Source organism: Micromys minutus, assembly GCF_963924665.1.
Source record: "Micromys minutus genome assembly, chromosome: 26".
NCBI lineage: Eukaryota > Metazoa > Chordata > Mammalia > Rodentia > Muridae > Micromys > Micromys minutus.
In genome coordinates, this window is record NC_137961.1 from 27242020 (window position 1) to 27314108 (window position 72089).

Sequence of the window (72089 nt, forward strand, 5' to 3'; positions counted from 1 at the left end):
TGCATGTATATGTACACAAATACATAAATATTAAAATTAAAAACAAACCCCATAAAACACAAAAAGAAAATTTTTACTTAGTAAGCTATTAATTTGAGACATGCACCCAGAATACATTTAACTTATTTCACAAAAAAAAAAAATCTTTTCAAAAACTTAAAATTTCAGAGACTTTAGTAGGTTAGTAAATTCTGAAGTGACTAAGATTGCCCGGGGTTGAATGGCTCTCTGCTGTTACCTCAACTCGAGTATATTTTCTAGGAAAAAGTCTCAAACAGATATTGCATACTATGGTGACTGTATGAGGGAGGAAAACAACACTTTGGAACGTTTTTCAATTCCAACTTCCTGTTGGTTGTTGCAAGCTCCTTTGCTACCCTCCACCCATATTTTGTTTATGTGTCTCCCACAGCATATCTTCAGGCAGTGTTCCATAAATAAGGCAAACCTCCAGGTGCTGATGGCTTTCGAAAATCCTGATTGTGATCCCCTAAGGAAGTGATTAAAGCCTGTATGGCAGAGATCTATGAGACCACCGTTTAGGCTGTTCCTCATCTCCCCCTTGTGTGCCAGGCCTCCTGTTATCTCTTTGAGAGTTGGTAGTCAATGACAGGTAAGATCCTAGAAGACAGGACAACCTAAGACAAGCATAGTTGAGTATGCTGGGAATATTCTGAGATGGGCTCAACAATGTCAAGGCAATGGAACCTTAACAGCTCCCACTAGGCTGTCAAAATCTAAAAACAAAAAGGGTGGAATTGTCGGAGGAAAGGCATGGCCACTTCTACATTTACACCCGGGGTGGGGGTCACAGTTTCAAAGGTGTCTTCTGCAGGAGAATCTAATTAAAAATGGCCTGAAAGACCAGAGATGACTGATACAGACAATGCCAGCCAATCAGAAATTTCTGTTTAGAAGAGATGCTTTCTTGGGACCAATGGGTGAAGGCTATTAAAGGAGCTTGTAGCAGCGTTCACGTGAGCTTTACTTACCCTGCATCATTTCATCCAACATCACTGTTTCCTGCTGAGGGCTGTGCTTTTGGTTTCTTTTACAAACTTAAAGTACCTGGACCATCCCCCCCCCCCCCCCCCCCCAGAATATGTCTTTCTATCTAATCTTCTTGGCCTTTCCCCCTTGCTCATTTTTAATGAATCAGAGCTGACCTTTAAGGTTTGTCTTCATGGCTTTCTCAGTAGTATCCTTGGTGATCAGTTGAATCGGGATACTGAACGTTGAGTAATTAGACATTCATATCTCAGGCATCCCAAAGTGGCCAGAGAAGGAAGTTCAGGCCCCTAAAATGAGACATGCCACCTAAAGACAGGCACCGGAAGCTCTTTTGTCTCTCAATAAATCTTATTATGCTTACTATGGTATTTCGGTTGCTATTGTGACAGAAGGAACTGAATGGGGAGGGGTGGTAAAAGACTTTACTTGGAAGGGCAGCTAACAAAGGCTCTGCATATTTTCAAAACTCACTCCCATGAAATGACCTTAGCTATTATGCTATAATTCCCAGCACTTAGAATGCAAAGGCAGGTAGCATTTTGGTAGTTCAGGGGCAAGCTGGTCTGCACTGTGACTTCCAGGCCAGTGAGGGATACAGGCAGAGATGCTTGCTCTCCGTTGTATACTTTGCATATGTTTAGAGTCATGCTCTATGGGCAGCATCATGAGTTCTCTTGGTCTACCCTTCACTGCTAGGAGTTAATAGCAAGTGACTTCTCTGTTCCTCTCATGTATGAGTCACATACATTCCTGCTAAATAACGATTACTTATGAAATAGAGCCCCACATTGTCTAATATATAAACTTAGAATTTAGCAGATGGAGTCAGGGACAGAGTTGGCCTAGATTTTACCCTGGCTTATTTACAACATCAAAGACAATGGACAAAGCAAATAGAAACACTGTTTTAGGAACATCTTTGGTGGGCAGATGAAGGTGAGGCACCAGAACTATTTGTCCTTTATGTCCTGAAGATGTCCCTTCCTCACAAAGATTGGGTACTTAAAAACAAACAAACAAATGAACAGAACAAAACAAAATAAGGATTTGAGCAGTGGCCAAGAATTTGAAGTTGGAACTGCAGATTTAAAATTTTTCAATTTTAAAACATTTGTATATTCAAATATGTTCATTTTGTTCTAGAAATAACAGAAAGCTGATGATTCCAAAGTGAATAGAAAAGAAACTACAAATGTTTTCAAATGATTCAGATCTTTGCAGTAGTCCTGTTGGTTCTGTTCTCGTTTTCACAGAGAGGATAAAGAAAGAAGCTCATGTTGTTCAAACCCTCTTTCCTAGGACTTTCTAGCATTTGTTGTTGTGTTATTATTTTTCAAAGTCCCAGCTATGCATTTATTAATATATAATGTAATTTGATAAATGTATTCTCGTGTATATTTGAGGCTTCACGACTTTCATATTCTCAGAAAGATTTTCAAAGAAACTGAAGGCACATAGTTTTGCTTCAGAACAAGACAGTAATACTATCTAGATTTTTCTATTTTTACTCTATAATGAGGACACTGAATCTAAAAATTGCACACATTCCTGAGCTGTTACATTTCTTGTTCACTTTAACCTGAATAAGGGCTTCAGGTTTTCATGGAATCAGATTTTATGCAATGCTTATTTCAAGACACCATGCAGCTTGTCAACATCAGAATTTACTGTTTATTTCTCCTTGTCATGAGAAAGCCCCCTGGCTGTCCAACCAGCTGTAATTTCTCACTTGTTCTGAATAAACATTTCCATATCTAATGAGTCATTGTTGGATTTGATAAAGAAAATCCAATTAGAGAGAGAGAGAGAGAGAGAGAGAGAGAGAGAGAGAGAGAGAGAGAGAGAGGGAGAGAGAGAGAGCAATTTACATTTGGACTGCTCTCCCATTAATGTTTGTAACAAATATGGAAGGGATGAAAATCTGCGAGGCAAGGGGGGCTTGGTGAAGCTTGTCATCCTTGCACTTGAGAGGAGGATCACAAAGTCAAGGTCATCTTGTCTACACAGCAATTTCCAGACCAGCCTGACCTATACTAGACCTCGTTTCAAAAGGATGTGTAGTGGACTGGGAAGGGGTTAAAAGAAAAAAGATGGTTGGTTGTGTTTTTCAAGAAGGAAAGGAACCTCTGGTGTTACCTTCATACACTTTCTGTCACGAAGGCCCTGTGTTCACTCATGTTCAGACCCTGGGTTTCATTATCAGAGACCTTCCATGAAGAGGACGCTGGTTCTCATGAGGGCCCAAGTCTCTAGTATAAGAGAAGTCCCCACAGAATCCATCCTGCACAAAGAAGATGAGAATGTGTGCCTGTAAGAAGGAGAGCCCGACAAAGGTGGTCTTCTACCTAGGAGTCTGGCTTGGTATATGATTTAAAGTGCATGGCCTGAGAGCTCACTGTAAGAGAACGAGGTCTCTAAGATCTGGCTCTCACTGTAGAGTAATGGTGTGAAGGGAGTCACTGTCTCAGGAAGAAATGACTGCTCCTCTCTTGGAGTTTGTTCTTCATAATGTGGGTTGTCATAAAGCAGGCCACAGTGTACCTGTGCTTTCCCACTGTGACATGATGCAGCCCTCACAGGAATCCTGACAGACAGGCTATGTGACACTAGGTTTTCAGCCTCAGAAACTGCAATCCAAATGAGCCCCTTTATTTTATAAATTTCCTAGACCAAGCTACTTTGTTGTAGCAACAAAAATAGGATAAACCCACCAGCCAACCAATCAACCAACCAAACAAACAAACAAACAACCAACCAAACAAACAAACAGTGAGCAACCTCATAACCCATTCCTCTCTCTCTCTCTCTTTTTTTTTTTTTTTTTTTTTGTAGTATCTTTGTCTTTTCTTTTATTGGATATTTTCTTTATTTACATTTCAAATGTTATCCCCTTTGCTGGTCCCCTCCGGAAACCCCCTATCCCATCAAACCTCTCCCTGCTTCTACGAGGATGCTCCCCATCTCCCACCCACCTGCCTTCCCACCCACTCCCTGCCTCCTGCCTCCTTGCCCTGGCATTCCCCTACACTGGGGCATGAAGCCTTCACAGGACCAAGGGCCTCTCATCCCTTTGATGCCCAACAAGGCCATCCTCTGCTACATATGCGGCTGGAGCCATGGGTCCCTCCATGTGTACTATTTGGTTGGTGGTTTATTCCCTGGAATCTCTGGGGAGTTTGGTTGGTTATTGTTTTTCTTCCTATGGGGCTACAAGCCTGCTCTTAGGTCAGTAGTTAGCTATGGGCATTCACCTCTGTATTTGTCAGGCTCTGGGCAGAGCCTTTCAGGAGACAGCTATATGTCCTTCAACAGAGGGAGGAGTGGATACAGAAAATATGGTACATTTACACAATGGAACACTAACCAGCTATTAAAATAATGACTTCATGAAATTCTTAGGCAAATGAATGGAACTGGAAAATACCATCCTGAATAAGGTAACCCAATCACAAAAGAAAACAAATGGTATGTCCTCACTGATATTAGCCCAAAAGCTCAGAGTACCCAAAATACAATTCACAGACCACATGAAGCTCAAGAAGAAGAAAGACCAAAGCATGGGTACTTCAGTCCTTCTTAGAAGGGGAACAAAATATTCACAGGAGGAAATATGAAGACAACGTATGGAGCAAAGACTGAAGGAGAGGCCATCCAGAGACTGCCCTACCTGGGGATCCATTTCATATATAGTCACCAAGCCCCGACCCTACTACGGATGACAGGAAGTGCTTGCTGACAGGAGCCCTAGCCTCCTTTTAAAGCTTAAGAGTGTGATGCCTTTAAGAGTATTACTTGGAGCAGAGGCTAACTTCTTTCCAGAGCACTTGAATTCAGAACAGCTTTTAAGAAACACCAGCGAAAACTATTTCCTCTGGGTATTTTGCAAAGTCCTTCAGTACTTAGTCTCACTGTCTAGGAACATCCCGGGGCCTCCTGATAGTAAGCTCCAAACTTCCTTCTTATCATCTTTAAATATAAGCTACGTTTTCCTCACACAATGGAACGGGTGGTTCATATTTGATATCTGAGCTACAAGTTTTTGCTGTACAACTTTTGACCTTTCTATATGCATGTGTAAGACCCTGGCCTTGGGACTGGAAAAATATCTCTCTGTTTAAAATGTTATATTTGGTTTACAGTGGCATTTGGGTCCACAGATTGAAAAGCCTCCGTAGGATTTATGACAATATGAGCAGCAGGCAAGAGGGGTCTGTGCAGGTCTAGTTGACACATATAAGGCACAGTGTACCAGGCCTCATCAGCATTCAGTTCTCAGAACATGGTATCCTAGCAGGCTTGGGAAAGACATCTCTGTGGGTGTATGCTTTCCTCTGGAAGGTACAGTCATGCTTCATTTGTGTGTACCAGTTGAGTTCATAAGTTATTTATAAATTCATTTATAATCATCTATAAATGATTATAAACATTATAAACATCTATAATCAGTACAGCGTTCTTAGCATAGACAAAGATATGGTTCTGCATTTGTAATTTAAACAAAATTTCTCACATTCAGAGATTGGAACATTTTCAAGGGGTTTTGCTTCCACAAGAACTTGAGGAAAGTACTAGCACAGAAATTTATTAAAGTGATAAGAAACTGAATTTCCCAAAATTGCAGATTCTAAATCACTGCAGAAAGCCAATGGCTTGAATGAATCTCACAGCTAGAGGCTGTGTCTGGAACGCTGAAGAGCAAAAAGCTGGAATGTTGATGGTGAATGTCTGAAAGCAGCCAGACTTTGTGACAGGACACCTGCTAACATGCTTTGTTTAATCTCCTAATTAAATGACATAATCTTGAGCTGAGTTCTGGCTGGCCCGGAACTGTGCAGCCCAGGAGGATTTCAGACCCATGGTGGTTCTCCTGCCTGTCTCCTAAGGGTTAGCGTTGAAGGCATGAGCCATAGTCCACCTCATTTTTGTTTTATTAGTCCACAGCATTACCAACACTATATGCTTACAGAAGGCCTTTCAATTGTCGAGTACTTACTAAGGAGAGGCAGATTAATTTTAAAGGATAGAAACATCGTTACAAATGAGAGTTTTGTTCCAACGTGTCTCGTGCCCTCTTCTGGTCTCCACAGGCATGCATACACAGCTGGCAGACACACAGACACATATATGCCTAAATACAGTAAATCACCTCTAAAATCTTCTTTTTAGAATGTGCAAAGGTTGTTTGGACACCCTTTGCGGTACCACTTCTTATGTATCCTTTTAGGAAACTAACTCACACAGAGCACTATTGCTGGTGCTGGGGGCACTTGTCAGTGTAGGGGAGGAGGATGTGATGTAGGTTTAAAGACAAGTCCATGACACTTGTATGTCGTTTATGTATGACACATATGTATATATGCTTTAGGTCTTCTCATTTATGTCTTTGGCACTGTAGGATTTCTGTTTCTTCTGACATGGAGCAGGAGGCAAGTGATCAGAAAATGATTTTTGAATGAAGAAATATATTCCAAGCATGGCAGATGTCATAGGCAGGATCCATCTGCTGTGATCCATGAAACAGATGGAACATCTTTAAAAAAATAACTACTGCATTAAAATGAAGACGGGGAGGAGGAGGAAAGGGTAGAAGAAGGGAAAGAAGCCAAGTACAGTCAGGTACCAAGTGTCCTAGCTCCTTGGGAGGTTGAAGTAGAGCTCATAAGTTCGAGACCAGTCTGGGCATAGAAAAAGACATCGATCTCCAAAGAACAGCCCAGCAACAGAAGAGTAGTGAATAGAAGTCTCATGTGAAGTCATGGTACCATATAGATAGACTTTTTTCTGGAGTGTTATTGAAAATTTTGATTTGTGTAGAGTTAGGTGAATTAGTCTATGAAGAGATTACATTTGCTGTGACAGGATCCTAGGAGCTACACAAAGACCTTAAAAGATGCTTGATAAGAACAGCTGCATATGGGACAGTTGGGACTGTGGAGACATTTGGTGACTCCTGTGTGCTACAGGAATGAGAACCGAAACTGATTAATGGTCTTAGTAGCAATGATGGGTTGGACTAGTCTGCTTTTGTTACTATAGCAAGATACCCTTGACAGACTAACTTTATAAAAAGACTTATTTAGGTCAAGATTTGAAGTTTGAAATCCAAATAAAACTTACTGGGTCTCTCTCTCTCTCTCTCTCTCTCTCTCTCTCTCTCTCTCTCTCTCTCTCTCTCCCTCTCTCTCATACACACACACTGAGAGACAGAGAGACAGAAAGAAACACACAGAGAGAACTTATATTGAGGGTGAAGGACTAAAGCACAGATAGAATTAGAATAATTCTTGTCTCTGAGAGTTATACACCTTCAAAATACTTTTTATATTCATCATAGGATTTGATGTTTGTCTCCCAAGATTTAGGTACTTGGTCTCCAAGGTGTAGCTGTTGGGAGGTGTACAGAGCTTTGAAGAGATGTGTATATGTCTCTGTCTCTCTTTGTGCCTGTCTCTCCTCTCTCCTCTCTCTCTCTGTCTCTCTCTGCCTCTCTCTGTCTCTCTCTCTCTCTCTCTCTCTCTCTGTCTCTGTCTCTCTCTCTAGGTATCAGACTATAACAAATGAAAACTATAATTTTTTTGTCTCTAACGCATATTGTGGGTTGAGTAGGATGAATACTTAGTCACATTTTAAAAAATGATCCCAAAATATTAGTAGATAGGAAAATGTTAAGACTTCATTGAAGGGGGCTGGAGAGATGGCTCAGTGTTTAAGAGCACTGTGTTTCAGAGGTCCTGAGTTCAATTCCCAGCAACCACATAGTGGCTCACAACCATCTGTAATAAAAATCTAATGCCCTCTTCTGTGTGTCTGAAGACAGTTATAGTGTACTTATAAATAAATAAATAAATAAATAAATCTTTAAAAAATACTTCATTGAGGAAAAAGGTCATTATTAAACACAAGCTCCATATAAGTTTCCAGGACCTTGAGTCTTCTAGAACTGGTTGCCCAGGCAGAACTGGGTGACCCCCTCTGAACTTCATGAACACTCTTACAGATGTTTCTCACTTACCATTCTCTGAGACCAGAAGTTCATCTATTTTGGCTTCTTGGAAGTAAGGACTCATTTATCCTATTTTTTAGAATCAGCTATTTGTAACCTGCAGGAGTATGTGCAAACTGTAAGTGTGATCAGTGAGTTTCTGCTCATACACACTATATCTAAGGCTTGTGTATGCTACTTGGCTCAAGACCCAGAGCATCTGCTCCTTCTCAGTATGTGGTTGGAAATGCCCAGGGATCATTCCAAGTGCCCTCTGTCCTAGCTTCCATCACACAGTTGGTTTTTGTCTGTTCCTGAACTCTAAGTGACTCATTCAGTATGTCTTTCACTCTACAGACTGTGTTTGCAATTCATCTGTCATGATGCCAGTTCATTTCTTTGTTTACTGCATTTAATATTGCATTACTCTTATTTTTCTGTGAAGTAATATTCATGGTGTTTGCATTTTTCAGGTACTGTGATAATTCTTTGTCTTTCTAGGGATGCATGTATTCATTCTTGTTGGGTGTATATTTAAGGATAAAGTTGCTGAGTCTGAGGGTGAGGGTATATTTGCCTTTATTAGAGACTATCAATATTTCTCTCAAGTAGCTGTAGCATAATTTTTGCCTACTATAAATGAGCCCTGAAGTTGAACTAATGCTGTACCAACAGGTGATGTGGACAGTTTTCTAGTTTCAGGCATTTGATGGTGTGTAACATGGCTTAAATTTGTATTTTTTTAAAGGGAAATGATGTCAAATGATTCTACTCATTCAGTGGACATTTAGACATCTTTTACAAAGTGTCTCTTTCCATGAGTCATAGATTTAAAGAACAGATTATCTCTTTTCACTAATTACTTTCCTTTTTGGATGATTACTCATCAGGGTAGTGGCTGGAAATTAGCAAGTTTCGAATAAAACAAATGGAGTAAACAAAACCAGCTTTATTTGCACATGTTTTTATATTACTGGTCATGTGAAATGGAAGTACTTGGCTTCCATGATACATTTAACTTTACTAGCTTTTTTAAATAAAGAAGGCATAAATTTTATGCATAGCTGTCATATTTATAAGAAATATTTTGCACTTACATTAAATTTTAATTCATACATGCATTGAAATATTTACCATAATAGTGTCTGGAAGTAACATCACCACTTAGCCTTTTAGTTCAGTAAAAAGATAGGTTTGGTGTGTTGTCTAAATGCAGGGTGTGTACTAATAGTTGTGTTCTTATTAGATTCTTATACTATAAGATACGCCTTCTAATCTTGTAATGATAAGAAAGCTTTTAAAAATTTGAAAACATTTTAAAACTCTAATTTAAGATTATTTAGATCAGAATAATATTTTTCTTATTATAAGAGTAATAACCACCAAATTTGGAATATTTTAAAAATATACAGAAATATACAATATACAGAAAAATTCCAAATTTAGTTTGATCAATCTGTATCATTGTTGGGAATACACATGTATGCATAAATGTGTATAAATACATGTATGTGTGATGAATGCCACTATTTATTTTTATACTTTCAAAAATGTTCTCCTGAGAGGTTATAGCACTCTTTGTATGTGTACTTTCACAAACACAATGGTAGTTACTTTGTATTCCTTTTTGTATTGCTCTTTGCTTTTTGTAGCAAGCCTGGAAATAGGAACTTAATAGTCTTTCCTTCTCTGAGCTTTGTCTGCATGGCAACTGTGTCAATCTTTCCTCCCCTAGTACCTATGGGCTGGTAACTCATCAAAGGCTAATTTAGTAATATATTTATTAGTTGTTAATTAATTAATATTTATTAGATTTATAAAGTTGCTGGTTCTGTGTAAGAAACACACAGATCACTGAAGAACATTCTGAAGTCACTGTGAGAATTTCGTGTTTTTCATCTATTCTTGAGGTTTTATAACCTCAAAGGCATAATTATGTATTTTCCTATTCACTCCTATGTACCCAAGCAGATAAATAGCTATGTGCATCAGGGTAGCCAGAGATTTACAACGTATTTCTTATGAGATTATCAAAATGTTTTATTGAATATAAGTTCAATCCTTCAAGCAACAGATTATGGGTAGATTTAATCAGCATTTAAGCCTTGTTTGAATACCTGAATTTTCAACTTCAACGTTGCTATTTAACCTTAAAACAAATTACATCTCACATCTAAATGGCAAAGGGGGAAACAACACCAGATAGTATTCTGAATTTATAAAGATTTTTTAATTTGAATATTGAATAACAGATTTGTAGCCCTGAAAAATACTCCTATACAGTTTTCAATGTTAAAATTAAATTCAATTTTATAAAATCTATAGAGAAAGCTTTAAGAAATAGAGACATGGAAGAACCATGACCTCTTGTTTGAGTATGTATTCTCTCAGACATAACGTTATTATGGATAAATGCTTTGTGTTGAAGGTATCTTCAAAATCATCCTTAAAATTTTTATGGCAAAATGAAATCCATGTGGCTGATTCTTAAAATTTGTATATGCTTATTTTTAAATTGTTCAAATTTATTGCATATATATGACTTCAGAGCCTTAGTAAATGAAGGCAGCAGGTGCCAAGTGTCTCTTATAATTATTTCCCTAGAGTTTGTTATGCAAAAGAGAGGCTTTATAATCTTATGGATCTGTTACCCTTCTAGGCATTGAGATGTTCAGACCATGGAATTTTTTGTTGGTGGGACTACTGAGCAACCACATCCAGATCCACTGTGGTGTAGGGAGTGCCAAGCTTGTGCATTCTTTCTAGTGCCTCACAACACAAGATTCTTTCCTTCTTTCTGCTCCCTGTAAACTTATCTGCCCTTAGTAGAAAGACTTTTTTCTGCAAACATCCAGAAGCCATCAGGTTATTATATACATGTTCTTATTGGCTAGTAAGAAGGCTAAAATGTTGTCAATGCCCAGTACGATACAGAGATTCTGTTGTAGATGCTGCTGCCTGTTAATAAATTTATTCTTACACCCACACTTTTCATTTAATCTAGTCTTAACCTCCAGACTAGATCAACAATGAGTTTAAATTCCTTGAATAGTTTCACATCAAAGTACTTAGTGGGGTTAGTAAAACATTATACAATATATTCAAATTTACTATTTAATACTAGGTACTGCAATACTCTGAGTGTTGTTCCCCAAGTATGGAGTTGAAGTCTTCATATAATTTATTCTTTAAAATATAATAATGGACACATTTTACCATGAATCCCTAGGGTTTCCTCTCTCATTACATTTCAGGCCTGTTGATCACTACTTAGGAGACTTTGTTGGCCCCAGGTGTGCTTAAAATTGCCAATTAGCTGCCCTGCACTGATACAGCTTGTTACCAGCTACACATGAGAAGCACGATTAAAAAAAAAAAACAAACAATCATTGCATTTCTTCTACAGTTGTGTTAAAAACATGCAAGTTAGGCTGTAGGGAGCAAAGGGGATCTTCAGATTGTTGAAATCATCCTAAGGGTGAGAGCTCTAGGTGCAAATGTGTCAGCACACTGCAGTCCCTGTCCTCAGAGTGAGCACACCCCCGAGACCAGTGTGCTGATGTTTTGCTACACTGAATGTAAACTGCTTTGAGCTATCTGACATCATTAAGTCAAATTTTAGTGCAGACATTTTGTTCAGATGCAAACTGAGTGACACTTGTTCAGTTAATAAAGAGAAAAGTGAAACATCTGTTCACTACATGACACAAATGTCCAAGTGTTACACATGGACTTTGTCTCTGTGAAAAGAAATAGATATATACTTGCTTATACACCATGCATATATATGTTGTTGCTCTAAACAAATCTTTCACACACACACACACACACACACACACACACACACACACACACACACACATCGTCATCATCATCATCATCATTGTCATTTCTTGTTTTTGTGTAAAGATCTTTTACAGATTTTTACAATTTTTACAGAAAATTGCCCTTTTTAATGCACTAAGAACTGGTTAATGACTTTGAGAATTATGTGCGTTCATTTTTCTTAACTCTCTCACCTCTACCAAAACTAATATACAAAAAGTATTTGTAACCTTTGATGCTTTATTATTTTAATATTGTAAATTTAAATATGAATGTATAAAAGTATCTAAATGTATAAAATTAACTTATAAAAGTATCTAAAAAGGACTAATGGGCCACTTTTATAAACTATATATTTATATAAATTGGTTTAAAAAAATAATTGGGTTTAAAATTTTGTTGGAATAAGTTCTTGTGCTGTCTTTAAGGGGCAGTAGAAATAAGACTGGCAGTATTAACAGTGTTAATTAACACTTATTGCAACCTTGTTTTGTGTTAAGCATGAAAGGAACCTTAAGTACATAAGCTAAGATAAATTGAATTGCCTCTCTAGTTTGAGATGAAAAACTGAGGGCCAAGGAAGTTATATGGGATTCAGGAAGGACAGATATTTGACTGAATTTCTTACTCTAAGATGACATACAACATTGGAAGGCTTGAAATGACTCACTGTTCAGGTGTACAGAGGGTAAGAAAAAGAAAAGTTGTCCCGGGCTGGGCACTCACAGGAAGCTCTATGAAAGAGTAAGCAGTTAGAGATGGAAAGCCTGGCTGTGGGAACTAGAAAGCTCACACTATGGGGAAGCCTGTGTGGGCTGTCCGAGCATGGCTGTGTGGCTGTCATTCCCATGTTCATTACTGTGCACAGAGCAAACACTGTCCTCTGCTCACCTTGTCTCTGGTTGGCTGTATGTGCCCGAGTCCTATGGGCTATTCTGTTTTTTCTCACAAACTGAGAAGTTTTGGAGACAACTTGAGCATCAGCTTCAACTAGGGAATCTTTAATTTGTCAGCAACTATGGTTTATTCATCTTTCATAAATATTGATTTTTTTTTTGTTGCTGATACATTAGAATGAGTTAGTATCATTTTCATCTTATTTCCGAGGAAGTTAAAGTTTAGAAAGGTTTTACTAAAAGATCATGGTGAAGCTGGAGAGATGGCCCAAAGGTTATGATTACTGATTGCTCTTCCAGAGAACTAGATTTGATTTCCAGCACTCACATGACAGCTTACAACTATTTGTAACTCCAGTACCAGAGGGCCCAATGCCCTTTTCTGGCGTCCACAGGCACTGTCTTAATATGGTTGTACCAATATATCTGTAGTCAAAACACCTACACACAAGTATTAAAATGAATAAAATTTTAAAAGTATATATTTAAAATGAACATTGCTTTATATATTACATTTTGAACCTTGCTTTTTTTCTTAATATTTCCTACTATACTATGGTTATTCCTTTACACTTTAATTTTTTAAAAAGGATTTATTATATTTATATAAGTACACTGTAGATGTCTTCAGAAACACCAAAAGAGGGAATCTAATCACTTTACAGGTGGTTGTGAGCCACCATGTGGTTGCTGGGAATTGAACTCAGGACCTCTGGAAGAGCAGTCAGTGCTCTTGACCACTGAGCCATCTCTCCAGCCCTACACTATAATTTTAAATAGCCACATACATTACCTAACAAAGTATGACACATATGCTTGTAGTTGCTAGCCAATCTGATGATACTGTTTGGCTAGTGCTGAGGTGTGGGAGGCGATTTGGGCCTCCATTTGTGGTGCCTGCACCACGAACAGCTACTTTGAACCCGGTGAAGGCATAAGGGTTTGAAAGAAAGACACAAGTCCATTATTCCTGTTACCAGAAACTTTACTGCATCTTGAACTGCCATCTCTCAAGATAGCCTGCAGTCACCCTACACAGACTGCGGTCCCAGGTCCCAGTATTATACACTCAAGTAATTACAGGGGAGGTATGCAAATTTCCTAGCTGCTGTGTGTAAGTCACCCCCTAAGGTGAAGTTTGAAAGCTGAGGCAGCTGGAGACAGGAAGGCCAGGTGTGGAGTGGCTTGTAACTGGGTCAAATAGCATAACAAAAGGGGGGCGTGTATCACTCCCAGGGTGGGGGGGGCATGCAAGCGGGCAGTGTAGCTAACCCCAAGTGAATGTGACAGTTGGCATAATTATTCCAACACTGAGGGTAGTATGTGCCTATCAATTTGACAAGATGTTTGTAGTAAGGCAATCAGCTTAAAAAGATGCATGGATTCAAAATGTGAATGTTATTTGCATAATCACACACACACCACAGAAAAACTGTTCAAATGTGATGAAACTGGAAACACATATTTATAAATTAGAAATTAGTCGAATCATAAAGCAGAATACTTGAAAAAAAAATCTGTATGTGCTGTCATGGAAACTTATCCAGAAATATATTTTTCCTGAAAAACATTAGGTAAAATAAAAATACACATGTTCATAAAAAGAATATGACTATATACTTATACTGGAGTATATCTAGAGTAATATAAACCATGACAAAAATACTGAAATCTTTAGGGGATAGATACATGTGCATGCTGGACAAGATGGAGAGTCTTTCTGTTTTGTGTATTTTTGCTTTTCTTTACCTCTACTATTTCTCTTATTAGAAAAAAAATGGGGTGAAGAGATAGCTGAGTGGTTAAGAGCATTGGCTGTTCTTCCAGATAATCTGGGTTTGATTCCTAGTACCAAGATGGTGGCTCACAAGTGTCTGTAACTTCAGTTTTGGGACTCCAATTGCCCTCTTATGACCTCCTGGAGTGCCATACATATGCAATAGACATATACACATGATGCCCACACACCAATATACATAAACTAAAAATAAAGCAAATTAATTTTTTCCAAAAAAAAGAAGTGAAGAAAATTTACAAATGCCACTTGGATCCTGGGCCCCTGTTGTGACTGACCCAAAGACCCTCTGTGTGTGCACCTAATTCTCCTGCTGGATTTTGCTCAGTAGAACTTTCCTGGTCCGGGGCTCCTCTTATTCTCCTAGTACACCCAGGGAAGCTGAAGTTGAGGCACAGAGATCCAAACAGGGCACACATCTGTCTTCACTTCATATACAACCACCCATGTTTGAGGCTCCCATTAGCCCCCATGCAGGTGAATTCCTGCCAGCCATCTTTCAACAGCTGTATCTGTGGTTATTGAGTGGGAACTGGATTTCTGCCTCAGCTGGAAGGTCTAACCCAAGGTTCAGGACGGGTTGATTGTTGTCTATATAATGTGACTCAGATTATGGTGACTAGTACAATAGCATGCTGATGACATTCATTTTACTACATTTGATAAATAAGTTCACTAAAGTTCTATGTTATATGAGGTTGAATACAGGGCCTTGCACATACTAGGCAAGAACTTTAGAACTGAGTCACAGCCCCAACTGCCTCTTTTTAATTTCACTCTCCCTTTCTCTCCCAAAATTCCCACTAATTTGTCCACTTTTTTCCCTGTCCTCTCATTCCACTGCTGAAACAATTCGTGAACTTGGGATATTCCTGCCTCAGCCTTTTCCATAGCTGGAATGACAAAGCTGCTAGTGCAGGCTTGACTAATTTGGACAATCTTCCCATTTAACTGTGGTGGGCAAATAAATGGTCTATAAAGAGGAAGGGTTGCCTGATACTCCAGCAAAAATCCCCTCCGTGTTTGGGAAGGAAGTCTAGACCTGAGTGATTCTTTCAATTCAGGCAATAGAAGCAAGGCAACCTCTTTCTTCTGCTATGTGAGAATCTTGTCCGCATCCCGCACTTCCCAGTATTATTGGTATTTTTTTACATGTCTGTGAGTTGTCTTGATTCTCAGGGCTTATTTATGGACAAGATTGCTTTGACTGATGACATGGAACCATTTAAAGTAGATGTTTCTCAATTAACTAGGCAGGAACAAAAGCTGATTATTTTATAGTTATATCTTTTAAGGGAATGACTAATATACACTTTTTAAAAAACTCTAAATGTAATGACTGTATGCATGTGGGCACATGCATGCTGTGGTGTGCACAGAGGTCAGAGGACAGTTTTGGGGAGTCACTTTTCACGGTCCACCTTATTGATTCAGGGCCAATCTTGTTTCTGCAATGCTCTGTGCTCTCCTAGCTAGCTGGTTCTTAGGCTTCCTGCTGACTCTCCTGTCTCCACTTTTTAATCTTTCTGTAGGAGTGCTGAGACCACAGGGAATGCCCTGGTGCAGTGGGATTTTCTTTCTTCTTCTTCTTCTTCTTCTTCTTAAATGAAGTTTCTGGGGATCAGAATAGGTCATCCATGGTGTTTCATCATTCTGAAACTATATCTTACATTCTAAAAGACTGAGTCTCATGGCCAAGATTAGTAATACACCTTGAGGTCACTTAAAACTACCATCCTACTATGTGCTCAGCCTGTTTGTTTAACCTGCCTTTAAGAGAATGGTGTACCAGTCAACCTTACTTGCCTTCCATTTTCCATGTGATAAACTTCTACAACCTAACCTAGTTATGTATGCTCTTAAGTTATGTCCTCTTTCATGTCCTTGACCCAGAAAAAAATGTATGCACATCATTTGCTGAAAATAGCAAATTCAGATGTTGAAAGCAAGTTCCCAAAATTGACCATAAAGGCTGAATATAATATTTATGGATATTGGTTGATAACAGTGCTTGTAGTCTGGACAGTTGGGATCAGTTGGAGTCAGTGACTTAATCTCTTGTAAAAGTCTATTAAAGATTTCTGTACTTTCCCCTTATTTCTCCACGTGATGGTTTCTGTGCTGTTCAATGGGTCAGAAAGCAAAGCCCTTTTTTAGAAATCATCACACAACAGTCATATACAGACAAACATGGACAGACACAAACAGGTACACAGGCACAGGGCAAGATTCACAGGATAGCTTTCAGGCAGGCTGAGACTCAGACTCACACTAAACAGGTGGAGACATTAGACACAAGGAGCATAAAGTAGAAAATTCGAATCTAGACTTGCTCTTGGCTAAATGGCTCAGACGAAAAATGTTTTTATTTCTTTCCATTGGGAATACTCATCCATTATTGGTGACAGAGCTAATCACCAATCCATTTAATCATGCGACCACCAGGTACTTTTCCTACTGAGTCGTCTTCCTGGCCATCCCCTTCTACTTTTGACATGCTTAAAAATAAAAAATAAGAAAATAGCAAGTTTCCACTAAGCCTTTCCAAGCCTCTGCCCGGGGCCTTGCAGACCATTTTCTTCTGATTTGAAATTTTCTTTTCTCTTCACTTGACTGCCTAAAGAGCAACTGAAGTTCTGAGCCGACATGAAGAGGGCCCCTTCTGAACTCTTCAGCCACATTTAACTCAGTTCTGGTGGCAGTTAATAAGATTTTCAGGACTGTCACTAAAATGTAGTGGTTACACTTAAATTCAATTCTCTGTCATAAAATGCCTTAAGCATTTATAAAAAGGAAACAGTACGTTCCTAACATTTCATACCTCAAGCCAGGTAAAACAAAAATAAAGGCAGAAAAGTGTTCTTTCTATTTATACCCCAATGCACCAATCTGTTTGTGTTTATTCTATTTCAATTATCTCTGCATAACAAAACAATTTTAAAACTATACCATAGTACAGAAAAATGAGAATATTTTATCAGTACGTTAAGAACTACATTTTGCATTTCACAATCAAGGAAAAAAAATCTTTGTAATGAGTATCATAATTTGTCAAAGGCTCATGTTTGCAAACTGAGATTTCTTAAATTCTTTTCAAAGTTGTTTCCTGACACTTTTCTCTTACTAATGCTTTTATGAGGTGCCTAACTCATCAAACTGCTATTTCATTAATCTCATGAAGTAAAGGAAAAGAAAGCTTCCACGCTTGGAATCTGTTAGTTTTTATGAATAGCTGTGAGTTGCCGGATATTTTGGAAATGGGAAGGTTTTGTTTCTGTTTCTAAAATATGTTTGTATTTTTTTGCAATTTGAAACCATTTGACAAATTATTGTTATTAATTTGTCAATATTATAATATTGACAAAATATATTCTTCTTATTATTATTTGTCTGTCAGCACAGCAGATTTGTTTGAGCTAAGAGAAGAACAGTGGCAGAGGCCAGCTACTCAGGTTGTCATGGTGACAAACATGCTGAGCTCTGTCATGAGTGTAAGAAGTTGTGGGCATGAAAAGGCATGAAGCATGGATGTTTGTTTCTCTAAAATATAATAACCTTAGAAACAGAAAAAAAATGAATGCTCCCTTTGAGATGGCTCTGAATGTGTCTTAAACAATAACTCCAGCCAGCTGGTGATGCAGACTAACTATGGAGTAACTGTAGGATCAGTGTTGAAATGTGGGAGGTAAATCCAGGCCAGGATTTTGGTATGGTGGAATAGGTAGAGACCAGGAGACTCCAGACTTGGTGGGCACACTTCTGAAGCTTCGGTGACACCCCAGCTCCCTGCCAGACTCCTGACTTGGAACACATGTCTTGCTTCTCACACAAAAGAGACTTGACCACAGGTCAGGTAGGTTCAAGACAAAGGTCTCCATGCTAATGGGGTACCTAGAGGTTTAGAGGGCATGGCCAATATGTTTTTCTTTCCAGACATTCCTCCCTGCAAAAGGTATTTAATCTCAGGCCCACTCAAAGAAGTGGGGTATGGTTTTACACATCCATTTTCCACCAAGGCAATAAACAATTCAGAACCATGGACTGCCTTTTTTCATCGGGATCTACTGTGAGGAGCCATGGAGAAGGCCTTTGCCTACAGAACCACTGACCAATCTCCTGTAGCAGGCCTCTCTGCACTCCTAGCCACAACTGCCACCAAGCCAGCCATCAAGCCAAGGACTCTCCAATGGGATGGCCAGAGCTCCCCTTTCTCCCCTGGCTCTGAGCTAGGCCCAGCCCCTTAGCATCCCCTGTCTTCTCAGTTCTCTCAGGACTCCCAGTGGTGCCTGGAAGTCCAAGAGCCCAAGAACCCCACAACCCAGTCTCGTTACAGGCCCAGGGATTCTCAAACTAGCCCCAGTTTTCCCACACCCCAGATCGTGCTTTCCCACCCCTGAGTGTGGCATGGGATAAGCGCAGTTAAACTCCCTGTGTTCCATCTTCTCTAGTGGCTGTGCACTGTGATGGAGCGGATGCAGGACACACAACCCCCCACAGTGAAACACTAATTTTATAATTCACACAAGATTAAACAGGATCAAACTGGACAGGAGAGCTGGCTCAGCAGTTAAGAGCACTGGCTACACTACTTAGAGGACCCAGGTTCAATGACCAGCATGACATGGCAGCCCACACCTGTGTATAACTACAGTTCCAGGGGATCTAGCACATCTGACACACATACAAGTAGACAGAACACCAAGGTACATAAAATAAAGAAAAACACTAATAAATAAGTAAAACTGGAAAAAAATGAATTTTTCCTTTGCTAGCAAATCTCAGTCGTAGACAGCTTCATGGTTAGGGGTGAGAGAGAGCATGTGGACGGCCACCTCACCCTCTCAGCATTGGAAACCCTTCAATCGTGCAGTGTCTGAGCATGGTGCCACAGTCTTTGTGAGTTCATAGTTCATCCCTCCTGTCACCTGTGGAAGTCATTGTTTCCTTTGTATCATCTATACCCTCTGGTTCTTCCAATTTTTAATTAACTAATTATTTAATTAATTAACACCCCCAATGCTACCCTCCTTCCCAGTCCTCCCTTCACAGTTTCTCCTCCATCTTTCCTTCCCCTTTACCTCTGAGAAGGTGGCCCCACACCTTGGCTATTCTCCTAGCCTGGCAGATCAGGTCTGTGTAGGGGAGGTGCATCTTCTCCCACTCAGGCTGGACAAGGCAGCCCTCTGCCGTATGTACTGGGGACCTAGGTCCAGGCCCTATGTGTTCTTTGGTTGGTGACTCAGCCTTTGAGAGCTCCCAGGGGTCCAGGTTAGTTGACAGTGTTCATCTTCCTGTAGGGTTCCCATCCCCTTCAGGACCTTAAGTCCTTCCCCCAACTCTTCCATAGGGTCCTTGACCTCCGTCCAAGCTGTAAATTTGTTTCAGTCAGCTCCTGGGTAGAGCCTCTCTGAGGATAGTTAAGACAGACTCCTGTCTGTAAGCTTAGCAAAGCAGCATTGATAGTGTCATGGACTGGTGCTTGTTCATGGGATGTGTATCAAGTTGAGCTGTTTATTGGTTGGCCACTCCTTTAGTCTGTGCTTCACCTTTGTTCCTGTATTTCTTTTAAACTGGACAAATTTTGTGTCAAAAGTGTTGTGGGTGAGTGAGTGTCCTGCCTGGCCCCTTACATGTTCCTCCCACTGTTAGGCATCTTGGTTATAATCATTAGCCTTGACTCCTGGGTGCCTCCGCCATCCCAGGACTCAGGGACTTCCTAGAAATTTCCCTCATCCCCTGACCCCTGGATACCTGCAGATTTCTATTCATTCTTTGTGTCCTCTGGGCCTTTCTCTTATCTCTTCCCATATCTGATCCTGCTCCTATATTCCCCTTTCTCCCCTTCTCCCTCCCATGCCTCTGCTTCGCCCCTCCCTCTGCCTCCTATGACCATTTTGTTTCCCCCTCTAAGTGGGATTCAAACATTCTCACTTCGGCCTTCCTTCTTGTTTAACTTCTTTGGGTCTGTGGGTTATATTATGGATATTCTCTACTTTATGGCTAATATCTACTTATCAGTGAATACAAACCATGCATTCTTTTAGGGTTTGGGTTACATCATTCAGGATGATATTTTCTAGTTCTACCCATTTGCCTGTAAAATTCATGCTGTCCTTGTTTTTAATAGCTGAATAGTATTCCATTATATAAATGAACAACATTTTCTGTATCCACTCTTCAGTTGAAGGACATCTGGGTTGTTTCCAGTTTCTGGCTATTATACATAAGGCTGCTATGAACACGGTAGAACATATGTTCCTGAAATATGGTGAAGCATCTTTTGGCTACATGCTCAGGAGGTAGAACTCTATTTCCAATTTTCTGAGAAAAGACAAGATTAATTTCCAGAGTGGTTGTACATGTTTGCAATCCCATGAGCAATAGAGGAGTGTTCCTCTTTCTCAACATCCACATCAGCATGTGCTGTTGCTTGAGTTTTTGATCTTAGACATTCAGATCGGTGTAAGGTAGAATCTTGGATTTGGATGTCCCTGATTACTGAGGATTTTGAACATTTCTTTAAAGGCTTCTTGACCATTGTAAAGTCCCCTGTCGAGAATTTTCTGTTTTGCTCTGTACCCCATTTATTAATTGGGTTATTTAGATTGTTGGTATCTAGCTTTTTGAGTTCTTTATATATTTTGGATACTAGCCCTCTATAAATGTAGGCTTAGTGAAGATCTTTTTCCAATCGATAGGCTGGTCTTTCTGCCTCCTCTTCTGCAAAGGTCCCTGACCTCTGATGAGAGAGGTTTGATAAAAGCATCTCATTTAGGGCTGAGTTATTCAAAATCTCTCACTTTCTGCATAACATTTGCTTTCTCTCTCATGTTTTTGGCCATCCAGGCAGTGTCAGGTATGGGTTCCATCTAAAGGAGAGTGTCATAAATCTAATTAGATAGGGGTTGGTTACTCCCACAACTTTTGTGCCACTATTGCACTAGTTTATCATGGAGGTAGGCAGGTCACTAGTGTAAACTGAAGCGCTTGTAACTGGGTTGATGGCTACATTACTCCTTTGGTAGCATGAAGAGTACCTTACAGTACCATGACTAGTAGGTGGCATGCTTAGTTAAGCACCAGCTTGACTTCTCCATGTTCAATGAGATATTTAAATATCTTCAGTAATAGAGCTTACCCTCAGTTTATGGAAACCAATTGCCTTGGCAATAGCCTTAATTGTTTTTTTTTTTTTTTTTTTTTTTGGAGGGGGTTACATGAAGCCCCTTTGATCAATAACTCAACCTGCACTGCAGGTTTTCCTGCCTCCTTTTATTAATGCCTTTTTTGAGGGGGGTCTTACTGGCCATGTGTGTGTGTGTGTGTGTGTGTGTGTTTCTTATTCTTTTTATTTTTTATTCTATCTTGTTTCTGTTCTTGTTTGTTTTTTTTTTCCTGTCTGTTTTCTACAGAGAGAGAAAGAAGGCCTGTCAGTGTGGAAGTGCGGGAAATTTGGGAAGAATAGGAGGAGGGGAAACCATGATTAGAATAGATTGCATGAAAAATATTTTAGTAGAAAAAGATATAAAATTGTTTATGCATCAACATTTCCCTATCCATATCAAAGTCCTTTGGCTCTTACAATGGTAGCCTTGATATCAAATGCTTATACAATTCCAGGCATCTGCTTAAGAAACCTAACTCATGTGGCCTTCTGATGAATTGGGCACTGTATTTATTTCCACCTTTAAGACGAATAGACTATCACAATGAATGTTCAGATGAGTTTTGTGACCACAGTGGAGGATTTGGGAGAATGAACCCCATTGTCCTATTCTAGGACCTACAGGGAGGCTACTACTGGACAAGTGTCCCCTCACCTGCAACATGGTAATGAGAGACCTGTTTGTATGCTGGAAGTGCTTCAGTGTAGGTTACGGTGCCCTTAGCCATAAGTAATAAGTGGGAATCAGTACAAGTGTGCCCTCTACATTAAATTATAAAGTGAAAAGGCACTTGATTCCAAGTTCTATATTGGGTAAAAGTAGCAAACCATCCCTGTTCTGTAATCTTGCATGGACACAAAGGCATCACTTAGAGACTGTCCTTTGGTTGAAAACATGACGTGGAACCCCAGGCCTTTCAGTCTGTACTGAGTATCAGGTTGTGTGTCCAGTCTTAGCTCTCAGCACACTCTAGCTCAGTCTCCACCCTCTCTGCGTGTCTTCTGTGATCAACCCGATGGTCTTACCTCGTATTTTCCTCTAATTAGCGATGGCGAGAGACTATATAGCTTCATCATCATCATACCCCAACACCTTTGCTTTGGTAGGCAGATGAGCATCCAGTCCAAGGAGAGCGTGTTAGGACATTCAGAGGTAACTTGAATTCCGGACGGGTAAGCAGATTTCACAGTCTATGGTGGTTGTGTAAAGAAATGAGGAAACGCCTCTGAGCAAAGTAGCTGAATGTGAGAAGAAAAATATAACTTCCCTGAGATTCTGCCAAGTGCCCAAATAGATGCTGCCGTGGGCTCTGAGCATCTCTTTCCTCTTTCCTTGGCAGCAGCTGGGAGGAAGGAGGCTTGCTCCTTGAAGGAGAATTGGTCTCCTGTTTCAGTACGTGGATTCCATGAGGTTATTGGAGGCTCCCATTAAAGCTACACGCGTGGCCAGTCAGGCTCGCCTCACTTTCTTATGCTCTTTAGAATGGTAAAATGAGCGGTGATTTCTAATCCAGTCTGGAATCTGACCAGAGCAATCCTGCATTGTTTGCGTTGAATTCCACACTGGTAACAGAATGAATCCCGACCCCTCTCACCGCTGCTGCATTCAGGGACGTGTTTACTTTGTTCGGTGTTTACAAAATATATTTGCAAAATTTTAAACTAATTATTTGAGATTCTAAATCTAGGTTCTTCTTGGTCCAATAACGCTCGTTTCTCAATAAGGTGGGGGTGTAAGCTAGACTCTTTAAAAGCGGCCATTTCCTGTGAGTAAAAACAACAGCTCAGACAGAAAAAGCTCTCCCCTATGAAAGCTTCTCTATGAATGGAAGAGTGAAACACCCCAGTAGCGAGAGGCAAGAAGCCAGCAGACAAACCAAGGAGGGAGGGAATCCTTAGCATTTGCTGCTTCCTGGACTCAGTTCTGCCCTTGAGGTTTTTTTTTTTTTTTCCTTGCTGCTAAAATGGTCTCAACTAGTATTATAAATAAGATGAAAAACCCACAAAGCCTTAAGCATGCAGTTTGTGCCGTGTTTCTTTGCCGAGAGGAGTATATTGGAAGCTCACAAATGTGGAGATAGTTTGTGTGTCAGGGCTGAGTGTAGCATGCCCTCAGGGGGCAGGATAGCTAGGACTTAGCTGCAGAATTTCTCAGTTTTACTTCATGCTCAGATGGGAAGAGCGCGCTCAAAGCCTCTACAGGAAGACATTCAGAGTAAAGTACCTCTGTGCCCACTCTTATCTTGGGTGCTGCGGTTTGAGCCCACGAGCGTTATCAGAGTTTTCTGAATATTCACATGGGGATATTGTGTCTACTACATCTCTTATTCCTAATTCTCTAAGATGAACTAGAAACAATACATATGCAAAAACATCACGTGTTGCACGGTAAGCTTATCCAGTTCTTGTTATCTAAGAATTCACCATTCCATAAAGAAAAAGGAGGGGATGGGGCATGGTTCCATTGGTGAAGTGCTTGTCATACAAGAATGATGACTCAAGGTTCAGATACCTAATATCCACACTGAAATCCAAGCTGAGATACTTACCTGTAATCCCTATGCTAGGCAAGTGGAGACAGGTAGATCTCTAGGGCTCATTGGTCAGCCAGACTAGCTGAATCTGTGAGCCTGTGGCTCAGTGAAAGACTCTCAAAAAGTTAGGGAGAGAGTGAAAGAGGCAGACACCTGACAGAGACCTCTGGGTTGCACACACACACACACACACACACACACACACACACACATGCATAGGTGCATAGGTCATATACAAAAATCAAAAAAGGAAAGAGAAAGTAAAATGGAAGAAGAGGAGAGCTCAGGCAGATTGGGGATAAATAATAAGAAATATTAAGGGTTCTGGAAGAGGACTTAGTGTATACAGGCCCTTGCCAAGTGAGTATGAAAACCAGAATTTGAATCCTCAGAACTCATGTAAAACCCGAGCACAGTAACTCGTCTGTAATTCCAGCATTCCTATGAGGAAATGGGAGGTGGAGGTGAGTGAATTCCTGAAGACTTGTTGGCCAGCTAACCTGCATTGGTCATTTGGAACAACCACAAGGTGGATGGCCTCTGACCTCCACCAGACACTTGTGCCTGTGTTCCTTCATGCACATACAAAAGTATACACATTCCCATAGCATACACACAAGATACAAACTAAAGAGAAAACAAGATGTGGTGGACTTCCATGGGTAAAACTCAAGGCTCATCAACTGTTGGAGAATGAACATGAGAGATGTCTCAGTACAGTGGGCTCACTGGTGAGTGCGAAACCATGACAGGCAGCATAGAATTTGTTCAGAGGACGAGCTGCCTGGTGTGGAAACTTCCCCAGTCTTAGTGAGATCTTTGAGGAGGATAGAAAATCCCTAAGCACACAACTCTGATTCTGGGAAAGACTTTAAGATCATCACGAAGTCTAAGTAATCTTCTGGAAGATTCCTGTGTTCCACAAGAAGAGAATTTGTAAGGTCAAGGGCTTGCAAAGTTAAAAGAAGTTGTCCTATGCATACCAAAAGCAAAACTGGGGCTACTGATTTAAAAGAAACTCAGTGGTACGTAGCAAAAAGATTGGTACATGTAAGAGTTGTACATGTTCAACTTATTTGAACAAATAGATCAAAATGTGTGTGTGTGTGAGTGTGTGTGTGAGTGTGTGTGTGTGTGAGTGAGTGTGTGTGTGTGTGTGAGTGTGTGTGTGTGAGTGTGTGTGTGTGAGTGTGTGTGTGTGTGTGAGAGTGAGTGTGTGTGTGTGTGAGTGAGTGTGTGTGTGTGTGTGTGTGTGTGTGTGTGTGTGAGTGAGTGTGTGTTTCCAGATACCTGAACACTAGATCTAGACATTAGACACTGGATACTAGAGGGTACTGGTTACACTTATCTTGACTCAAGTTAAGATCATTTGGAAAGAAGAAAATTCAGTTGGGAAAATGCCTCTATGAGATTTGACAGTAGGCAAGTTTCTAGGGCCTTTTCTTGATTGTGTTGGTATGAGAGGGTCCTGCCCACAGTGGATGGCACCATGCCTGGGTAGGAAAGAGGCCCTGAGTCTCATAAGTACGCCGAGTAAGCCACGGGGAGCAATTCAGTAAGTAGCACTCTTCCATCGTCTCTGCTTTGGTTCCTGTATCCAGGGTTTTGTGCTGCATGAGTTTTTCTCTTCCCTTCCCTCAGAGAGAACCATGATCAGAACATATAAGCCAAGTGAACTGTTTCTTCCCTTCGGTGCTTTTGGTAAGCTTTTTATCACCTCAACATAAATCAAGCTAGAAGGCTGAAACATACTGTACACACAGTTTCTTAGCCTACTCTCACTTAATAGTGAATCCCCAGCTTTTCCAATGTTTTCACAAAGTCTCTAAGCAGGTCGGGAGAGATGGCTCAGTAGTTAAGAGCACTGACTGCTCTTCCAGAGGTCCTTTCTTGAGTTCAATTCCCAGCAACCACATGGTGGCTCACAACCATTCATAATGGGATCTGACACCCTCTTCTGGTGTGTCTGAAGACAGCTACAGTGTACTCATATACGTAAAGTAAATAAATGTTAAGAAAAAACTCTAGAAATGAAATTTAAAATAATTTCATAACTGTTCAGAAAAATATTATAATTTATTTAATGAATTCAGTTTTTATTTAATAGTATTCCATATTAAATGCAGGGTGTTGACCATGTTAGGCAAACTACTGAACTCCATCCCCAACTTTAATTTGTTCCTTTGAGCATTGTTTTTATGGTGATAGTCATGGTACTTAACCTTAGTTGTACTTAGTTTCTTTTCTATAATATATCTCTAACTATGGCATTACTTAGGACAAAATATGAACACTGTTTTGTGATTCTTCATTTTTATTTCAATGTTTTTTTTCTAGAGAATTTGTTCTAGCTCATGGGTGAAAGTCCATTTTCTTATTATGAGATGTTCCTAAGTGGTATCTTCTAAGATGCCTTGTACTTTGAAAAGATTGAATATAGCCATTGTCTGACTCTGGAGAGATCGTTCATCAGTTAAGGGTGTGTGTTGTTCTAGTGAAGGAGTGGGTCCCAGAACCCATGTCAGACAGTTCACAACTGCCTGTAATTACTCAGCTCCAGGGGATCTGATGCCTTCTTTTGGCCTCCAAGGACACTTGAACTCACAAGCCCATATGCATACATAAAGACATATGCACACACATAATTAAAAATTTTAATTGCCAGTGCTTTTGTTTACATGTCTTTGAATAATAGTGAGCTTAGACACACATTTCATCTATAAATATGTTTTATTTCCTTTTCTTATGGGGTTTTGGTGTTTCCTTAACATACAGTATAACTTTGTAATAAAGATTCTAATAATCTGTTCTCTTAATGATACATATATATGTATTTCTATACTAAGGATATAGCTCTCTCTGTGTGTGTGTATGTGTGTGTATGTGAGTGTATGAGTGTGATATTTGTGGAAATGGAGTTGTGTCTTTCCCAGATTTGCCTCAGTCTCTCAAATAGCTTAAAATTCAGGCATGCAAGATGGTACTTATATGATCTTGCAGTAAATATTTTAAGGATGGCTTAACCTTTGATTGCCACCCCGCCAGTCTCAATTTGCAGACACTAGTATGAAGACAAATGAACAGACTCTGTCACACGGTCTGCGAGCTGCACTTTCCACGAGATTCCCTTCCCCCACGGTTCACTCTGCCCATGCCGGTGCTTCTATCCCACGTGGATATGACTACCTTAGCATGTTCCTTTACTCTACTGCCTGGCACCAACATTACTCCAAAGCCCAGTAGCTTATCAAATAGGTTTATTTATTAAATTTTCAATCCACAAACCCTCGACACAATAAGCTTACATTCAGTGGACAAAGATACAAACTGCCTTTCTGTATGAGATAAAATGACCTATAGAATCCCTTCAAATATTCATATCTACCTATCGCCAATTAAGACCACCTGGATCTAGATCCTCCTTCTCCATTTCCATCTTGTTTCCTCCAGGAATCTCCTTTTCCCTCCACCTCTTTCTTTTTTTCTAGCCTTTTCCCTGCTTACCTCTCTACTGTCCAATCATGTATCTAACCTTAACATCAACTCACGGTATGAAATATATTTTATTTTATTTTCATGTTCTTGTGTAACACTTTTTTATTCCTTAAGAGCAAAGTCACATGTTCATTACTTTCAAGCCTTTAAAGGTCTTTCAAGCAGAACAAAATGTCTCCCTGCCACATCAGTTCTGCGTTCAGTCTTATCTTCTGTACTTGCTTCCATGACTGTAAACAGAAGCTTTCCGCTTTGGAAGGCAGCCATATTGTTTTCCTTCCTTGATTTTTCTCTTGCAATACTCAGGGTAGTGCTTTATACTTAGCAGGTGCCAAACGAAAGTTTGTTGTGTTAAATGAAACTCACTGTAATTGAATTTTCAAAGATGATAGAGTCCTATTGCTTCGCAATGACAAGCATGGAATATTTGACAAAATCAGTTGCCAATTGCATGAATAATAATAAAAAAACACATGATAAATTTCACCTAGATAACCAAAGTGCTTTGTTTTTGTTTGTTCCCCCTAGACAGTAGAGATTTATGTAATAGTTTGGTTGGAGTTAGTCACTCATAAGCTTTTTCTGAAGCTATAACCTTGAGCCTATATAATTAAATTTTACTGGAAGAAATATATCAGAAAAAGCACTTTAAGCGACACAGTTATAAAAAAAGAAAATTATAATCCAGACAGGGCCTCTTAATCATAACTTCTAATAGGATTAGAAATCTGAAAACAATAACCCAACAACAAAACATCCAGGAACGTTGAGTTAAATTTACCAGGAGTGATTCTCAGTGAAATAGGCTTGTTTTATTGGTACATGGGTCCCTTAGGGATACGTAATAAAGAGATAAATACAACCCATAAATTCCCTAGGACATGTGCAATGGCTGACTACTGCCCAGGAATACAGATAGAAAATGTTCCAACTTAAAAAACTCAAACTTCTTGATTTGCTTTGAGGAGTTGAGTTGATATTCTTCTTTATTCAGTCCCTTGTATATCTCAGCCCTGTGCTCCACCCACGGTGCTAAAACCCCAAACAGGCTGCTTTAAAGAGATTTTATACAAGTGTAGTTCTAAATGGTGAGTCAAAAGTAGAGATTGATGAGTCTAGTAGGTAGGTGTTAATGAATATGTAGTAGAATAACTTGTTTTCCGATCTCGTTTGTTTAACAAGGAGTCACCTAATGTATGGTTGCGGTCACTCACAATCAGTACTATCAAAATCTACACCCTGAGGCTGGCACCCTTGGAAAATGATTCCAGAGCAAGAAGAGCCTCCAACATTTGGAAGCCAAAAAGAAGGACACCTTTATGCAGGGTGTGCTAATTTTAAGATTTGAAGTTCACAGTGTACCACTTCAGCAGGAAGCAGGAGGGGCCTGGAAAAAGTAGGCCTTGTTCTGCCAAGATGATGAAAGACTTCTTACCTTGAGTCAGGGGATACAGTAGGGCCTGTTCAGCATGGTTCTGCCTCAACAGATGGCTTCACTCTCAGGAGCAAACTTTTTAACGGAGAAATTGAACAGGAAACAAGTGGAGTACATCCCCTGATTTGGGGGAGACCACACTGGAAAGGGCACTCCTCCCAGCAAATATATAATCCTCTGGGGCAGGTAGGAGTTATAGAAATAGTGGCAAAGTGCTACTGGGCCCAAAGGAACACTCAGGAGGATAATTACGATGAAAGCACACATATTAAACTAGGATAGTGAAAGAACAACACTAACATTGGAATGCCCTTTGTGATGATCTATTCAAACTCTGAATGAGGGAGTCTAGCCCACTTTAATCAGTTCACTGAAGGCAGAGCCAAGATTACATTAGCATCAGAGTTATCTATTCTGTAATCTTCTTGGTCTCTGATAATTCCAACTAACCCAAGATCTTGTTTCTAAGCTTTGATCACAAATGTTTCTTTTAGTTACATATTTTTAAGTTTTTATGTAAGTACCTGTGATGGTTTGCTTATGTTTAGCCCAGGGAGTGGCACTATTAGAAGGTGTGACCTTGCTGGAGGAAGTGTGTCACTCTGGGGGATGGGCTTGGAGACACTCCTCCTAGCTGCCTGAGGATGCTCAGCTGTTCCCTGTTTCCTCTGGGTAAAGATGTATAACTCTCAGCTCCTCCTGCACCATGCCTGCCTGGATACTACCATGCTTCTGCCTTGATGCTGGACTAAACCTCTGAACCTGTAAGCCAGCCTCAATTAAATGTTTTTATTTATAAAACTTGCCTTGATCATGGTGTCTGTTCACAGCAATAAAACCTTAACTAAGACCATACCTTAATTTTTATTAAGGTACTATAAGTAACATTATTGAAGGAAAGAAACAAACAAAAGCCCATGGGTCTACAGGTGGCAAAATATCAAGTCTCAGTCTAGGTTTGTCCTGCCCCTGCCATACTCTACAAATGCAGTCATATTAACTTTTGGAGTGCTTTCTTTTGTCTCTTCTTATCTTTATTACAAAATACAATACTGCTGTACTTATTTCATTATTTCTTGATTTTACATTCTACTTATGTGTAGAGGGTGGTTCTAATGTAAGGTTCTTCTTCAATTGGATCTTGTTCTGTAAGTAAAGAAAGCCATAGTCAATTGCTGAGTGGAAGGTACAGGCACTTCTGGTCCCTGGAGGAAAGGAAGATGTAAGGGAGGAGAAGTTTGTCATGCTGTGGAAAGAGGAGAACCTGAAAACCATTTGAAATCTCAAAATGGAGAGTGGCCATAAGCAGCTTCTACAGGTGGGTGGTCAGGGGAGTTTAGCAATTGAAGTTTAGGGCAGGTGGGAGAGACTGAGATAAGAAACTGGTGAGGGCAGTCTTTTCCAGGTAGAAAATAGTACCACCCAGCAACTGTACCAAGAAGGCAAGTAGAAAGGGAACAAGCTGTGTGTGTGCGTGTGTGTGTGTGTGTGTGTGTGTGTGTTTGTCAGAGAATTCAAGGGAAGCTGGGAGGGGCTGGTAGCATGGTCACCTCCTGGAGTAAAGGCAGGTAGAGTGTAAAATCTCTATGCTATATTCGTGAACTTGATGGAGAATTTAGTTCATCACATCCACTAATGCTCTTTTTTATAATTTCCACACAATTCATTACCATTTATTATCCCCACTCTTTTCCTTTCCATGCAGAATAGTAGGTGACAATTAGGGCTGACCAACCAGAGCTGAGAAGTCAGCAGTGATTAAAAGAGACCAGCATCACTGACTTGAACTCTTTCAGAAGTATTTCCTCAGGGTCAGCACAGAGGAGCTGTGGTTGAAAGTGGACCAAAGGTACATCACATGCTGGCAGCTGAACTTGGTAATGTGTAAGAGCCACCTAGGTGGAACTTGTTTTAAAGGCATAAATTAGTCAGAAGAAGAGGTTTGGCTTGACACTGTGTGGCAGGGATAGAGTCCCTGAAGGAACGCCCAGGAGAGGCTGTTAGTGAAGGTGCAACCTAGTTGCTATGGAGATCTGAGCATTTTGTAGATGCTAGTACCATAAAATGACCACCAAGGACAGAATCAGCTGTATAGTGGAGCTGGGCTGGGTTTGAGATAAACTGTGTGTACTTCATATGGTAAAGCTCCATTCTGAGCTGTTCAAAGGCCCTGTGGCACCCAGAAGATGGTGAGGGAATCCCAGACATTTGACACTGTTATTTATAATGTTGGAGATTTTAGATGCGTTAAAGAGAATTAAGATTTTAAATATGGGAGTTTTAAAGTTTGGAACATGGTTTATATTTTGATATTGATTTGACAGCTTAAACACCACTGTCCCGCGCAACCGTCTCGCCTGCAAGAACGACGCGGCACACAAAATAGAATCCTTCTGCGGTAAACTTTATTGCTCTGGAAAACCAGTACTTGCTTCACGTGACGAAAAAGACGGAGAAAACCAAGAAATCCAAGAAGACGAACAGGACGAACAAGCTCCACGAGACGGCCGAAAACCAACGGGAGAAAGAGAGGAAGAAGAGAGGAAGAAGAGAGAGAGAAGAGAGAGAGAGCTATCCAGCCCGTCCCCTATAAAGGGATCAGTCCTTGCCTTGGACGCGGAGCCCCCTGATTGGTTGAAACTCACCAGGCCCTATGACGCCACGGAAGAGGCAGAACTCATGAAGCGGAAGTTACCCAGCCTGTGCGCACATGGCTTGTTTACTGCTAACTCCAGCCAGATATCAGCGCCATCTTGTAATGGCGAATGCGTGGGAATGTGTGGGTGGCGCCCCACACACCACAAACAAGAAGATGCTATGATTTAATAGCGATGCATTTATGTGTCAAGGAGATAAAAGGACAAATGTACTGGCTAGTTTGATGTCAACTTGAAACAAGCTAACATCATTTTGGAAGGGGAAATTTCAACTGAGAGGATTTATCCGTCAGGATAGCCTGTTGTACATCTTATTGAGTAATAATAGCTAACATCATTAATATCTTCTTCTTTGTATTATGATTTGCTGAGTTTATCCAGGATTATCCGTGTGAACATGGTTTTGGAGCACAGCTGAAAAAGATGTCTGCTCCTTCTGTATTGTACATCCGTAGCTAAAATGGCCAATCTTCTGCGGGCCCATTGAAAGCTGAAGGCAGTCAGCAGCTTTGAGATCATGTGTGCTGTGGCTGAGTCATGCTCAAAAAATGGTATTTCCATGCACTTTATCCTGTTCTCCAGTCCTTACATTTCTTTTGCTCCATATGTTACAATGTATTCCGAGCCTCTGAGGTGGTGGCATAAATTTCTTTTTTAGGGCTGACTGCTTACTTTGAGAATCTTGTACAGCTGTGATTTTCTGTATTCACCATTGTTCAAGGAAAAGAAAGCTTCACTGATTGAAGATGGGTTTAGCACTTGCCTACAGAGGACATTTTTGACTTCATGCCAATTTATCTAAACAACAGTATTTAGTTACTCTTTGGGGCCTATAATGTTCCTCCTCCTTGAATGGAATTTTGATCAGGTTTACAGTAGTAGACATACATTTCTGCCTGTGGAAGGAGGGAACCTTTACAAATAGTTATAGAAAACCAGATGTGTTCATGTAAGAGAATGAAACTAGATCCTGTTTTTCTACCTTGCACAAAACTCTATTAAACAGTTCTGATAGCTGCCTCACCTTGGGATCCACCACATATGCAGCCACCATACCCAAGCACTATAGCTGATCCTAAGAAGTACTTACTGGCAGGAACCAGATAGAGATGCCCCCTCAGGGACTATGTTAGAGTCATATAGATACAGCTGAGCATGACTGCAGCTAGACATGGGACTGAACTCCAGGAACCCAATGAAGGTGCTAAAGAAAGGACCTAAGGAGCTGAAAAAGGTTGCAACCTCATGGGAAGAACAACATTATCAACCAACCAAACCCTCCAAAACCCCCATGGACTAAAACACCAACCTTTGTGCACACACTGAAAGACCTATTGATCTAGTTGCATATGTAGCTGAAGATAGCAGTGTCTGGCATCAATGTGGACAAAGAGGCTTTTGGTCTAGAGAAGGCATGTTTCCCCAATGTAGGAGAATGCCAAGACAATGGGGTGGAGAGGGTGATTAGGAGGGAGTGCATCTTAGTGAAGGCAAATGGAGGGGGAGGGGGATAGGAATGGGGTGGGGGGACAGGGATAACATGTCAAATGTAAATACAGAGTATCTAATAATAAAAAAAAATTGGAAAAAAAACAGTTCTGATGGCACAACTTAAACCTGAAATGTTGCAGTGGTTGCAGTAGCAGAATTTTAGTCCAGCAAGATGGCTGTTCTGGCAAGGAATCTCATCCTAAAATATGATCCTGCAAGACTGCAGACACATCCTGTTTTACAGCATGAGCGGGTGGGAATACAGGCATCCCCTTAGCACACAACTTTAATCCCTCAGAATGAAGGTCAAGTTAGTTTATAGAAGCAAGCAGCCATGTTTGAAAGTGACTTTTCTAAGTGATGAATCAGAGAAAGATTTGACGGAATGAGTCAGAGATAGGATATGTCCAACTCTCATGAGAACAAACAGGAAAGAAAGAAAACTTAAGAGAGCAGCACAGGGAGAGAGAACAAGCTAGACACCAGTGAAGACAGAATGAGCCAGAGAATAAGAAGGGGCCAGAAGATTAGAACAGATTGCCAAAACTAGTATAATGCCAAACAGAGCAATTCAGTCAGGGGACAAAAGAAGCTGGATCGACTCAGTCAGCATGGAAGATTAGATTGTATGGAAGCTAGAAGCTTTTAGGCCTAGGCATAGGGTTAGTTAGAACAGAGAAAGGAATACTTTGGGCTCAGCCAAAAACTATATAATATACAGATTGGGTACTGCTCTCATCTCATGATGCAAGGCTACAAGTCAAAGGCTGAGGGTGTTTTTTAGCCAGTCTTAAACCACTAACCGCAAATACTGATAATTGAGCTTTGCCTTTAGATTGTAATAGACTTTGAACGTGCATATGAAAGACTTCTAAACCTTTGAGGTAATTTGAATGAAAGTGGTCCCCATAGGATCATGTATTTGAATGGTTAGTCACTAGCAAGTAGACCCATTTGAAGGTTAGAATGATTAGGGGTTGTAACCTTGTTGGAAGAGGATTTTTTTTTTACCAAAGGTGAGCTTCGACATTTCAACCACCCAAGCCAAGCTCAGTCTCTCTCTCTGCCTGTCCGCCTGGAGGTCAGGATATAGCACCATGCCTTCCATGAATGCCAACATGTTTCCAGCCGTGATGATAATGGACCACCCTTTGAAACCTTAAACAAGTCCCCAACTTAATGCTTCTTTTTATAAGAGTTGCTGTGGCCCTGTTATCGCTTCATAATAATAGAACACCGACTAAGACAGGAGTTGGTACAAGGAAGTAGGTTATTCCTATGATAGGCCAGGTCATGGTGCTTGTCAGAGGAATAGGGAAGATTTGGGATTTTTGATTAGAAAATACTAGACATACCTTTACAGGGTCACAGATAGCAGTGCTGAGGCCAGTGGGAACTATGGGAGCCCAGCTCAAGAGCTTTGAAAGAGAAAGAAAATGAACACCTTGTCTAGAGACCAAATATCTTGTGATATTTTGGCGAAGAATCTAGCTGGGTTTTGGCCTTGACTTAAAAATCTGCCTGAAGCTAAATTGAAGAATTTTTGGGGGATGATTTCATTGGGGGAGGAGGTTTTAAGACAGCCTAATATCAACTCTGCGGTGAAGTTATTAGTAATTAACCTTATGTAGATCTACAATCAAAATGAGTTAGCACACCAAAAAAAAAAAAAAAAAAAAAAAAAAAAAAAAAAAATACAAAAATGTACAGTTTAAAGAGAAAAGAGAAATGGCAGGAAGTGTAATGTTTGAGCCAAGCCCAGTGTTTAAGGAGATAAAAAGCTTCAAGAAAGACAAAACTAAATGGAATAGAGAGAGTGGTGTCTTCAGAATAAAAATATGCTTCTGACCTATGACAAGGAATTGAAGGAAAGCTTAAGGCTCAAAGGAAGCCATCAGCAATAAAAGGTCATGGAAACACAATCAAATCAAGAAAGGGTCCAGGTTCCAGCCCCAACAAACAAAAAAAAAATTGGCAGCTTCAGCTACATGATTTTGGTTTTACAATCAAGAAAGATACAGGACAGGGGGTTACAGAATCTTCCTCTGTGGCCAAGGAAAGCAAGTGAAGCCAGGAGTGTCAGAGGTGACCCTGAATATGAGACCAGACAGACCACTGTGTGAAACTGAACAGAGGGAGCCTGGCTTGCTTTAAAGGCTCCAAGAGAGAGGAGATACCAGAGCTGTGGGATACATGCCAAGGAGTCCTCCTAACGGAGTGGAACCAGCCCAAGAGAGGGTGATGGTTTGCAGTTAACAAATTTAAAAAGAGTTGGGAATCTGAAGAGTGCTTTGACATCAGACATAAAAATGCAGTTGGAATTTGCCTTGCTCAGTTGCAGTTTTAAATTGGTCCAATACATCCTCACTATGTTTGTTTCCTCGCTTTTGGAGTGGTAATATATATTCTATGCCACTGTGTGTTAAAAGTGTATGAGCTGCTTTTTGATTTTGATTTTACAGGGGTCATAGTTAAGAGATTGTCTTCAGTCTCAGAAGACTTCGGGCTTTGAAACAGTGTTGTGACTATGATAGACCATAGGGATTTTTGAAGTTAGAATTAATACCTTTTTTGCATTATGGTATGGCTACTAGCCTATAGTAAGCAGGGAGTAGAACATGGTGGTTTAATTAGGCTCATATATTTGGATGCTTAGTCACCAGGGAATAGAACTGTTTGGTAGGATTAGCAGGGTTAGGATGTATGTCACTGTGGGTGGACCTTGAAGTTTTAATAGCTCTTTCAGGAGGTCAGGTTTTGCTCTACTAGCTTTGCTTACCTGTGAATGGGGATATAGCTCTCAGCCATTGTCCAGCACCATGCCTGTTTTGTGTGCTGTCATGCTTCTAGCCATGATAATAATGAACTACTGTGGTGTTTTAATGGAAATGGTCTCATAGACTCATATGTTTGAATGCTTGGCCATAGGGAGTGGCACTATTAAGAGATAGAGTCTTGTTTGACAGATGTGGCCTTATTGGAGGAAGTCACTGTGGAGACAAGCTTTGAGGCCATATATGCTTAATCTATACCCAGTGTGGCACACAGTCCCTCTCTACTGCCTGAAGATCAAGATGTAGAACTTCCATGTCCTTCTCTAGCACCATGTCTGCCTGGATGCTTCCATGTTTGTCACCATGATGATAATGGACTAAACCTCTGAAACTGCAAGCCAGCCCCAGTTAAATGTTTTTCTTTATAAGAGTTGTCTTGGTCATAGTGTCTCTTCAAGCAATCAAACCATAGCTAGGACAGCCTCAAAATTTCTTACAAAGATATTATACAACCAATCTTAAGCTTATATGTATGTATAACAGTCCTATTAACACATACAAAGAGTTTAACAAAAGGTTTCACCAACATGAAATAAATATTTTCTGAAATAATATTTTTAAAGTTATTTTATCATTTATTTATGTGCACATGTGTATCTGCACATGTGTGTGCAAGTGCTTCAAGGGGCCAGAAGAGGGAGTTAGACTCCTTTGAGGTGGAGGCACAGTGCTTATGAGCCACCCACTCCTGTAGATATTACCTTTAACAAACAGTTCTGGAAAAACTGAATGACTACATGTGGGTGCTGAGATTCAAACTCTGGGTCTCTGCAGGAGCAAGTTCTTTTATTACTGTACCATATAATTAACCCTTGAAATGGAGATTTTTACAAATGGTTGTTATATAAACTGTACAGAATGAAAACCTTTCATTTATTTACCTCCCTCCTCTGCATGCATATTCAAAACTTAGAAATTGTTTTCTCTCCACTATTTTGCAGCATTATAAATTCTTCAGTATGCTCTTATGATCACATTTTGCTTAGTATATAACTGACATGCAATTATTATGTCTAACACAATAATTCATTTATCATATCCAGACACTGTGAACAAGGCAAGTCTTATAAAGGACAACATTTAATTGGAGCTTACAGGTGCAGAGGTTCAGTCCATTATCATCAAGGTGGGAACATGGCAGCATCCAGGCGAGCACGACGCAGGCAGAACTGAGAGTTCTACATCTTCATCTGAAGGATTCTAGTGGAAGACTGGCTTCCAGGCGGCTAGGTTGAGGGTCTTAAGCCCATTCCCACTGTGACACACCCACTCCAACAAGGTCACACCTCTTAATAGTGCTACTCCTGGGTTGAGCATATACAAACCATCACACCCCCCACCTTCCAAAAGTTACTTAGGTTTGTTTTCTATGCCAGTTAAAGAAGTAAAAGGCACACAAAAGTCTCAAGCACAATAGGTAGCAATGGACAAGTTTCAAACACTACAGACAACAGTGGACAGGACTGAAAGAAGTAAGGCTTTTATTGAGTGAGGAAAACAGGCATGCATGCTATACACAGAGAAAAAGAGCCTGTGCTGAAACCTCATCTATCCAAGGCTGCTGTACTGGCTAGTTTTATGTGTCAGCTTAACACAAGCTGGAATTATCACAGGGAAAAGAACCTCAGTTGAGGAAATGTCTCTATGAGATCTAACAGTAAGGCATTTTCTCAACCAGTGATAAAGTGGGAGGGCCCAGCCCATTGTGGGTGGTGCCATCCCTGGGCTGGTAGACCTGGTTCTATAAGAAAGCAAGTGAGCAAGCCAGGGAAAGCAAGTCAGTAAGTAACATCCCTCCATGACCTCTGCATCAGCTCCTGCTTCCTGACCTGCTTGAGTTCCAGTCCTGACTTCCTCTGGTGATGAACAGTAATTTGGAAGTGTAAGCTGAATAAACCCTTTCCTTTTCAACTTCCTTCTTGGTCTCTTGATATTTTGTGCAGGAATAGAAACCCTGACTAAGACAGCTGCTGTTGTTTACTTGTTTGTTTTGTTCTTGGTTTGTTTTTTGTTTTCTCTTTTTGTCTCAGAAGAATCTTCTCACTCTAATTTCTACATCTTGAAGATTGGCCCACACCTGCAAACATATCCTGGTCCAGCCTCCATCAGCAGGGGGCCTACTGGCAGAAGAAAAAGCCCAAAGGCCTTTTTGTTTTTAAGTTGCCAGGCTGTTGTCTCAGCTCTGGAGGCCTAGCAAGAAGCCAGCCATCTGGATACATAATCATCCTCGCCTTGTCTGTCTGCCTACCAGGAACTCTAACTCCCAGTCCTTGGGTTGTTTATAACAGAACACAGGGTTTTAAATGTCGAATTTAATTATAATTCTTAAATGTCTTCTCATTCTTTTACAGTCTGATTTCTTTTATTTATATCATTGATTTGGTGGGAAAACTGATTTTCATAGTTTCATTCTGAACTTGATTGACTGCCTTATAAAAGTTGTTTCAATTTGACCCTCTCTTCCACCCTTACACTTTTGGATTAGATGCAGATCAGTTGCTAAGAAGACCCCCACATAGACTTTCGATTTTGTTAGTTATAAAAGACATAAAACTTGTTATTGTGTTAATTCCAAAGATTTGAGGAGAAAGACCACTGACCCAAATCATCATGGTCAAATTAAAGTAAGCAGTTAATTAAAGCAAGCTTATTTATTTATTTATTTATTTATTTATTTATTTATTTATATGCTGTCTCCTTTTAAGGTGGGGTTCAAAAATTTAGAATCAGAAATGAGGAAGAGAAAGGGTTTTATAGCTCAGAGGTGGGAATTTCCAAATGGTGAATTTGGCACACAAATGGGCGGGGTTGCAGACCATAACAAGGTCGTCATAACAAGGTCGTCTTATTAGGTAGTCATAATAACCCTTTGAAACAAAGGTTTCAAAAGTAGGGTCATAAGATGATCATGGTTGCAAAACGGTAAAAATAATGCTTTGAAACAAAGACATTGCTACTGTTTCCTGGAACAGGTACACAGAAACGTTTGTAGTTAAGTTGCATACAGATGGTAAACCAGTCCTTGAAAAACAGACATTTAATCATAAACAGACATGAATCCAGTTTGTCTTTACTGTAAAATGGTTTTCAAACCTAAGATGGGTGCAAGCTGGTGGACTTAAATTTTCCCCCCTCATTTTCATTGCTATATCTCTTGAGAAATATCCAAAGTTATGTCGTTACTATTTCTCTGAACCAAAGATCAGCTCCATCTCAGTCTCATTGACAAATGTACTAGACAAAATACTGGTGGTTCTAGATTATGGCCTTTTCGATAAGTTGTATTTGATAGAATTTCTCCTCATTGAATGCAAACAGATTGTCTGTGTAGAGGAACATGGGTTAGTTATTGTGGTGGATTGAATGTCTCTTGTGGGAACCTGTGTCAAAAAGCTGTGAACTGTGGATGGGCCAAGTGCAGAATGTTCTTCCCATGAGGTGGCCTTCTAGAAAGAATTGCATAAACTATGACAAACAGAGTCACTTGAAAGCAAGTGCAGAAAGAGAATTTCTTGGCACATCCTCATATCTCTATGGGAAAGAAAAAGGCCTGGGAGGAATATTCTTGGTTCTTTTTCACATGGCCAAGATGATAAGATATAATACCAGGTGTATTCGAAACTGTTCTTGTGTCCGATTACACTGACTATGACCAACACCTCATGTTTTGTTTGCTTCAATAATAAAAAGAAGTGGCTTCTTTGGACTAGTCTTGAGCACAAAAATCTTGAGCCCTCTGATTACCTCACCTGGATATTCGCCATTTCCTTTGATCTGTGCAGACTTAGCCTAGCTGGCTGCGGTAGGTCCACAGTCCCTCAGAGACTCATATGTCCAAATACATATCTCCAGTTGCTACCATTTGGGAGGGTTATAGCATTTCAGGAGGTGCGGCCTTCCTGGAGGAAGTACATCACCAGGAATGGAATTTGAGAATTTACAGCCTCAGCCCACTTCCAGTTTGCCTTCTCTGTTTTTGCTCTGCAGTTGAGTTGTGGACTTTGAGCTTCCTCCTGCAACATGAACCCTCACTCTGAATCCATTGCTCCCTCCTCACTACCAAAAATTGCTTAAATTTCCGGTTACAGTTTCTTAGCATAGCAACAGAAAAGTAACTAATACGGTTATGCACACTTAAGAGGAATTAATATTAATAAAATTTCGAACAAGTACATCACTACTATATTAAGAAGGGGCCTTATGTATGTATGTATGTATGTATGTATGTATGTATGTATGTATGTATATCATACTAATGTCAAGGAATGGATTTCCAAAACCACTTGCTTCCTTCCTCTAGTCCTCTTCCTGAGGACTCTTTGGTGGTGTTCTCTTCCCTTTTAACTCCTCCAGAGACTCCCGTGTGCTGATAACTGCCTATAAATCGTTCAGGCAGAAAGGCACAGAAGAGATTGACTTAGGATTCAGGCTGTGCTGCTGACTGAGATAAACCACATGCAGTGGGCACCCCAGTTGAGAATGTTTCAGGGGCGATGCCGAGCAGAAAGCAGTTAGTCGCCTACCACCTTGCCTGCCCTGCTTTGTAACACTGTTGCAAGACCAGACAGATCAGTCAGCGTCACTGTGCATATGGAAGAAAGTGCACACATACCTTCATGTTCCTCACATCTAGGTGAATACTCTGGACATGACAGGGTTCCCTTCCACGGCAAATCAGAACTACTAAGGAGCTTCTGTTTATTTCTGGCTTGCTTCACTGAGGGTGGGCCCCAGGAGCTATTTTTTTTAGCAAGCTTTCAGGTGATTCTAATTCGTAGTCAGTGCGGAGAAATTTCAAATTAGAACAACCATTTATAGGTCTTGCCCTGTCTACCTGGCTGTGCTAGAAACCTTGGGTACATAAGGAGATTCTTTTATTTTCCTTCCTTGGGACAGAGACTTGGCTCCAGCTTTCCTAGAACTCACAAATTCTCCTCCATGAGCCCCTGATTGCCAGGACAAAAGCAATGTGCTGTCTTACCTGATGAGAAACTGATCTTTGGAAAGACACCATTTGCTTAATACCTTGCCAGAAAAGTAGTTTCCTATCTAGTCTGTTTGGCTTCAGAAACAAGGCTTTTGAACTTACTCTGTCTAGTTGAAACAATAATGGTAGAGTCTAGGCATTTAGCTGTTTGATGGAGCACTTGCTTAGTACATACACGAGGTGATATCCCTAGTGTGTGCCTTCCCTCCAACACAAAGAGAGAAAACGATAGTGATTTATATGTAGTGGAAAGATATGGGGACTATTAGAGACATTTTTCTAAGCCTTGGAAATTCAGGGCTCTTTTCTGTTCCAACAAAAGGCTGTTCCTTTTCCCTACCAAGGCTTTCTCATTTCTGTACTCACTTAGGTGCTTCTTGCCTTTGTATCTCTTTAAAGGCCACAGAGTCACTTTCTTAACAAAACCCAAAGCATTTTCAAGATGACTCCCATCTCTAGTGTTTATTTTGAGGCCCGTTCTTTTCATATGTGTGTGAGTGTGTCTGAGTGTGTGCACACGTGTGCATGTGGAGGTCAGAGGTCACATCAGGACTCATTCTCCACCATATTTTTGAGACAGGTTATCCTATTGAACCTGGAGCTCACCAATTCTTTTAGACTGCCTCAGTGACAAGCTCCCTGTCCTCTTATTCTTTTGATCCATTGCTGGGTCCCGGGCTCATTTTTCCTTGCCTGGCGAATAGTTGGAACTCATGTATGCATGGTAAGGGCTTTACTGATGGAGCTATCTCTCCACATCATTTGTTGTTATGCCAAATTATATGACCCACCATGATGCCTTGAGATTGGTTTTGTGTTGGCTAGTCACCTCTCCTCAGCTAGATTTACTTTCATGAGGATTGTGGCCACATTCTCCACTGCTTCTGAACATTTAGAAGTCGGCTCACAACTGAAGCCGAGAAAAGCCATGTGATCCCAGCAAGTCAGATACTAAGATCTCATTTCCTCATTTCTTTTTAGAAGATTTATTTATTGATTGTAAGTACACTGTAGCTGTCTTCTGACACACCAGAAGAGGGCATCAGATCTTATTACAGACGGTTGTGAGCCACCATGTGGTTGCTGGGATTTGAACTCAGGACCTCTGGAAGAGCAGTCAGTGCTCTTAACCACTGAGCCATCTTTCCAGCCCCCTTTATTTCTTAAATGAAAGGGAAGCTTTAGGTTGTTCTAAGTCCCATGTATATATATACTTACATGTATATAAGTATATACTTATATACCACTACAGGTAGATATAGACATGTAAGGAATTCTATAACATTTACAGATGGAAAGAAATATGAAATGGTATAGATCTGTGACAATTAGAAAGTTTCCTATGGAATGAGCAAGTGGAAACGAACATATTTTAATTCTGTTACATTCTCTGTGTGTGAGTGTGGGTTTATTCATGATGAGGATCTGTGTGGTGGTCAAAGATCCATTTTGGGGAGTTAGCTCTTTCATTATCCTGGGGCTCAAACTCAGGTCATTGGACTTGGGTGGCAACCACTTTTACCCTCTGCCTTATCTCCCCAGTGGGAAGACTGGCATTTTGGGTAGGAAAACATCATCTTCTCTATTCAAGCTCTGAAAAGACAGAATAGTTATTAAGGTACAAAAAGAAGTCGGGTCCTGTGTTTTTGGGACACTGAAAATGTGACCATTTGTAAGCCATATTTTTTCCTAGCTAATGACTACACACTTGCAAAAACTTCCTATAGATTGTTAAGCAGTAGAACCGATGACATAAAAATAGAAGGCCCAGCAGTGAGTATTCCACTGCTCCAGAGCTCCTTGGCCTGCGCACCCTTGATGAAGGCATCACGTGTTAGAGAGGTGGAAGTACATTTGTAGTTACAGTTCTTGTTCTTGCCTAGAGAAAACGGCATCAGTGTAAAGAAAACGCAGGCAAAATGTGGAGAGAAACCGAGTCTTCAAGTGTCCAGTGGAAGAGAATTTAAAAAAGAAAATTAAAGATTTTTTTTTGGGTGGGGAGGTTAGGTCACTTACTAGCCTTTATAAATATATTATCCAATAAATTCCTCATCCTTCACTACAGGATTTCTTAAGACCCTTTGGATTAGGTCCTGGTTATTAGGTCCAAGCAACTTGACTGCCTTATGATGGGGTCTCTTTACTTCTACTGAATGCTAGCCTTCCTTGCTGTTTCCTTTTCCTCTCCCCCATCCACTTTCTCCCTCTTCTCCTCTCCTCCTATTTCTCCTCCCCATCTCCCCTCCTCTTATGTCCCCTCCCCATCCTCCCCTCTCTTTCCCAGTCCTCCCCTTCCCTGTCTTCCCCTCTCCTTCTCTCTATTCCCCACCTTTCCTCTGTTCCTCTTATCTCCCCTCCCCTCTCCTCCTCTGTCCCCCCTCCCCTGTCCCTACCCCCACTCCTTTTCTTTTCCCCAAAGCCTGGAGCTTAGTTCTCCATCTGTTAACAAAAATTGCTTCTACTTCTTGTAAGCCGTCCTGTGTTCTACACTGGGCTGAGGGTTAAGAACTAAGTTGGCTGAAGCCAGGGCTAAAAGGTGCAAGCTCCTTTGAATTAGGAAATGCCACTCACACCTTCAGGGTCCTTTGCTGGGGTCACAGTTTGGAGCCAAGGCAGGATCATAACCCTAATTGCCTAATTTCTTTCTTTCCACTTGTTCGAGAGAGGCCCCACAGGACTGAGAAGCAAGATCGAAACCCAACAGACAGAAGCAGCTTTGGGTGAATGGTTCCTCGTACTGGTCTGCTGTGTAGTCAGGACAACTGCTGGAGCTCTGAGCCCCCTGGAAACCAGCATCATTTATCATTTGGAAGCAGCATTTCAAAAGTACCCTTACTGAGATTCGATGATGTATCTTTCCTTAGGGTTTAGGTAGTCATGAATAGCAGTGGTTCTACCAATCCAGTTGGAAGGCGCCTGGCAAGTGGCTATAGGAAAGAACAGAACATGGACCAGAGCAAGGCATGTCTGCCACTACACTCCTTCAGCGGTCCAGGGAGGGGGTCCAAGCTGGTCTTCAGTTTGAAGTGCTCCGGATGAGACCGTCACCACAGGGTGGGAAAGGAGGAGCCACCCGGCAGAGGGAAGCGCAGTCCCACTGGGCACAGATTTTTAGCTCAATGGCAAGTGTGGCTCAGTGCTAGGGTGTTAAGATCAAAACCTTAACAGGGGTGTGGGCAGTTCAAGCAAAAGTGATGTTTCCTGGGCTAGCCGGCGGTAGCTAAGCATCCTTGATGTAGGGTTTGAGCACTGACTCCCTTAGATCGATTTTTGTTTGTTTGTTTTTCTTTGTTTTTACCCAGGTGCGTGGGGTGGGGTGACCAGGGGACCTGGAGCAGGAGGAGTCTGAGTTTCAATGGCAGAAGGCTCCTGGGATCTAGTGTGTGCTGCCCCCTCCCCCTTTCCTTGTCTCCACCCCACTCCTCTCCTCTTCCCTACCTCGCGGCCTAACCAGCAGCGGGCGCCTTTAAGAGCGAGCGCTGGGGAACCGGGGGCGGGAGCCGCCGGCAGCCGGCAAGGCGGAGGCACTGCCGGGCGATGCCCCGACTCTCTGCCGCCGCCTCGGCCTCCTGCGCCCGGGGCTCGGAGCTGCGGAGCTGCGGTGCGATGTCCGCAAAGTTCCGGGAGGCAGCGGCCGCCAACTCCCGGCTCTCCCGCCGCGGCGCCTTTTGTGCGAGGTGTGAGCGCGTCTGGGGCAGGCGAGCGCATCCTGGGCGGGCGGGCGGGCTGGGTTGGTGGCGCGGAGCGCGGCTCTCCCCGGTCCCCAAGGCAGGAAGCGGCTGGCTCGGCAGCCCGCATCCCGGAGAGGCTCCTGGCGCGGCCGCGGCTTCCCGGGGCCACCCGCCGCCCGGCGCTGCTTCGGGCCTTCTGGATCCCCGGCGCTCCAGCCGGGGCCCCTCCAGGAACTTTCCCGCTCGGGGCTCTCCACGCTGGGCTGACACTCAGCATGTTCTCCCGGGTGTTTAAAAAAAAAAAAAAAAGCTCAGCAACGCAGCTCTGTGAGAAATCTGCCCTCCAGGGCTGATCCAGTTTTCAAAAGTGATCCTTTAGTCTTTGATGAAATACTTGGATGGTCTGGGATACTTAGGAAGTGCAGGCTTTCGCGTTAGAAGGCACCCTCTCCACCCGGTGAGGTAGGGGTGAAGTTTAGCAGCATCCTTTTAAAATAGGATTTTCTTTGTTTATCGACAAGTTTGCTTTTCATCATCTCTTAGATTAAGAATGCTCCAACTTCTTAAGGATTTTAGGAGTAATATTTCTAAGAATGGTAAACAGTACCTGCTTTTTTTGCATAATATGACTTTACTTCAGTTTTACCTAGGGAGGAGGTAAGTAACCATTTGATAAAGTCTAATAGAAAGTTCATCTACTACACGGACGGTCTTTCTCCATGTGTTCCACATGTGAAGGAAGTTCCACATGCTCACCTTTCTGGCTTCGTTCTGTTCATGTAATCTGTGTTCTCTCGATGTCAGCTGGAAATCAGAAGTGCTGATGGAGGTCTGTGCTGTGTCACAGTGTCGCATAGCCCACGTTTTAGTGACACAATTGACTGTATCATTTAGTTCCCTAGGAACAATTATAGTTAAACTGTCACTTTTGAACGCTGAAGTGTTCAGAGTAAGTTGTTAGGCATATGTTTTATATACGTTGAAGAAATATACTTGCTACTCAAATAGGATAACTGAGGAAATGCCTCTCCTGCACCATGGAGGCTTTGAAATAACAGAAATAGCCACTAATACTTTAAAAAAAAGGTACATTGATCTTTGTCTTAGAATATAATTTTGTCACTTTGTTGTACATATATGTATATATATGTATGTATGTGAACATGTCTATGTATATATAATACACACATATATGTATATATGTATGTATATATGTGAACATGTCTATGTATATATAACACACACATATATGTATATATGTGAACATGTCTATATATATAATACACACATATGTATGTATGTGTGTATATATATGTATGTATGCATGTATGTGAACATGTCTATGTATATATAATACATGCATATGTATATATGTATATATATGTATGTATATATGTGAACATGTCTATGTATATATAATACACACATATATGCATATATGTGAACATGTCTATATATAATACACACATATGTATATATGTATATATATATGTATGTATGTATGTGAACATGTCTATGTATATATAATATACACACATATATGTACAACTCTTAAGGATTTTCTGTCAACATACTTGGAGAAAAATTTGCTCAGAAGTCTCATACTTAAGTCCTAACTCTGATTTCTATTGTCCTTTAAGTTAAGTGTACTTCAGGCAAGTTGGTAATAGTTTGATGTTCTAAAGGTGGTTTTGACTGAGCTCTGATCAGTGTGACTTCTTTGAGATTATATAGGTGCACTTGACTTGGGACATATATTGTATGAGTCTTCTTTTTGAGACCTTTTCTCTGGATCAGCATGTAGGCAGGTGGATTTATGTAGGTATAATAATGTCATACATATCATGTGCATGTCATATATCTCTGTCACCTGTCACAGGGAAATCATTCAGGAACAGCGTGATGGATGTTCACTAAGAATAGCAGTTAGAGGCCAAAACTTGTTGTTGTCTTTGGACATTTTAGTTAAAGAATACTGCTTTCCAACAAACACTTCAATTCTAATAAAGCTTGGACAACATGCCATCGACCAAAGATCTTAAACACAGGTTTATCTATCAGAGCAATCCCACCACTAGGTGATTGAATCAGGCCTTTTTCTCAGCTTCAAAAATTTTTCCCATTAGTAGCGGGATCTATAGACAAACCTTAGTTTATCAGCGCACCGGAAATGACTTCTGGTGTTTCTTCTGAAGTTTGCTACTTAGAAAGTTGACCTCAGGGTTTGCAAACCTAGAGGAGATTCTTTGTCCCCCCTCTACGAAAACTCCTTAATGTTGATGGTCTTTGTTGTCTGATTTGAGAGTGGTCCACTGATGGTTCAGTAAACAGAGCCCAGAATACAGTGCTTTAGTCACTATTAGGGGAACAAGATCATCTTCCTCTGGAGAATTTCTCTGTCACTTTCTGCAGCTAATGCTAAGGCATTGTAGCATCTGCATGAACATTATAGATGGAATCAGTAACCTACGAGGGTGGTTTTTATTTTTGCTTTAATTTGCCAGCTATTTGGGAAATAGGATTGCAATTTGCTCTTGCTGTGAATGCGGTTTGCATCCTTGCAAGTGGCCCTCATAACCTCCCTCCCTCTGCTTTTGGCAACCAGGATTAGGGTGAGTTCTCACTCTTCTCTTGAAATACATTAAAAAGTTTCTCAGAATTTACATTATGTCCCTTTAACTTAAAAAAAATCACATTCAAAATGTTTAACTAGGAAGTAGCACCCCTCTCCCCCTTCTTTGAAGCCGATGGTGGGATTTTTGTCAAGTTAGTTTGAATTACTTGGGAAATCTCTCTGTAAAGTCAGATGTGTCTTCTAATTTGAACTGGATGATGAACAAAATCAGTACTCTCGCAACCACAGAACATGGAAAAACATTCCACATAATTTGCAGTGTGGGCAGCCCAGCATGCTTCAGTGTTTCGTTGGCTTGAGGCAGCAGGCCATGCTTGTTAAAAACGGCTTCTCAAGTTGACGACAAGCTGTTTCTGTCTTTGAGCATGGCGCATAGGATCAAATGCCTTTTGCCTCTACACCAATAGATAGGGACAAAACTGGCAAATAGAATTTGTGTGCATTTCCGTTCGTATGACATAAGGTTTAGTGATTTAAAGAATGAGGCCCCAGTGCCCCTGGAAAGGCCATTCCTGGTCTCTGTAGATGGAAGGAACACCTAGGTGGGATTTTAATGCTGTTAGAAGATTTTGGGGAAAAAAATATGTGTCTTTGCAGTTAAGAGGCTTAACTATTGGTTGCCTTTTGAAATTAATAGTATTATTGTTTTTCAGCATTTCATTTAATAAATAATGCAAAAGAAATTATGCCCGTCTAGGCCCAATTGAGATTACGAAGGTACCCAGTCAGATCCTCTAGCAATCGCCTGATTTACATGCTGATTGATTCTTGGGTAATTTCTAGTGTGAAAGCTTCATCATTTTTTCATGTATTTTACATATCGTTGGAGAGTTTTGGCCAAAGCTTCTTGGTTAACTTTTTTCATTTGACCAGATGAGCTCAGTCTGTAGAAGGACTGGGAGGAAGTGGAGCAGTCTCCTTGGGGAGATTGGTGCAGAAAAGATGGACGTCATTCTGCATTGTACTGTTTACCTGCCAAAGGGAGACCCTCATCTTGTCCTACTTAAAGAGAAAGTATAGCCTAGGAGGTTTTAGAGAAAGACCATTAGTAGGGATTTTTTTAAATGCCCAAAGTTTGGATGAGAATTAAAGTTTTGGCTGGAAATCACCTAAGCAGCAATGATCTCATTTGCTAGATTTTTGGCTCTGCACCTAAGTGGAAGGTGTCTGCTGCAAGTTCTTTGCTCTCTGCTGGTCCTGGAAGGATACTGGGTATAAAGGGGAAAAGGTAGGAAAGGTCGTATGATACCCTGCAATCCAGAGGGAGGTGTTTCAGTCTAATCCATTCTTAGCATTGCTTTTACTCATCCAGGTGGCAGGCATGGGTGCCACTTGTTCCATTTTGATTAAACTCACACAAGCCTAAGCAGTCTAGTTTCATGTCAAACACTAGCAGAGTTTCTTCCTGATGCTTTCCAGCTCACTGTGTCTCAGTACCTGCTTACTTCCTTTGCATTGTCTTCCTCTTCCGTGATATATTTATTACCAGTTTTCAGCTCAAGTTTTTCCCGTTTCCTATGACTTGGGTGACCTTGTCCCCGCATCAAGCTGAAACGTCGTTGATAGTCTATCTCGTTTCTTTATTTCATGTATGTTTATGTTTCAGGCTTTGGCTTCCCGTTCTTCATTCTCACACCGTCACAGTCGTTCTCATCGTAGAAATGGCATGTGTGTAGTATAGAAAAATCTATCCAGATAAGCAAAAGGGACCATACGGAGCGGTGATTACTGTTGGCACTTTACCATATATTTCCTATACGTGTAGAAAGTAGTTCAGTTTGTAACTTTACAGCCTGCTCTGTAACCACTCTCTGGGTCATGAAATGACCTGTAACCTTGATGCCTTGAATAGCGTTTTCTATGGATACATTATGATTTATTGCATGTATGTGACAATAAATGACAGGGGGCTGCCACTGTTGTTGCTGCCCCAGCTTCTTCTACCTCCTCCCCTTCCCCCTCCTTCTCCCCCTTATTCTTCCTCCTCCTCTTCTCCCTCCTCCCTTTCCTCCTCCTCTTCCTCTGCTACTGTAGGGCAGGGAGAATCTTGGTATAGCCCAATTTGTATACTCATCTGAGGCTATTTACATGGAGTAATGTCCCAACTGCAGAGTTTTGTGGGAGAAATAAGGGCATTGACCTGAAGGTCTTTGATTACTGAGAATGGAAAAGTCTACTCACCCATTAGCGTCTCTTTCTTTGTCTCCCACAGGTTCTGCTTTCCTTCAGAGTTTCACGCCTGTTCTCATTAACACTTTCTCTCAGTGACATAATCCCAGATGTTCACAGAGGTTCAGCCTTAACCCCAGACCATCCATTAGTGTTCAGTCATAGCTGCGAATGCTATTTGCATTTAAAGAAGGACAGCAGTTTGTACTCTGGTCCACACACTTTGAGGCATCTGTAACTGCCCCAGGCTTTAATGAATATTGCTCTTTATGTAGTCACGTTTAAAACTTAAAGACGATTTTCTTACCTGTGATGCCAGCTCGTATACCTGTAACGTTGACAATTCATTGGTTAGGTTTAAATGCACAGAACTTAGCTTTGAGTAGCATCTGCCCACTCGGGTCCGTATTTTATCCATGTGCTTGTATTGATCTTGCTTTCCTCTGTCCATAATGTAAGATGATTTCTTAGCCAGAAGTTATCTCTGAAACCAGATACGAGTCATGCTGATTATTTTTGAAATGTGCTTATTTCAGTAACAGAACCAGAGATGCAAAATGGGCATCAACAGGAAAAGAACATGTGTGAGTCTCCCTCATGCTCGTAACTGAATGTATCCTTAGCCGTCTAACAAGACTCTCAGAAGTACATCTTGGCTGTGGTTCCCATGCCCATTATTTATTTGTAGAGTGCTCACCTGCTCTTTCTCTCTCCTTCCCCCCTCCCCCTCTTCTCTCTGTCTCTCCCCTCCCCCTTCTCTCTCCCTCTCTCCCTCTCTCCTCTCTTCCTCTCCCCCCGTCTGTCTCTCTCTGTCTCTCTGTCTCTGTCTCTGTCTCTGTCTCTCTCTCTCTCTCTCTCTCTCTCTCTCTCTCTCTCACACACACACACACACACACTTTTGGGACCAGTTCCCCCACACCCCAACCCCAGAGGCTTATTTCTTTGTCTAAGCCAAGCATAATTCACTGTTATCTTCTAGGCTGGTGTTTTTCTTCGACTTTATACTTAAAATCAAGTTTTTTGCTTAGCTGAATTTCTTCCTTCCTTCCTTCCTTTCTTCCTTCCTTCCTTCCTTCCTTCCTTCCTTCCTTCCTTTCTTTCATATTGCAAAACAAACATACAAACAAAACCACTTGTGTTTGTATTTGTATTTTGCTGCTGGGACCTAATTAAAATGGCCTAACACTCAAAAGCTTTATTTTGCGCATGGTTTTAGGAGTTGTAGTCTAAGATCACCTGTCTATTTCTTTGGGACTAAAATGAAGGTTTTCTCCATAGGTAATGAACCTATGGAGGAGGAGGTGGGTTCACCTCATGAAAGTCAGGAAGCAGAGTCAGAGGCCGGCAGAAAGATGTAGTCTCCAAGGACAGTACCTCAGTGACTTCCTACTTCTTATAACTAGGTCTCATCCGCAGAGTTTTCAGTTACCCCCCCTCCCCCCAGTAAAGTAATTAAGATGTGACTGCATCAGAGGCTTTCCCCACGGATTCAGTGCTAGTTCTTAAGATCCACTAAGATCCACTAGTCTGAGTGATCCACTAGCTGGTGATCAACCTGTAACGCATGGATGTTGGGGGCATAGCAGTCTCTGGATGTAATAAACATGCACAGATTGAACAGGCACATTTTTCATGAGGAGGCTCAGCCCTTATGGGAAAGCGCAGCATATCTTTTTGAAACCAATTTTACCACTGCTTCATCCTAAAAGCGCTGATTTCTTATTTTTGTTTACTTGGGGACATTATGCCAATTGAACTACATTTATGTGGGTCTTACTTGTAAGATTTCAGAATTTATCAGTGTCATTTGGGCTAAAGTTTATTCCTCTGTGTGTGTGTGTGTGTTTTATGAACTTCAGAATTTAATTATACTTTTGTGAAGAGGCTTCTGCCACAACTGCTGTGCTTTAGAAGATAGAACCAAATGTTCCATCAGATCCTCGATGAGTTTGCGGCTGCTGCCTCGTGTCACCTCCCTCCCGTCGTGGCCCAGTGTGCTTCTCCTCCATCCCTTTCCTTCTTAAATATGGTAGCATATCACTTCTCTGAGCTTTCACCCCTTCATCTCTGTCATGTGCTTATTTCTAACTTATCTATGTATTCTCTCAGATGCTTTGCAGATTTCTTTCACCCAGTTCCGATTGCTCAGCTTTCGTACCTCGCTCTTGCTTTCTTCAAGGACTGTGTGTACATTCCCTTCACGTCACTTTTTTAGCTCTTTATCAGAATATTTTTCTTTGAAAAATTGGATTTTTGTTTATTTGCATTTTAAATGGTATCCTGTTTCCCAGTTTCCCCCTGCAAACACCCAACCATCCTCCCTCCCCCTGCTTCTATGAGGGTGCTCCCACACACACCTATCCACTCCCGCCTCACTGCCCTAGCATTCCTCTACACTGTGGCATCGAGCCTTCACAGGACCAAGGACCTCCTCTCCCAAGGATGCCAGATAAGGCCCGTTCAGCTCCCTCAATCCTTTTCCCAACAATTGGAGTCGCTGTGATCAGTCCGATGGTTGGCTTTGAGCATCTGCATCTGTACTGATCTGACAGAGCCTCTCAGGAGACAACTATATCAGGCTCCTGTCAGCATTCACTTCCTGGCACCAGCAATAGTGTCTGGGTTTGGTGTCTGCGTGTGGGATGGATCCCCAGGTAGGGCAGTCTCTGGATGGTCTTCCCTTCAGTCTCTGCTCCACTCTTTGTCCCTGTAATTCCTTTAGATGGGAGCAATTCTGGGTTAAAATTTTGGAGATGGGTGGGTGACCCCACTCGTCAACCAGGGGGCCTTGTCTAACCTCTGGATATAGTCTGTACAGTTCTTCCTCCCTTTTGTGGAGTATTTCAGCTAATGTCATCCCTGTGGTGTCCTGGGATGCTCTTGCTTTCCTTGCATCTCAGACTTTCTGGTTGCTACCCCCAGTTCCCCATCCCCCATTGCTACACAACTCTGTTCAATTTCCTGACCTTCTGTACATCTCCTCCATCTCCTCCCACACCTGATTCTGTCCCTCTTTTCTCCCTCCCCTTCCACTCTTCTTTCCAAGTCCCTCCCACCCTTGACTTCCCTCCATTATTTTGTTTCCCCTTCTAAGTAGGACTGAAGCATCCACTCTTTGGTTTCCTTTCTCCTGAGCTTCATGTGGTTTGTGAGTTATATCCTGGGTATTTCAAGCTCCTTACCTAAAATCCACTTATCAGTGAGTACATATCATGTATGTTCTTTTGTGACTGGGTTACCTCACAATGTTTTAGATCCATCCTTTTGTATGCAGATTTCATGAAGTCATTGTTTTTAATAGTACTCCATTGTGTAAATGTACCACATATTCTGTATCCATTCCTCTGTTGAGGGACAACTGGATTCTTTCCAGCTTCTGGCTATTATAAATCAGGCTGATATGAACATGGTGGAACATGTGTCCTTATTACATATTGGAGCATCTTTTGGGTATATGCCTAGGAGTATCAGAATAATTTTTTAAAAATCGTACATCTCTAAGTAGTTTCTCCAGTTTCTTTTTATTTACCTGATCAATTACTCATGTGCATGGGTGTTTTGGCTGCATGTGTCTGTGTATCACACGTGAGCAGTGCCTGTGGAGATAAGAAGAGGCCATCAGATTCTTTTGGACTAGAGTTATAAATGGTTATGAGCTGCCATGTGGGTGCTGGGAATCGAACCGGGGTCCTCTGGGTGATCATCCATTGCTCTTAACTGCCGAGCCATCTTTCCAGCTCTATGCATTATGTTTTTGATTTCAGTTCTTAAGACTGGAGGTTCTGGATATGCATTGCTGTTTTGGTTGAATTCCATTTGAGATATGCTGAGAAAACTGTTCTGTGTCATACAGTTCTTTGATGCTTGCTAGTTCTGTGGGCTACAGCAGGTATTCTGTTTTAATAAAGGCTCCACGTGTCACTGGGAAACAATATGTATTCCTTTGTTTCTAACCATCTTTAACTCTTTATGTTTAATATATTCTTTTTTGTCTGCTTAAAAATTCAACTATTGGGATTTATTTGTAGATTTGTCACTTTGATCTGGCTAATCAATGGTTTGCTCTTTGAGGACTATTATTAGATGTAAGTTTAAATTTTAAAAATTTATTTGTGGCAAATTAAACCTTTTTTGCCATATATGATGACTTTATTTTTGCTTCTCTTATTTGGCTTAAAATACCATTTCCTTTGATATTAATGAAACAGGTTCCATATAGATTGTGTTTGGTTTTATATACCATTCTTTCTGCAATTGAAACTGGATGTGTCCATTATAGCATTGGATGTATGATACAGCAGAATCTGCTTTTCACTGGAGAACTTAGTTTTTGTATTCGGAGTGAAGATTTAATTAAATTCAGATTTAATTATGATCTATACTCATGTATTTTTTTCCCTGCCTTTTCTGCATCTTCTTTCCTGTCTTAACCTTTTGGATACATTGATTCTCTCTTTTATTCTTAGTATTTGGTTTACCAAATGACCTTAAGCTAAATGTTCTGTATTCTGTTAGTGATGGCCCAGATAATTTCATTATGCGTACTCACCTTTATTCATCTGTAAGTGTCTTCACCCTCTAATGGAGAATTGAATTGTGTTCTTCCAAATGGAAGGCCCACGTCCCACTGTCTGCAGATTGTGCCCATAATGGGAGAATTTAGGCTAAATGAGCTTTATTGGCAGCCCTGGTCTGATTAGACCCCAGAGATTCCCCTTCCTCTCTTCATGTTTAGAGGATAGACCACATGAAAGTGCTTTGCTGAGGGACACATGACGTCTGGACCAGTTAGGAAGGAACCAGTCCTGATGCTACTTTCATCTTCGACTTTAGCTTCCAGAGTGAAGAAATGTGAGAAAACTTTCCATTGTTTAATCCACTGATGCTGTATTTTTATTGAGGCCTAATCTTCCTTATTAAAATTGCTAATTCCTAAGAGCAATGCCTATAACCCCATCTCCAGTCTATTTCTTGTTAATGCGTTAGTTTTTTTCTTCTTAAGTTATATTTCTGGTGTTATATCCAGCACTTCTATGCAATTGTGTGCTATGACTGTACTTTCTCACTTTCCTTGCATAGAATGTTTTCTCTCTGGGGAATTTGCTTTGTCTGACAAATATCCTTACTTTTCCTTTGCTGAGTGAGAGTTCGTTTATAATAATGATTTTAATTACCTTCTTTCTTGAAGAGAGATCCTTTGGGTATTAAATTTCCTTTTGATAGGTAATTACTTGCAACATATCACAAAGTATGATTCCATTGTCCTCGACAGTTTATTATTGCCATGGAGAATTAAGCACCCAAGCCAATTTGGCTCCTTTATCAGGGACATAGTTCTTTTAAGATCTTTTAAAGGAATTCTCTCCACAAAGATAGTTTCTTGTGTGGGTACTTGTGTGTCTCTGTGTATGCACAATGTATGTTACAAACCTCAATCTGTTGTTTCTGACTGGGAATTAAAACAAACACTTATCCTGTTAGGCATCAGGTTGGCTCTATTTGACAATAAGCATTTTTGGTAATTCTGAAACCTTCCATTGATTATCCTATAAATATTATTTTATGATTATGTTACCCTCTGGTTGCAAGTTTATTAGTTCTATATATTTCTTTGTCTCATCTCTTCTCATGCGTTTCTCACTCATATATGGCTTCTCATGGCATTCAGGGACCTGTCCATTCCAAGGTGTAGTTAATTCACTTCAGTAACAAGCCGTTTTTTTGACCTAGTGTTAATATTAGGCACATTTCATTTCTACGTTAAGTGTTTGGTACTTTCCCAAATCTGCTCAATACAATCAATCCCTTACAGTTTAATGCATTTCTTGTTCAACGATTTCTGTACTGAAGTCTGTGTGGTTTGAATTTTGGCTTCCTTTCTGTTTCTGTGATAAAGCACTTGTTCCACCAGCGATCAACGGCAGGAAGAAAGGGATTCGTCTGCTTAGCTACCGGATCTCAGTCCATCACTGAAGGGCTCAGGGAAGGGACCCAAGCAGGAATGAAGCAGAGTTCAGGTGGAGCCGTGCTTGTGGTTTTTCTGCTGATGCTCAGCTGTCTTTTATGTAGTTCAGGACCTAGGGATGGAGATGCCCACCATAGGCTAGAACATCCCACTTTAATTAGTAATCAAGACAATCTCCTGAACACAGTTCTGTAGGACAGTATGATAGAAACTCTCCTCTCAGATGACTTCAGGCTCTATCGAGTTGACAGATAAAGTTAACCAGGATGACATGTCCCTTCTACATGTTTCCTCTTTACGGAGCTCATTGCTTTCGTTGGTGATGACATCTGAGGTCAGCTTCAGTCTCTGTGTGAACACACACATACATGCATGTGCCCCTAACCCATGAGAATACCCACATATATACATATAAATCCACAATAAATAAAACAACTTTCTTCATAAGTGTGAGTTGGGCTCTCTCAGAGTTTCTTTTTTTTAAATTAATTGCTTTGTTTTACATGTAGAGGTGTTTTACCTGTACCTGTACCATATGTATTCTGCGTCTTAAGAGGTCAGAAAAGGGCATTGGATTCTGTGGGACTGGGGTACAAACAATTGGAAGGTGTCATGTGTTAGTCCTTGGGAAGAACAGCCTGTGCTTTGCACTGCTGGGTCATGTCTCTGGCTCGTTGGGCCTTCTGTAGCTGGTTTATATGTCCCCGCTCTCTCTGTCTCTTAGGAATAGCTATCTTGCCTGTCTTTCCTGTTCCATGTGGTGCTACACACAACACTTGTCATGCCAGAGTCTTTTAATCACCTCCAGAACTGTGACCCACTAAATTCTCTTCATAAATTCTTAATTTCAGATATTCTATTCTGTCCTATTCAACCAAAATGGACTAAGCCAAATATACTTATTTTTTTTTCTTTTACATACAATACAGCAAGGTGGGTACCACTTTTGTTATGAATAGACACGCAGAATGAGACGAAACACCTCCATCTTTGTGTTACCCAATATGCAGTTGCTATAAAGTAGCAATAGAAGCGAGCACAGTGGTGAAGCAGAGATGCTTGATAGGAGCTCGAGAGACGGCTCAGCATCCAAGACCATCTGCTTTAGCAGAGGTCCCAGTTTTGAGTTGTGAGCACACATGTCAGGAGGCTCACAGCCACCTATTATTCCAAGTCCAGGGGTGTCAAACGCCTCTGGCACCTGCATTCATGAGCACATATCCCTGTACAAGTATACCTAACTTGACAATAATGAAAAGGACTCTTTAAAGGTAATAAAAAATGCACTATTGGCTTGGCTCCCTTCCGTTCATCATTGATTAGAATGGCTGCCCATCACTGGGTAAAGAGGGTTAAGTTTTTGCTCTGCTGAGCTCTTTTTTTTTCTTTTCCTTTTTATTTTCTTACTCCCATTTACTACATCCCACCCGCAGTTTCCCCTTCCTCCGCTCCCCCCAGTCTCTCCCCACAAACTCTCCTCTCTCCCACATCCACACTGAAAAGAGGAGGTCTGCCGCGGGCATCAACCAAACAGGGCATAAGAAGCTTCAGTGAGACCAGACACGCAGCATCACATCGAGGCTGGAGGAGGCAACACAGTAGGAGCAGGGGGGTCCCACGAGCAGGCAAGAGTCAGACAGAGAACCCCAAGCTACTCAGCCATCACATATATGCAGAGGACCTAGGTCAGACCCCTACGGGTTCCCTGACCTATGCAAGCTCCCATGGGTCCTAGTCATTTGGTTCTGTGGACCATGTTCTCTTCGTTTGTCTCTGATCTCTCTCGTTCTGATCCTTCCTCCCTCTCTACAGGACTCCCCTAGCTCCCTCTTTGTGCTTGCCTGTGGCACTCAGATCTACGCACATCAGTTTCCGGATGAAGTCTCTCTGGTCTCTTTGGCGATTTTGCATGCAGGAAACTGTAGTTTTGCGGCTGGGTTGATGTCCCAGTCCCTCCACTTGAGGCCTTGCAAAGTTACAAAAGATGGCTGATTCAGGCGTTGTGCTCTCTGTTACTAGGCTTACTCTCGAAGATTCTGCTGTGCACTTTTAAGAAATAATTGTCCCTGTATTAGCATTAAACTATTTTTAATCCCAATTCTCTTTAAATTACATTAAAAAAAAACTAGCAGATTAAAGTTCTCTCTAATCTAGAACTAGTTTAGTTTTTTAAAAAAGCAATTGTTTACTTATATATATGAGTACACTGTAGCTGTCTTCAGACACACCAGAAAGGGCATCTGATCACTTTACAGATGGTTGTGAGCCACCATGTGATTGCTGGGAATTGAACTCAGGACCTCTGGAAGAGTTGTCGGTGTTCCTAACCACTGAGCCATCTCTCCAGCCCATAGAACTAGTTTAGTTAAACTAAACTATAATCTTAAACTATAAGTTCACTCGGCTTATACGGGGTTCCAGGAAAATGGGTGTCTCTGGCAGGTAATGGAAAGGTGCTTGTTTCCAGGACTGCACTCTATATCGGTTTAGCTCAAAGGCAAGGCTAGTCTCCTTTTGTACCTAATTTAAATGGGTATGTGGTCATTCAGTAAATAGTATCTTTTCCTAAAACCCCATTTAATTTCTATTTTCTTTTTTCTATTCAATTTCCTGCGTAACCGAAACCACGGATATAAAGAGAATGCTCACATTTATTGTATTTATTTATTTAATTTATTGTTAGTCAGATTCTAACATTTGGACCGCACTGTTGCAGAGGTTCCTCTTGAGTATGTACTGGGTGCGTGCACACGAACACACCACTTCCTAGCATCAATTACTCTGATGGGCTGTTCTGTTGCAAGAATCACTTGAAAAGGGGCATGAGGAATAATGAAGCTTCACAAACTCCACACAAGCATAGTGGTATTTCGAGTGCTATTTGGTGCCCTTTCTTTCCTCTTTTGTTATGAAGACATTCAGGGATCACAGTTCCGGCCATTTGTGTGCACTTGACACGGGGCCAGGGAATTCCCAATAGGTTCTGGGTCTTCAGTTGCATCAGCCCTTTTCGAACATACCCAGCCTTGGCTGGTTCTTTTGTCTGAGTGCGGTAGGGACCCGACCGAATGACAGCACCCCTTATGCCATTCCTGGTGGGGACCTCAGTGACAGGCAAGTACTGGGCCCTCTTAGACTTTATTCTCTGGAGCTTTTTGTGATGCTCGAGATATATCATTTCCTTGGTGCTTAGAATTTAGCTGTTAGGTTTTTTATTTACGTTTTTTTGATTTCTTAAGTAGACTTGAAACGTCTGTAACGTTTTAAAATGATTTTGTCCGTGCATGGGGACATGGAGTTGACACAGCTCCAGGTGTTCAGTGTCTCCGGCCACCGGCTGAATCCTGTTACTGTCCTGCTTGATTTTCTCTTAAGCTGAAATGGATATTGCAGGTTTTTTTTTTTTTTTTTTCTTTGCTAAGGTATTTTTCTTGGCACTGAGCAGGGTTCAAAGACTGTGGAATATTTTGGAAATCATGTGGAATACTTTGAATTCACAGTGACCCTATAGGTCATGGTGGGCCTTCTTATTGGACCAGTCCTACTGCGTTACTCTGTGCACCGTAATCCTTATTGAATGGCAAAATTTGGAAACGGTAGGAATGAGTTCTCAGCGGAGATATTTTGTAAGTGAATTTGACCTTGTGACAAAAGTTAGAGTAGAGAATCTTTCAGCTAGTGAAATTCTAAAGAACACCAAATATTTTTGGAGTTAAAGTTATTTGTAACAATTCAGTTTTAGAAAACATCAAGATGGGGGCTGGAGAGATGGCTGAAGCCTTTAAGAGGAGGTAGGTAGTTCAATTTCCAGCAACCACATGGTGGCTTACAACCATCTGTAATGAGATGTGGCGCCCTCTTCTGGCTCACATGTGTGAGTCCTCATAGACAATTAAAAAAAAAAAAAAAAGAAAGAAAACATAAGAAAGAAATTTTGGTCATGACGCACATTCCTTTTTTAAAATTATATTTAAGCGTAGTGTAGTTTTTATTTTGGGTTTTCTCTAGTATTATTTGTAACCCCCTCTTTTTCTATTCCTTCCCTACCAAAAATAACATATAATCTAGACCTTTGAAACAAAATATACTCATGCTCAGTGTGTGAATTTCTCCTGGAAGTATGAGACTTAGTGACAGAGTAAATGATGGATTATGTTTCTTTACGTTGCCATCTTGGAGCAGCCTGATGTTTGTAGTAGGTGAAACTGGAGATCATTGGGAATTTCTTGTGAGTTTTCTCACTGGACTTTCAAGTTTCATAAGCTCAGGTGACTCCTGTTTGGTTCCTTCTCAGTCTTGGAGCAGACACTGCACACAGATTGGATGTCACAGTCTGAAACTCTCAAGTCCCAAATGCTCCAAAATTCAAATATTTTCAAGCTCTTTCGTGCTCAAAAGTTTTAGACTGCAGAATATTTCTAATTTCGGATTTCAAGAATAGTCCACATTCTAAAATGTTGCCAAATGTGGAATCCTTTGATCCTAAGTGTTTTGGATAGATGGTAATCTATACTTTTGATAGAGAGAAGGAAGGAAGAGGAGAGACGGGGGTTGGGGGAGGGATCTTAATTGAAGTAAGTAAATTGAAAAGTGTATGTTAATGACTATGTCTTATCCAGAGGACTGGGTATTGGGGCACAGTATGCCAGTAAAGGTGATTTTAATTGGTGTACAGTAACATTGTGGGCATTTGCATTTTTGTCTCATCACTACTTCAAATATTAAAGCCAAAGTTGTCTTCCATAAACTATGAGCTTTGAACACTTTGAATACGACCTTAGACCGTCCGAATCCTCTCGGGCTTGCTGGAGTTATTTTGAGAAACGGTGGTGACTGCAGGTCAGGACAGACCTGCCCCATTCTGTGCTGAGTCCCTGCTGGTCTGCAGCCCCGTGCCGCAGTGACACATAGCTTCCTGCTGACCCCATATTTCCCTCTGTGGTCATCACTGCTGCTGCCGTGATACTGAGCTATACTTATCCAATATAGCTTCAGTAAGTCAAAGGCCTATGCTTTTTATCCTTTTACATGTAGATTTGCATATATTTAATTGAATTACCTTCGCTTTCTGTCGTTCTTTTCATTGTCTATTCATTCACTTTACATCCCTATCAAAGCCCCCATTCCCCTCCGAGTCCAACCCTCACATATCTCTCCTCTCATTACTCCCCCCTTCTCCTTAGAGAAGAAGGGGACCCCCACCACCTTGGTTCCCACCTCGCCCTGGGACATGAAGTTGAAGCAGGTCTAAGTTCATTGGTAGTCCAGCTAGGGGGAGGGGATCCATTTTTTTCTTCTTTTTTAATGATCAATTGTTACATGCAAGATTTGAGGTTATCTGCGGTCTCCGATGATATGGAAGTCTTCAGGGTACCTGCCAAGAGTTACTATTATGTGAGAAGATGTGCCTGAGTGATTGGGGAGAGGTGGGGTGGTGAACCTGTGTATGCATGGGTCTACCAAACTGTGTGCATTATCAAGAGGCTGTGCTTGACCTCAGAGGTATAGTCTGGGTTTGAAGTAGGAAAGAGACACCATGGTGTGTGCAGAGTTTCCCTATCTTTTTGCTTTCTCTTTCTCTGTGTGCATACGTTCATGTAGATGATGTGTGCGGTGGACGTGTGTATTTGTGGCTGACCCGTGAATTCCAGGAGTGTGCTTGTCTTCTGTTCTTCATTGGCTTGTTATGTGGCTGCTGCAGGTCCTAACACCGTGCAGTGAGTACTTTACAAACTGTACCACCTCCCCAGCCTTATTTGACTTTAGAACATAGCATGGCATACACTGGTGTCAGTTGTCAATCTCCTGGCACAGCGCCTAAACCCTACCTCTGCCTGAGACATAGCTGTTGGCTTGATTTGAGCTCTCGGGAAGAGTCAGTCAGAAATACAACATGATGCTACGAAAAACGAGTCAGTTGTTTTGCAGTCTCTTGTGGGGATCTAGGACAAAAACTAGGTATTTTTTGTGGTAGGATGTTTCTAGAAAATCTAGGAGGGAACATAGAGGCTTTTATTTTTATTTTTTATTTTTGAAGCCATTAAAAGACAAAGAAAGAGCGTTCTGTATTATGGTGACGTGAAGATGCTTGGAGTTCATGCTGCAGGGTTTCTATGACGCCATGTCGGAAGATGCCCCTTTCACTGGTGGTGAGGCGGGATGAGGAATAGGGCGTCTACCTGACTTTGTTTGGAAAGGAATTACTGAGAGTTTTGATTTATGGTGTATAGGAGGTGGGGGAATGAAAAACAGGAGGAATGAAAAACAGAGGAATAAAACACTGTCACAGTCATAGGGCGGTATGGAAGCCCGTGTGAGCACTCAAATAAACGGAACCGTAGGGCGTGGTTTTGTGTGGCTGTTTCTTTACTTATAGGGTTTTTGAGTATGTTTGAGGTTTGTGTATAGCACAGCAGTGTGCACTCCATTTCTTTTGTTGTTAACAGCCTGCTGTGTCTACGTGTAACTCCAGTGCCCGTTGTTCATCCATTTATCAGTGGATAGACCATAAGATCTGGCTGTAAGGTATTTTCTTAATCAGTGGTTGATGGGGGCGGGGCCAGCCCATTGTGGGTTGTGCCTGGTGTGTCCCTGGGCTGGTGGTCCTAGGATCTTCTATGGAAGCAGACTGGGTAGGCCACATAGAACAAGTCAGTAAGCAGCACCCCTCGGTAACCTCTGCATCAGCTCTTGCTTTGAGGTTCCTGCTCTGTTTGAGTTCAGGTTCTGGCCTTTTTCAGTGATGGAATGGGATATAAGAAGTATAAACCAAATAATCTTTCCTTCCCAACATGCTTTGGGTCATAGTGCTTTGTCACAGCAATAGAAACCTTCGCTAAAACAAGTTGGTACCTGGATTGTTGGTTATTGTGGCGACAGAGAAGGTCAAGTTGTTTTGGGGAGGATTATGGAAGGACTTTGGAACTTTGTGCAATTGCGTCTTCAGTACTTGGTGAGCTGTTCTATGGGAACTTGTAGGATGAGAATGCTGAGGGCAGTGCAGAAGATGAAGGCTTGACTTGCAAAGTTTTAGAGGTAAGTTTAACATTTGATTAGGACCATTTGCTATTCTGAATTAAGATTCTGTGGTTAGCTGGAAAATGCGGTTCTGGGCCGAAGAATCAAATATGATTTATAAGATACTAGAACTACTGAGGTGAAACCTTTGCCTTACTGGAATACTCATTGCTGGTTGCTAGAGGCGAGAACTGAGTAGTAATTAAGAAGAGACTGTGTCACTGAGGCGAAATCTTCTGAGAAGGTGAAGCCTTCAGTGACCGATGAAGGCCCAGGATTGCAGGGGTCATGCAGAGAAGCTGAAGTTTGGCATCATAAAGTGACCCTCTGAGAGGCCATTGGTGAAAGTGCAACCCATTCATAGTAAGGGATTCTAGCAGTTCTGGAGATGCCAGTGCTAAGGAATGATCACCTAAAACATCAGCAGCAGTGGAATGGAGCCGACTGGAGCCTGGAAGATAATCCATCCATATGTGCTGCAGAGGGAGGAGCTGGAGAAGTGACCCAAATTGAAGGAGCCCAGAAGATTGTGAGTGAATTCCAGACATTGGACATTGAGTTATGTGTCACTCTGAAGTCTGGTTTTCCTCTGTTCAAATTTGTAACTGTGCCAGGGTTCTTCCCTCTAAAAGTAAGAAAGTATTCAACTTATTTTTGATTTTATAGGAGCCCACAGTTGAGAGACTTTGAATTTGAGGGTTTAATTTGGAGGTTTTCAGAAATTTTGGATTTTAAGAGACTGAATATTTTTAAAGAGACAACTTTTTAAAAAGGGTTTAAATTTATAAGGCTGTGGGCTTTTTACGTGTGTAGAATGTTTTGTATTGTGATGTCTTTACTAACGTGTAATCCTGGGGATGAGCAAAGAGATGGTTTAACAGTGATAAGTTTGTGTGTCAAGTTGACAAGGGGTCACATATGCTATGGCAACTTGACACAAGCTAGAGTTTCTGAAAGTCAAGAATCTTAAGAAATTGCCTCTGTAAGGTCTGTTTGTAAGACAACTTCTTAATTAGTGACTGGTGGAGAAGGCCTCAGCCTGTTGTGGATGGTGACATCCTTGGTGGTCCTAGGTTTTATAAGAAAGCGAATTAAACATCTGCCTCTGTATTTGTCAGATTCTGGCAGAGCCTCTCAGGAGACAGCTATATCAGGCTCCTGTCAGCATGTACTTCCTGGCATCCACAATATTGTCTGGGTTTGGTGACTGTATATGGGATGGATCCCCAGGTGGGGCAGTCTCTGGATGGAGGAGTTGGAGAAAGGACTGGAGGAGCCAAATGGGTTTGCAACTTCATAGGAAGAACAACAACAATATCAACCAACCAGATTTCCCAGAGCTTTCAGGGACTAAACCACCAACCAGAGAGTACACATGGAGGGACTCATGGCTTCCAGCCACATATGTAGCAGAGGATGGACTTACTGGACATCAATGGGAGGAGAGGCCCTTGGTCCTGTGAAGCCTCTATGCTTCAGTGTAGGGAAATGCCAGGGCAGGGAGGCAAGAGTATGTGGGTGGACCGGGGAGCATCCTCATAGAAGCAAAGGGAAGGAGTATGGGATAGGGTGTTTCCAGAGGGGGAACTGGAAAGGAGATTTGAAATGTAAATAAATAAATTATCCAATAAAAAGAAAGGAAGGAAGAGATAGAGAGAGAGAGAGAGAAAGGGAGGAAGGGAGGGAGGGAGGGAGGGAGGGAGGGAGAGAGAGAGAGAGAGAGAGAGAGAGAGAGAGAGAGAGAGAGAGAGAGAGAGAGAGAGAGAGAGAAAGCAAGAAAGCAGACTGAGCAAGCAAGTAAGCAGCACTCCTTGGTAGTCTCTGCATCAGCATCTGCCTCCAGGTCCCTGCCTTGTTTGAGTTCCTGTTCTGGCTTCCTTCAATGATGAGCTACTTTGTGGAAATATAAGTTAAATAGACCCATTCTCCTCAACTTTTAGGTCATGGTATTTTGTGACAGCAGTAGAAACCTTAAACAAGACACAAGAGTTCTTTGTAAGATTTGGGCACAGGTCTTTTAGATGTGTGATTTGAAAATATGTTTAGTCTGTTATTTGAATTTTCATAATCTTAATGTCTTCTAAGAATACAAAAATTTAGAATTTTGATAAGGTCAACTTTTTATCAATTTCTTTCTTTAGCAGTTGTTTTGGTGTCAGATATGAATTCTTTGTTGGAAGGTCTCAAAGCTTTTTTACAGATATTTTAATTGTATTAACTTTTAAGGTTATGTTTGAGATGTTAAATATCAGAAATTTAATTCATTTATTTTTATTTTAGTTAGTTTATTTTCATTGTTGAGGCTGGAACCCAGGCCCTTAAGGCAAACACTTTGCCGAAGCCCTGGTGTTTTTGTGAGTTTCATTATATAGCTCAGATTGATCTCAAGCTCACCACGCTGCCTCTGCTTCCTGAGGACGATTACTGTTATGCCCCAACACTCCAATGCTTTAATGTTTTTTGTTTGTTTGTTTTGATTCTTTTTTGTAGAAGTTTGACATGTTGGCAGGAAGATATAAAAGTCATAAAGGACAATTTAGCTGAAAGAGGAGCCCATATGTACAACCACCACAGAGATTATTAAGGAAATGTTACATTATCTCAGGACACCCCATATCCCAACAGTCCCTTCCTTGTTCTTGAATCAACCTTCTGTTAGAGGAACCATCCAACAACTACCAGCATCATGTTGACCCTGCCTTTGCTATGCAGTATAATGAGTGTCTGTGTCTGTGCCTTATTTTGGTTAGATGCAGCTAGGTATTGTTCTGAGTAGTTCGCTTTTCTTCACGGTGATGTAGTACATTATATAAATAGATTTTTTTTTTACAATCATTAATTCTGCTGCTTACAGATATTTGCTATTCCGATATCTGGTTATCTCAAACAGTGCTGCTAGTAAAACACTTGTGCCACTTAATAGAAGGATGAGGGCATTTGTGTCAGTCAGTACTTCGTGGGGTCGCTGTATGGCGGAGATGACAAGACGGCATATTTTCCTAGATGGCAAAAAGCACAGAGATTTCTAGTCCCAACAGCATGGATGTGTGGAAGTCCCATCTCTGTGACATCCTGAAAACAGTATTTTCTCTTGCTGTTACTTTTTAAGCTCTAGCCCACTTTGGGTTTGTGCTATTTGCATTTCACTGCTGATTGGTGAGAGACAACACCCTTATGTATGTAATGGATTTTTATATTTCCCTATTTGGATGTTTTAGTGTTCATTCTTTTGCTTATCTTTCAGCTTGGCTGCTTGTGTTTTTCTTGTAAATTGTTACAAACGCACATATTTCAAATCACTAGTCACATGTTAGCTTTTTCTCACTGTGACAAAAGATGAAAGCCAGTCATCCTGTATGGTAAGAACAGGTTATTTTGGTCCAGGGTTTAGGCTCTGTTGTTTTGGAGGCTGTGACATGATATGTTGGAGGACAGCGTGGGATAGAGCACCACTGTTCACTTCACAGTAGCCAGAACGTGAGACAAAGGAAAGGAAGGTGCTGGGGTTCCCAGTAGCCTCTTCAAGGGCATTCTCAGAATCCTTCCTTCTGTTCACTAGGCCCACCTCCTAACAGTTCTGCTGCTTTCCAAGATGAGCCACAGGCTATGGAGATGCAGCCTTCAAAACTTGGGCTCTTGGGAGTCAGTCAAGATCCAGACCCTAGCAAATCGGTAGTAAGGTCGCTATTTAAGGATCCTCAACCTTCTGTTTCTTGTTCATTCTCTATACCTTCAGACTACTGGTCAACCTCTTCATAGTATACTGAGTGTTTTGACATTTTGCTTGGGTCTTATAAAATAATTTTGATTAGGAAATGTAATTAAGTGAAAGAACTCGACTTAGACTATGTGGTCATGCTTTGGGCCTTTGTTTTCTCTGTGCTCCCAGAATAGCACAGTCTTCCCCAGATCCTCTCCTATATACTCTCAGGAGCCTGAACTCTTCCAGCCTGGGCTGCCCCCACTGCTTCCCAGCTGCCCAGCTGCCTCTTTTACCCAACTTCACAGTTTCCCAGCCACTTGTGAGCCTTTCAGCTGCCGCTTCTCAAGCTTTCAGCTTCTCAGCTGTCTTGTCCATCTGAGCCGGCATTTTGGAATTGGCTTATGCATAGTGAAGAAGTGCTCATCATGGTCTCCTACATTTTAATCCCTGAAATCTGGGTTCTTCAAGTTCCCTTGCTCTGGTAGCTCTTAGGTATCTTCAAGGAGGTTCTCAGGAGTTATCCATGGCCGTGTGATTGTTGGAGTGTTGGTTTGCCATAGCTTGTCGTTGTCAGAAGAGGAAGTCGTGGAGGATGTTTGTAAGGTTTTTGATGCAGCTTTCTGAATTACTGTTAAATTGAAATTCCATTGGTGGAGTATTCTCTTATCTTCATTTAAGGCAACCCCCCCCCCAAAAAAAAACCCAAACCAATCAATCAACCAATCAAACAAAAACCCCTGGAGATTTGCTGAAAAAAAAAAAAAACACAAAACAACTTTCATTAAAATTTTTATTCTAGTGGGACCAAATGCTCTTTGAAATTATTATTTTTTCATTTTCTGCTCATGATTTTTCTTATTCATAACATTGTTTGTTTTAAAGAATTTTAAGGAACTTTAAATGTGTAACATTGTTTTAATTATTAAGAGTGATGAGTTCCTACAGTAATAACTTAAATGTAGCCAGGCATCTTGGCATATGCCTTTAATCTTAGCATTCTGGAGGCAGAATCGGGGAATCTTGGAATTTAAGGCCAGCCTGGTCTACAAAGTGAGTTCCAGGGAAGGGCTACACAGAGAAACCCTGTCTCTAAAAATAATAAATAAAAAAAACATATGAACATACTTCAAAATAATTGGTTTTCGTATATTCATCTTTATACAATTTTAAGAATGGATGGCAAGGGTTATTTTAACTTGCACATCAAACGTTATATCCATACAGAAACGATTACCAATTTTCACAGCCTCACTCAACCCTTGGAAGCCCACATTCTAGACGCTTTCTACAAGTACAACTATTTTAGGTGCTTCTATGATTGGATCAGAGGACTTCCGTTTCCAGTTATCCTGAGTTCTCACATTCTCACACCTACAGAAGTTACTAATTTGAGATCAAATTCTCCTATGTTATATATCACATTCACTGAAGATGAATACCTTATATGCAATGTGAAAAGCGAATTATTATGCCTTATTTCCTTATGAAATGGAGTTTGTCTCATTACCAGAAGTATCAGATTAACACTGAGTGGTGACCTTACCAGCTGAAGCTTCAAGGTGGTTACCAATAAGACAATTGTAGATGGAGTTCAGAATTCTAAAGGGTATGTGTAAAATGTTGAGCTGAAAACATTCTTCGTTCACAAAGTTGGAATTTAAGAACTCATTTAGACAATTCAATTTTAGTTAACTTTAAAAAAAACTATATTTAATGAAGTATAGCATCATATTTTCTTTAGGTTAGGTTAGGCATACTTTGATTTACTTTAAACAATATAATATTTTATTTTTTGAGATTTTTATATATGCATGCAATGTGTTTTGATTATTTTTATCCCCTAACACCCCCTAAAACTCCCAGATCCACCCCACAACCCGGCCCCAACTTCACTTCCCTTTTCTTTTAAAGATAACTCAGGAGTTCAATTTGCGTTTCCCATGTAATCATAGGCCTGGGATGATCAACTCACTAGAGGCCACATTCATAAGAGAAACTTACTCCTCCCAGAAGCCATCTACTGTCAATAGCTCCTCAACTGTGGGTCGCGCCTCCCGAGTCCCTCCCTTGGCCTCACTGCAACATGGCTGGACTGAGCTCTGGAATAGGTCTTGCACAGACAGCCACAGCTTTTGTGAGTTTACCAGTCCTGCCATATCCAGAACACACTGTTTCTCTCTGGATGTTCCTAACTTCTGGTTCTTACTATCTTCCCGTAGCTTCTTATGAGAGATGGCTCTTAATCCTTGGCAGGATCAAGATATATGATATAGATGTTCCACTGTGGCTGAGCTCTTTACTGGCATTTTCAGTGCTATGCCAACCACCTTCCCCTGCACAAAGAAATTTCTCTGATGAGCTCTGAGAGCTGCACTTATCTGTGGTGGAGAGATACAAATATGGAGGGCAGTTTGATACCATGTTCATTTAACAAAAGACTGCTAGTAAGTTCACTTCTGGGGCCTGGGAACTTCCCGGCCATGAGCCCTTTCTTCGTTTGGTTCATATTACCCAGCCATGTATTTCCTTTGGTGGAGCAGTTCTTAAATTCCATCAGAAAGAGAAAGGGAAGGGTAAGGGGAAAGTTGGCAAAGGGGTAATTAATACTAAGGACATTAATACTTACAGAAAAAGCCACATGGAAACCCATTTTAAAATAATTTTATACATGTGAGTATTTTGTCTGGATGTATGCTTGTGTAACAAACATATCTGATGTCTGTGGAAGGTTAGAATTCCGTGTCAGATTCCCTGGGACTAGAGTTACAGATGTTTGTGTGCTGCCACGTGGGTGCTGGGACTGAACCTGCATCCTCTGAAAGATCAGAGAGAGAGAGAGAGAGAGAGAGGGTGGGAGGGAGGGAGGAAGGGAGGGAAGGAGGGAGGGAGAGAGGGAGAGAGAGAGAGGGAGGGAGAGGGAGAGAGAGAGAGGGAGGGAGGGAGAGAGAAGGAGAGAGAGAGGGAGAGAGGGGGAGGGAGGGAGAGAGAGGGAGAGAGAGAGGGGGGGGAGGGGGAGGGAGAGGGAGGGAGAGAGAGAGAGATTAAATGGAGTTAACCTGCATACAGGGCACAGCATTTCTCTCAGAAGCCATAGGTTACCAAGTAAAAAGCCAACCTGTCAGGTGTCACATACCTCCTCTTGAGTTGTTGATCAGGGGTTGTTCCAATGCCACCAAGCACAGGTTCTTGCCACTACCCTTAGTTGCTCACCATAATTTGATGGTGTGACCCTACTGCTGAAGATACTACAGTCTGGTTTTGGGACAGGGAGGAACCAAGTTGGTATTAACCAGAAAGCTTCCTACCTATTGGACGGCTTTCATAGCTGGAAGGTGCTGTGCAGGCTTCTGGGGGAAAGAAATTTGTCAACCCTTACCTAGCTTACCTGTAAGCTAAAAAAGTCATGCTTCATGCGTGGCAAGATATTTTCATGGGTGAGGTATTGGCATGTAATGGAGTTAGTTTCAGTTTGAAGTGTATCCTTATTCACAGAAATGTCCTTGCTTAGTTATTGTCCTACTTTTTGTCTTTCTGGTCATTTCATTAACTCTGCGCAAAACACTGTCTGCTCTCTTGCTGCCCTAAGCCCTCTGAGGATAATGTTCTGAAGAAAAGTGAAGTCTCTAGGGAAGTCCTATCTAAAAATAAAACGTCAAGGTGTTGGACCAGGGATGTAGGGCAGATGTAGGGTCAGCATTTTCTGACATTGCAGATTGCTATTCTGATGACATAGAAGTCACTTGCTCCTTAGATGATGAGAGAGGCAGCAAAGCATTTTGAAGTGGATGGAGTGTGGAGCCAGGCAACCCTGGGCTCTTGTCCAACTCTCCCACCACTACTGTGGTTACAGGCATGCCTCTTGCTGAGCCTCTGTCTAGTTATCTTCAAAATGGGAAAGTAGCTGCTGCCTTTGGAGCTCTTTGCCTTATTTAGATAATTATTATTTATGTATCTATTACTGTGCCAAATTGACCTAACCAAGGAAACTTATAGGAAAAAGGATTTATTGGGGTTTGAGGGTAAAACCATTTAGGATAGGCAAAGGTCACTGGATGAGGTCTTAGGGTACTGAGAAACCTTTTTGCATGGGAAAATTGTTGTGGAAATATTTAATCTCAGTCGGGGGCTTTTACCCTGCCTCTGTTCATTCAGTTCAGATACACAACATTTATATTTATCAGCACTAGAGCTGGACAGTTACCCACTCTCTATGCTAGTAGAGTCTATCTTCCCATTGATCACCCCATTTTATAATTTGCCATGTTCATGAGTAGTTCTTAACTTAAAATAGCTAGCCCTCATGGCCATATATTTATGACTTACCTACCCCATGGTGGCTTCCTCCTCTCTCTACCTTTTCTCTTCATGGTTCTTTTCCAACCCTCAGCCTGGTTGGAATTCCAGGCTCTACCTATATCAGTTCAGATTAGCTATGGGCTGTAGTCATCTTTATTGAACCAAGAGTTTTACATTACGGAGCAAAGTCACACTGTACATGTAGATTCTCTCCTTCCTGGGTGTAAACAGGCCTTGGGAGCCAGCATTTAGCATTACCTCACATAGCAAAAGACCAGACCTCAAAGGAAGCATTTTAGGGATCTCAGGTGCTGGTTGAACTAGTTCGAAGAAATCGATTCTGTAATCTAATTGAGACTTCATGACATTCCTCGGGTAGAGGCATATGTGGGGGCTTAGAATTCCTCAGACAAGGTCAGAGAAGGGGAAGGCCTGTTTATAGAGTGTCTCATATTATATTGAGCCCAAGGGCTATCTAGTCATGGTGGACCTTGACCTTCATTAACAGACAGAGAGAAGTGGTTCCCCCATGTACTTCACATTGGCTACCAGCAGAAGATGTGATCCAGATAAAAGGTGTATCTCAGTTTAAAAGATTCAGACTAAAAGTGGGTCTTCTCACTTCAAATGATTTAATGAAGAAAAACAAAATCAAAAACAAAAGAAAACAAAACCTCACAGGTGTACCCAGCTACTTGGGTCTTCGTTAATTCCAGATGTAGTCAAACGGACAACCAACTAGCTATCACAGTGAGTCCGTACCATTGTGGTGGGGAGCATGGAAGCCGGCAGACAGGCATGGTACTGTACTGGTAACTCAGACCTCAAACCTTATCTGCAAGTGGGAGGGAGAGAGAATGATCTAACTGGCAATGTTGTGTACTTCTGAAACCTCCATTCCCACACCCTAGTGACGCACCTTCTGCAAGATCACATCTCCCATTTTTGTTTTTCTCAAACAGTGCATCAGTTAATATGTGAGCCAATGGGGGTTGTTCTCATTCAAATAACCACTTGATTACATGTGCTAAGGACTGATGTATACGGGATATTTAAGAGATGGCGGGCATATTTGCACTTGTGGTTTTCTAAAATGTATTTTGTAATAGGTTTTGGGTTTCGAACAATTTTGTTCACTGACAAGAGCTGAGTTCTTAAGTTCTTGCCCTGCAGCTGCTTCTAACCAGCTCTGAGGCACTTGGCAGGCTTCTCCTTTCTTTGGACCTCAACTCCTCCTCTCCAAAGAAGGATATTGATTGATGCCCATCCTCTAGAGTTGTATTTATAATAATTCAGCTTAGCATCTGGCTAATATGAAAGCACTGAGCAGTTAATTGGTGGAATACTAAGCTATGAAGTCCAGCATAAAGGAGTCATGGGAAAAAGATGGGGTGGAGGTCAGTGTTGCTGCCTGTGACCCAGACTGAGAGAGAGAAACAGGGTGAGCGGGAGTTCTCAGTATGGTGTCCCTGAGACAGCCTTCCATGCAATGGCTGCTGTTCAGAGGAAGCCGACTAGAATGGTTT